This window comes from Ursus americanus, chromosome 26 (genome assembly GCF_024610735.1).
Source record: "Ursus americanus isolate L20-20 chromosome 26, mUrsAme1.1.p, whole genome shotgun sequence".
In the NCBI taxonomy this organism is placed as follows: Eukaryota; Metazoa; Chordata; class Mammalia; order Carnivora; family Ursidae; genus Ursus; species Ursus americanus.
In genome coordinates this window covers 37015915-37087430 of record NC_142152.1, presented here as the reverse complement: position 1 = coordinate 37087430, position 71516 = coordinate 37015915, and the positions used below count along the sequence as shown (strand labels likewise).

The following is a 71516-nucleotide window of genomic DNA, read 5'->3' as shown; positions in this document are numbered from 1 at the left end:
ACAGAGCTTTGGAAGAAGTTCACCCGGATCCGCCTCTCTCCAGCTATATGACCTTAAGGCAAATAACCTAACCTGTCTAGCCAGATACTTCCTTGTGTGAAAATTGAATGATCACTTAAATTTGTAGTGTGGTTGTAAAGCTTAAATGACAAAGATCTTTTACATAAGTCTCGGTTCATGGAGAGCACTCAGTAAACATTACTTCCTTCCCTCTTCCCTCCACTGGCCTGTATCACTGTCCTCTCTGTCTTAGACGGAGAGCTTGGGTCTTCTTCTTTTGAGTCCATAGCTTGTCACTCATCAATGAGAAATGACTCATTGACACTCATCAATGAGAAATGACTCATTGATCATCTGTTATTCGCTAGGCCAGCATCTGGGTATATGCGTGAATAAAGTAGTCGAAGATTTCTGCCATTACAGGGCTTAACTTCTAGTCCGGGAGACAGAAAGTAAACAAAACATGTAATAAATCGGTACATTGTTTTGTATGTTCGAAGGTCATCAGGTCTGTTGGGGAGGGAAAGGGGGGCAGGAAAGGTGGCTCGCGTGTGCTGGGGGGAGGGAAAGCCTCGTGCAGAAGCTGGAATCTGAGCACGAACTCCAGAGATGAGTAGATTGTATCCGTTTGCTGAATGAATGAATGACGCAATAAAAACCCGCATTTCATTTATTTCTAAGGGAAAATGACTCATCGGCAAGAGCTTGAAATGTTAAAAGGTTTCTACCAGGCCCAGATCATGTCTAATTAATAGGGGAAAGGAGAGTTGTCAAAGTATTAGCCCTAAAAGGCACACACTGCTTTATAAAGAACGGCATTTTGCTGGGTGCCGGGGAGGGTGGGGACAGGAGGGCCTGAGTCAGCAGGGAGAGTTTTAATTGACTTCCTTTTGAAATGATATTTACAAACTGCATCTGACAAGAGGAGTCTGTTTGTATAGGGAGTAATTCCTCCGGCTAATTCTAAAATGAGTCTGAGGCCTCTGGGCTGAGCTGTGCGAGCAGCCTTCAGGAAAACTCCAGAGCTACAGGTACGTCTGAAAACCTGGCTGGAATTTTAAAGGTTCTCTTCCTTCAGTTGGTTCTGGAAGGCCGATACAGAGGCTGATGGCTGCGTCTCACGTGGCCTGCCCAGTAGGCATCTGCATGTCTGCAGAGCCACTGACACTGCAGAAAGACCTTGTAGACCCATCTTCATGTGTCTTCCGGCAAGCCCAGGAAGTTGCAGCTGGGGCTCAGAGAGGGCAGGGGATTTCCCAAAGTCACACAGCCACTGCCTGCAGGTCTTCTGAGGCCCACTCCAGGGCTCTGTTTGGTTCTATCCACCTCAGGCTAGTAAACCCCAGTGCAAGGAGGGGATGAGATCAGAGAAGAAGCCACTAGCCTATTCTGCCTCCTAGCTCCTGCCTCCTCCTGCAACGGAGATCATTACTGCCTTGCTCAGCGGCACAGGGCCCTGGGAAGTGTGTCCACGGGGCTCCGCATGGGTACCAGCCCGTCTCAGGTGCCAACTGCCCCATAGGTGAGGCTGTTAAGGCAAGGCGGGGCAGGGAGGGCCTCAAGCGGTCAAACTCGCTGCGTAAAATTTTCCAGCAGCAGGAGGAACAGCTTCTTCACTGGTTCAGCTCACAAATCTGCAGGGATCAGACGTCCATGTGGAGGAAACTGCAAAATCTCTTCCTCCCCCAGGTCCAACCTCACCAGGAAAACAAAGGATACTCTTAAAGCAGCTGTAGGACCTGAAAAGCTCTCACTCCTTTCTTGACGGGACTTGATGCTCATTCATTCATTCATTCATTCACTCATTCATTCATTCCAAACATTTGCCGAGTACCTGCTATGTACCGGGACCTCCCATAGGCACCGGGGACCCAAAGATAACAAGACCCTGGTCCTGCCATTACCCATGGTACCCGTGGCCATGTTTGAGGTACTAGGAGCAGAGTAAACACTGAAAATTAAAGGAATCAGAAGAGGATACCTAGCTGTGTCTGGGGGGGAGGGTAGTAGGTGGTCACGGAAGGCTTCCTGGAGGAGGTGGAGCAAGCCTGAGCCAAGCCTAAGGACAGGAGCAGTTAACAGGATGAAAGAGGTGGAAGGGGGAAGGATGAGTGTGAGAGCATGCCATAGGAGGATGTGAGCAAAGGCTAGAAAAAAGGCCATGAGGGGCAGGCAGCATGGGATTCAGATTATTGGAGTATGACGTTCGGAGTCAACTCAAGCTAATGGAGCCAAGCAATGAAGACCAAGAAAGGCAAGAGAGACAGGGCTTCGGGAATCTGAAGGAGCTTGGACTTAATCTCTAAGGAGAGCAGAGAGAGAGCCAATGAAGGGGGGTAAGCAGGAAGAGGTAGTGTGTTAGGAAGAGCAGGCTGGCACCCACACTGAGCAGAGAGGAAGGCAGGAGGGACAAAAGGAGACACACGAAAATTCTTTGCTCTCCCAGGTCAGCCTCACACACGCTGTAATGGTTTCCACCAAGCCCTCCAAGCTGATAAGCCCTTGTGCCCGGCGCAGAATCCCTCCTTGGATTCTGGGCAGCAGGACCAGAAGGGAATCTCCAGCTCATCAGCTCTCTGCTGCCCCCCACTGTCTGTAGGGGGCAAACACATCCTCCCTTACGGCCTTAAAAGGCTTTCTCTTAACCCCGTACCTCCTGGCACAGGAGTAGGAAACGTTTTCTGTAAAAGATGGCAGAGTGAAATATTTAAGATCTGCAGAACACATGATCTCTGGCACCAATACTCACTTCTGCCGTGAGCGGGAAGGCCACCATAGCGACAACGTAAACAAATGAGCAGCGGGTTCTGATGAAACTTTTACTTACGGACCTTACAATTTGAATGGCATATAATTTTCCCAAGTCACAAAATAGCCTTCTTCTTTTGTTTTTCATATCCCTTTAAAACAGTAAAATTCTCAACAACAACGAAAAATCAGGTTTAAAAATGGGCAAAGAACTCCAGACATTTTTTTCAGAGATGACACGCAAATGGCCAAGAGGCGCAGGGAAGGAAGCTCAACACGTCCACCCATCAGGGAAATGCAAATCACAACCGCGGGGAAATACCGCCTCACATGCATTAGCATAGCTACTATCCAAGGACAAAAAAGGCGGGCAGTGTTGATGGGGACTGCAGAAATTGGACCGCTCATGCACCATCAGTGGGGATGCAAACCACTGGTGCAACCACTCTGGGAAACAAAAAATTGAAACTAGAATTTTGGTAGGATCCAGCAATCTGGTATATACCCAAAAGATTTGAAAGCAGCATCTCAAAGAGGTATCCTCATAGTCACACCCGCAGCAGCGCTATTCACAACAGCCAAGAAGAGGGAGCAGCTCCAGGACCCATCAGTAGATGAACAGATAGGCAAAATGTGGTCCATCCAGACAATGGAATAGTATTTTGGCCTTAAGAAGAAAGGAAATTCTTTTTTTTTTTTTTTAAGATTTTATTTATTTATTTTAGAGAGAGCGCGTGCGTGCATGAGTTGGGGGCGGGGCAGAGAGAGAGAATCTCAAGCTTACTCCGTGCTGAGCATGGAGCCCGACATGGGGCTTGATCTCACGACCCTGAGACCATGACCTGAGCCGAAATCAAGAGTTGGTTGCTCAACCAACTGAGCCACCCAGGGGCTGCAAGAAGGAAAATTCTGACACACGCGATAACATAGACAGACCTTGAGGACATTCTGTTAATGAAATAAGCCAGTCACAAAAAGACAAATACTGTATGATTCCACTTACACATAAAGTATCTAGAGTCACTGAGCTCATAGCAACAGAAAGTAGAATTGGGATTGCCAGAGCTTGAGGGGAGGGGGAATGCGGAGCTGTTTAATGGCTCTAGAGTTCCAATGTAGCAAGATACGACAATTCCGGAGATTGGCTACAACAATGTGAATATGCTTAACATTAGTGAACTGTACCCTTAAAAATGGTTAAGATGATCAATTTTGTCCTGTGTGAATTTTACCACCATTTAGCAAAAAAAACTGTATAAACCGTTCTTAGCTCGGGGGCTGTATCAAAACAGGCAGCAGGCTGGACTTGGTCTTTGGGCCATAGTTTGCTGACTCCTGTTCTAACAGAATAGAAGCCCCTGAATTCTGGAACCTTTCCCCAAGGCTGTGCAGCTCCCCACCTGAATCCTCAGGACGGAGAGCAGTTCCCAATTTCCTAGCGGGCGTGGGGAGAAAACCTTTCCTGGCTCTGAATCAGATGTGGCTTGTGAACTGAATCCGGGTCAAGTGCGCAGAAGCAGGTGCAGGTAGGGACCAGGGAGAGGCCTCAGGCGGAGTCACAGAGGCCCGTGGTAGGACATCGAGGTCTACCAGCTACCGTCTTGGGTAGCTCAAAGATTTAGGACCCGTCTTCAATTGCTTTCTTCTCTCCACTGCACCTGCAAGGTTGACTCCTTAGCAAATCTTGTGGATTCCACTTCCGAAACATACTCCTACACTGCCTCTTGGCCTCCATCTGCACGGCCTCTGCTCTTGCCTGAGTCACCACGCCCAGAGTAGTCTTGTTAACACAGAAATCAATTCACACCACTGCCTGTTGCTCATCTCCCTCCCATCACACTTGAAAGGAAAGCCAAGCTCCTTACCCAACCCTGGGAGGCAATGTGAGCTGACTTCATCTCCCCAACCCACCTGTTTTCTTGTCCCCTTATTCTGTTCCAGGCACATTGCTCTTTCTTTCTGCTCTCTAGAAACACCTAACTTATTTCTGCCTCAGTGCCTTTGCACCAACTGTTTCCCTGCCCGGAATTCTCTGCCTCTCACTCTGCCCTTGACTGGCTCCTTCTCTTCCTTCCATTCCTAGCTTAAATGCCATCTCCTCAGAGAGTATTTCTTGACCACCTTATCGAAGTTTACCTTTCCACAAACACACATACATGCACACATGAGTCTCTCTTCATCACACTATCCTGTTCTTTTGTTTTCATGACACGGCTTCATTAATATTTTAATTCCATGGAATGGGGACCCTATCTCAGCCCCTGGCACATAGTAAGTGCTCAAAACAATTTACTGAACAAATGAATGTTCAATAAATTTTTGTGGATAAAGATGCAGAATATATCATGTTATTTCTAAATTACAAAGACAGTGGAGTGGTGGTTTTAAAATATGTCCTTAAATTTTTTTTATTATCTTCCCCTCTTCAAAAGGTGTAAATTATTGGCCTCCCCTGGAAATGAAGACTAGATATTGACTCACTTCTACTGAACGGAATATTGAGGAAGTGATATTTTGTGACTTCCAAGTCTAAGTAATAAACAGAATGGTTTCCGCCAGTTTCCCTCTCTCTCTCTCTCTTTCACTTCCTCTGGGAAAAGGCAGCCACCATGTTGTCAAGACACTCAAGCAACCTGAGGCCCACATAAAGAGAAACTGAGATTCTCCACCAATATTCAGGATCTGTCCACGAGCCGCATGAATGAGCCCCTCGGAAATGTATCCCCCAGCCACAGTCAAGCCCTCGGATAACACAGCCCCAATTACAGTCGTGGCTCCAGCCTCATGAGAAATTGCCAGCTAAGCCACTTCCAGACTTCTGACCCACAGAAACTATGAGTGGCAATAAATGTTGATTGTAGTTTTAAGTCACTGAACTTTGGGATAATCTGTTACATAGCAATAGCTGACAAATACAGTAGGTTTACAAAGGATCACGTGACATGAGTCCTGTATTGAAAACCATCAAGGAAGGAAGTGAAGTTTGTCCAACATGGATTTTCATTCTTGATCAACACATTTTGGGTCCTCATTTCACCACTTCTTCTTCGTAGTGTTTTCTGATATATTCTAGAACTGTCCTGGAATCAAAATCAAGCTGATGGGTCTATAATTGGAAAAATATACATTTTTTTTTCTTTTTTGAGAAGTGGCTCCCCATCCCCCACTTCAGAGACTCTTTTATCAAACATGTTTCAGCAAAGGCAGCATTGTCTGCACTTTCCTCCAGGTCCCAAGAGAACATTGAGGACAAGAAACTCATATTTCTGAAAACCCGCCATGTGCTCTTTTATAATCTCCATCCCCATCTTCTTTCTAGATGATTCCCAAGGTCCTCTGACAAATCTTTGTAGAATTCTACTGGTCTTGAATGAAGTTGCTTAGAGTATAAGGTGGAAGATTTAGAACATGCTGGGATTCAGCCTGGTTACTTCCTGGGACCAGGTGCAAATCAGTCTCCCAGCCCCCATGCGCACACACACACGTGCACACACGCACGCACATGCATGCACGCACACGCTCTAGGTTGTTGTAAAGTCAAACGAGATAATGCACGTAAAGAGCTTTACGCAAGACTGGTAAAAAGTAGATGCCGTAGATTAATTATTATTCTAAGAGACTGCATTTGCTTGCTTGTCACATGTCTAGGCTTGTCTAGGAAATCATTGATTATTAAACCCGAGAAGTTAGAAAACTTAAAACAGACACTGCTAAAGAGGAAGGGAATGGGAAGTGACACATACTAGACATCTGTGCCCAGAATTTTACAAACATGGCTTCATTCACTCTTTGCACAAGCAGACTCCACCACACATATGGGGAGACTGAGGCACCGGCCACGCTGCTGCTCAGAAGTGGACCCAGCATCCGAGCCCAGGTCTACATCCTACGCCTGTGGGCTTTTTTTTTTCTTTATCATGCAAGTAGCTATTTCTGCAGCATGTTGAAATCTTGCAGTTTCCTTGATCTTTACAAATCTGGGCCAAGTGAGATGGTGAGGACAGGCATGAGGGGGTGGTGGTGGATGGCACACTGGCCCTGTGCCAAGGTCACAGCAACATGCAAATTCACTTTGGAGTCCTCCCCCCAGCCCCTCCCTCACCCTGGGCCGGCCTCTGCATGAGCTGGTTCTGCAGGAGAGAGAACAGGGGCATGGAGCCCCACCACTTCCCATCCCACTCCGGTCACTTCCTAGCATGTAGTAGGTGCCAGAACATAAGGTGATGCGACTACAACATCCCGGGCTTTGATCTAGGTCCCAGACTGTAAGTGCACAAGTCAGCCTTCCCGCCCCACCCCTACATACCCTCATACACGCACACATTCACGCACATACACATGCATACACTCATACACGTATGCACATGCACGCACACATACAGATCTGGGCCCACACGTATACACACACACATGTATGCACATGCACTCACACACACTTACACATACAGACACATGCCCACACATGCACACACATGTATGCACATGCACTCACACACACTTACACATACAGACACATGCCCACACATGCACACACATGTATGCACATGCACTCACACACACTCACACATACAGACACATGCCCACACATGCACACACATGTATGTACATGCACTCACACACACTCACACATACAGACACATGCCCACACATGCACACACATGTGTGCACATGCACTCACACACACTTACACATACAGACACATGCCCACACATGCACACACATGTATGCACATGCACTCACACACACTTACACATACAGACACATGCCCACACATGCACACACATGTATGCACATGCACTCACACACACTCACACATACAGACACATGCCCACACATGCACACACATGTATGCACATGCACTCACACACACTCACACATACAGACACATGCCCACACATGCACACACATGTATGCACATGCACTCACACACACTCACACATACAGACACATGCCCACACATGCACACACATGTGTGCACATGCACTCACACACACTTACACATACAGACACATGCCCACACATGCCCACACATGTATGCACATGCACTCACACACACTTACACATACAGACACATGCATACACATGCACACACATGTATGCACATGCACTCACACACACATACAGACACATGCCCACACATGCCCACACATGTATGCACATGCACTCACACACACTTACACATACAGACACATGCATACACATGCACACACATGTATGCACATGCACTCACACACACATACAGACACATGCCCACACATGCACACACATGTGTGCACATGCACTCACACACACTTACACATACAGGCACATGCCCACACATGCACACACATGTATGCACATGCACTCACACACACTCACACATACAGACACACGCCCACACATGCACACACGTGTGCACATGCACTCACACACACTTACACATACAGACACATGCCCACACATGCCCACACATGTATGCACATGCACTCACACACACTTACACATACAGACACATGCATACACGTGCACACACATGTGTGCGCATGCACTCACACACATATACAGACATGCTCGCACATGTGCACACTCACACACTCGTACACATGCACTCACACACAGTCTCACACACTCACATAAAGTCACACACATGCACACTCACACATACATGCACTCACACACACACATGCACACGCTCTCACCCCACTGCCACGCATTCCTGGTGAGACCGCCAACTGAAACATAATGCAAGCCACACACACAACTTATATTTTTCTAGCGCTCACAGCAGGAAAAGGAAACAGACACAAGTGATATTAAGCTTGATAATACATTTCATTTAACCTAATATATTTAAATATCATTTCAACAGGTAATCCATAATTTAACCATCGTGTACCACAGTCTGGACTCCCCGCATTTCCAGTGCTCCCCAGCCACGTGGGCCCCCCGCTGCCGCCCTCCACATGGCTCACACGCCAGGGAACCACATGCCTTCTTCCTGCCCTGCCCAGCCGACCCCCGGCCACAGGCACCTCGCCACATGGCCAGCTCCTGACTGATTAGCGGGGAGTCCCCACTGTGGCCGTGGCAGGGACTTAATGAAACAGAGCACACCAGGCTATAAAAATGTCATTAGGCAGCCCTCCAGTCACGGGGTTAACTGCGGAAGTACTGAAAGAGCGCATTAGGGAGATAATCAGCTGATAATTGCCAGAGAAATGAGGGGGCTGCCTTGGAAGTGAACAGAAATATACGGCAGTCACTCTGGCCTGCCACCCCTCAAAAGGGGGACATGGGACACATGAATTCTACCTATAACTAGGATTTTTAAAAGCTTAAGAAGAGACACCTCACTAGTGGCCAACAAATATGAAAAAAGAGTCAATCTCTGGAATAGTCAAAGAAATGCATTTGGAACCACACACCTGCCCCTTTTCATTACCACGTTTACAAATGCCTTTTAGAATAATACCCAGTGTTGGGGAAGATGTAGTGAAATGGGCAGTCTCATATATTGCCAGGGGATATATAAATGGATACAGCCTTTCTGAAAAATGATTTGGCAGTATGTATGAAGTGCTTTCAAGCTTCCCAGGGATTAAGGAATCATCAAAGAGATGTTATCAGTTATCTTGGGCTGTGAAAGACACCATCCCAAAACTTGATGGCTTAAGAATTATACGTAGCTCATGAGTCTGTGAGTTGGCTCGGCTGTTCTTCCGGTCTTGATGGCTTAGCTGATCTTTCTCATATCTGTGGTCAGCTGGAGGGTCGGCGGATAATAGATAGTATGAGAGAAAGGTCCTCGCAGACCTCCAGCTACAGGAAGCTTAACTCACTGGGGGCCCAGCGGCTGGGTCCCGAAATCCATCACCCCACAATAGCACTGAGGCCACCTTGCCTGTATGCTACACTCTTCAGTGAGTCCCCACGGCATGGACATGAAGTCAGGCCACCATCCCTGGGAACCATGGGGCTGTTCTGACAGCCTGCTCCGGCCGGGCATGTTCTCACGGTGGGCTCTGTGATCCCCAAGGCTGAAACTTTACATGTCATCTTTTCCAGCGTCTCATCGACCACATCCAGAATCAGCGTGGAAGAAGCATGTTCCAGGGCATGGAGATGGGCAGGAGACCTATTGCCCCCGTGTTTGCAGACTGCCTACCACCGAGGTCCTCAGAGATGCATTTGCAAGGGCACTCATTATGTTACTCCTCTACTCATTCCACATACACCTACTAAATGTCGACCCTCGGCCAGGCACGGTGCAAGCTGCTGGGAATTTAGTTGTACCCACACTGGCAAGCCCTGTGTTCTCGCGGAAACTGTATCTAGTGGAGAAAGGCAAATATGCAAATAAACGAGCAAAAGAAAAGATCAGCGTAATCATCATCATACACGACGCAGAGAATCCAAATGTGGTCCTGTGATAGTGAGCCGAGCGGAAGGAGCAGGCCATGCGAGCGTTCCAGGCAAAAGGAACGGAGGAGGCAAACGCCCGGAGGCGGGAAAGAGCTCCACAGGACAGAGGCAGGGAAAGCAAAGCAGGGCCTGCAGGAAGGTGGGGGAGCAGGGACATGTGTGTGACCAGGACAGAGGTAAGCCAGTCTCGGACCACAAAGGGTTTCGTACACCAGGGAGTGGGGGCTGAAATGTGGTCTACATGTGGTTGGAAATTACTAGAAGGTTTTAAGTGGGGGGGAGGGGACAGTGTTGTGACACGGTCTAATTTACATTTTGGGGAATGTAAACCCATCTGGCTGCTGGGTTGAGATGAGTTCATACTGGGGCCAAGAGTGGGAGAATAGGTGACAGGTGGTGCTGGTAATCCGGCAGAAGATTGCATCGGCTTGGCGTGTGCAGCCAGAGGAGGACATGGAGAGAACTCGGTTGCGCAAGGATACATTATGAGGGTAGAATCTTCAGGACTTGCGAAGGCTCAGGCGTGAGGGCTGGGTGGGGGGAAAAGGAGGAGTCAAGAGTAACTCCCAGCATCACCTTCAACTCCTGGGTGGTTGATGGCAGCCGCCTAGGGAAAGACGGTGGAGGAGCTGGTCTGGCAACGGGAACCTGAAGTTCTGTTTGGGTGGGCTTTGAGATGTTGTTGGACTCCCATGTGCAACTGTCACGTGCAAGACTGGGGGCACACGTATGAAGTTCAAAAGAGAGGTCAAGGACAAGAGGCAGAGGTTGGGAGTTGTTGGTCTACAAAGTGGCTGGGCCGGCCGGGGAGTGTGCAGAGGACAGAAGGGACCTAGGACTGAGTCCCGGGGACTTGGCCACAGGAAGTCAAGCAGGGGAGGGGCTACCGAAGGAGCCTATAGTAAGGACGGGGAAGCAGGAAAGCATGGAAGCCAAGAGAAGGAAGACATTCAAGGAGGGAGAAGGGACGCTTTACTGTGTCAAATGCTGCTGAGACATGGAAAATTCTGAAGACAGAAATTCTTTTGGGATTTGGCAACGAGTCATTGCTCCCCTGGTCAAGAGCAGGGGCAGGGGAGTGCTGGTGACTGGAGACAGGTGGACGTCGGCTAGAGGGGTGGAAAGTGCAGGTGGACACAGCAACCTCAGGCCTCTGGTTCTAGAAGCTCTACAGTGAGCAGGAGCAGAGAAGGGACAGAGCCACCAGCGGACGAGGTGGTGTCGAGGGAGGGTTTCTTTGTTTATGACGTCAGAGCAGGTTTCTAACTTCATGAGATCGATCAGGTGAAATGGTGAAGCTAAGTATTCAGGGAGATACAGGATACCTGTATGAAGCAGGTCCCTGAAAAGGCCAGGGGGGCAGGATCCGGAGCAGGAGCGGAGGGTTTGGCCTTGGATAAGGCAGGGAAGCTTCCTCCATGGGAGTCGGGGGGAAGTGGGGAGAGACCAGGCGCACATTCGGGGATCCTACTGCCTTTAGGAGCCTACCTGATCATTCTGTCTCGTGCGTCCCTCCCACTAGACGGTGGATTTACAACAACACGGCAGGACTGTTTCATGGCACTCCCAGCAGCTATCCCAGCACGGGGCACGCGGCACCCATCCAAAGGGTGTTTGAGGAGTGAGTGATTCTCACATCAACTTCTAAAGTCAATGTTAAAGGCATGGGGAGCCCTGTTGTACCAGGAAAACCAACAGCACTGGATAGACAGGTGATTGTGTTTCCTGCAGGGCTTTCTTCACCCCCGTCCCCGTCTCTGCCTTCAAAGTCCTTCTAGGCCCACAGCCAATGCCACTGCCTCCAGGAGGCCCTTTGCTTCTTCCAGCTTCGGGAGCCGGCTCCCTTCCTCCAACCGGCACGAGCATGTGTCCCCTTGTCTCCTTTGGCAATTCTCCCATCTGACCTGGAATTACACTTACCGTGTTTTTCTCTTGCCTGCGTCCTAACCTAGTTTGGAAATGAACAAAGGGTGGGCTCCCCTGGGATGGAGTCCTGGCAGGGCCTCAGGCCTCTGCAGGTATGCACCAGATCAAGCTGGATGATGTCTCAGAGTCAGCACTGAGTCTTCCTTCTTCCTCCTTCCTCCTTCCATGGAGCTTGAAATTACACACTCGCTCTGCAGACAGGGAAGGGGACTTACTGATCAGCTCTGTGCAAACAGCAAGGGGGAGGGCTTCTCCGTTGTCAGCGTGGATCTAATGCGGAGGCGAGGCTACCCTGGGCCCTGCTATAAACCCAGCCAGCAAAGGCAGGTGTTCCTTCCCGGCCAGCCTCGAGGTGCTTGGAGACAGGGCCCGCCTGGAAGCCTGCTGGTCTTACAACCCCAGCACCTGGCACAGAGCCGGGCGCGGGGACAGGTCCTCCACGTTCTACAGAGGAGGTGAATTTTAGAGCCTGGAAGCCCCCTGTCTTTCTACCACTGTATTACTTGGACTTTAACTAACTGATAAGTGGCTTCTGGAAGATACACTTTAAAAGGCCATCATAATGGTCTGACATGAGCTCAATTCTGTCCCGATGTACAGGACAGGAAATAGCTGGGTTAGGACTCACCAGCTGACGTGGCTGATTTGAGGGACACTCATGGGGACACAGCTTAGATCTGTTCCGTGTGCGTCCAGAAGGCAGAGTCGAGACCAAAGGGCAGAGAGAGAACTACTCCAAGGCAGATGTCGGCTCTGACCCGGGATGAACTATCACGATGGAAACTGTTCACAATGGGAGTGGGCGGCCTCGCAGAGCGGCGCCCTCCCTCCTGGCCCTCCAGCAGAGCCGCCAAGCCGTGGCTCCAGGAATCCTTTTCGTTTTGGAGAGAAAAGGTGGGCACCTGTCATGCCAGCAGGCGTATTGGGGGGGCCGGCAGTCCTCCTGCACCCCCTCCCTGGGGGAGCGTCATCAGCGCCCTCATACCCTCAGGGAGCAGGCACAGAGCTGCCTCGGACCTTCTGCGATATCATCACATCTCAGGGATCTCTGATAGCCTTGAACTTGAAATGCCAGGCCATGGGTCATGATAGTCGGAAGACAGAGAAAAATAAGCAGTGTCTCTCGCCTTCAGGGAGCTCACTGTCTAGTGTGGGTGCAGATGGGCGTGGAGAAAGGCATTTTGAAGGCCAGAGGGGCTACTTAAGAATCTTCTGCTCTCTCCTCTTGCCTTCGGAACCGACCGTGAAGAAGGAAACAGGAGACAGACAACGAGGATCCAACCATCAGCTTGATTGACGAAGGTGACCTGGGACAGATATGATCCGCCATCTGGGCCCAACTGAGCCCCTGCCCACAACCTACAGGGCTCCTCCTCCAGACGATTCGGGGCCCCGATGTCCGGGCATGGGGCAGAGATATGAGCGGGGCCCTCTGCGGAGACCCGGTGCTGGGGGGGGGGGTAGTCTGCTGTACACACTCTGTCCCTCCTCCTAACTCACCCACCTGAGCAGCCCCCCTCCCCTCCTTCAGGAGTGACGGAGAAGCAGGAGAGGCTGGCAGCGACCCCCCACACCTTTCTCTACCGGGAGTGGGGTCCGCCCTCCCTCCCCTCGTGGGAGCATGAGGACTGCGGGAGTAAAGCTCCTGCAGCAAAGACAGAGTGTGCCTTGCGTGAGAGCCCCTGGGGCTCAAGTGCTCAGGACGGAGGGGAGCACGAGCTGCGCCCACCTAGGACGACCGTGGGGAAGGTCGGTCAGCCCGGGGTCTTGGCTGCAGTGGGAACTCAGCCGCTCACCTAGCAAAGGCACTCTCTCGCTCGTGCTCTCCTGCATCCCCAGCTTCATCTCGGGCTGCAGGGGCTCTGCTCCAGCTCCTCATCCCGGTTCCCCGTGGAGGAAGGCTCCGCCTTCTCCTGACGCACATTTCAGCCAAGTCATGTCAGGGGTACCGGGGCCCAGGAAGCGAGAGCTGGGGTCAGGAGGGGCTTCTCCCCACACCTCCTGGAAGTGGCTAGTGTCCTATCAGTCAGGGCGGGCGCCAGGCCACCTCCCGGCCAGCGGGCAGGACTGTGCGGGAGCACCAGCTGGGTCTACACCGTCGGGGCCGGGACGGCTGCGGCTGCCTTACAGAGCAACACAACTCCGGGGTTCTGCAGCGATCGTGAGGGCTGGCGGCCGGCGCTGAGGCTTTCCAAGACCAACCTGGTGAATGCTTCTGCCTACCAGAAGGGTCTGGAACGAGCTTCGACGCCAAACTCCCCAGAGTCTCGCCGACTCTTGGGAAAACGTCTGAGGTGCTACAAGGCTCAGACGCAAGGGCTTGAACTTGGAGTCCTTAGACCCTGGGGGTCTCCATGGACAGAATTCAGGGTTGCCTGTGAACTTGGATGGAAAAAAAAAATCACGTTTCTTTTCTCTAATCCCTCATCAGAATTTAGCACTTTTCTCTTTTCCGATTAAGAATACAGGCAGCCAGCAGCGGTAGTAGGATCACTGACTGAGCTTGTCATCGGTAGAAATCACGGGTTTCTTGTCCCATTATAGCTAGGTATCTCCCAGTCTCACGCCCACTAAGCTCCAGTTTGAAATGCCAACTGTTATCAGGTTCCATTGCTCCAGCGGGTGATCTAACGTGCTAAGAAAGCAGCACACATTCGTGACCATGTCACGTGTCTATCTACTTTGATGATTTAATCTTGGAATAATTGCTTTCTTTCAGAATTCAATGCTGTTTATATCATGCATGTGAAACGTTGATTCTGAGAAGAGATGGAAGTTGCAGGCCTGGGGCCCACGACACACATCGGGCTAGAACTCCGGCTTCCAGTGCGTGTTGGCTGACTTCGTATGAGATGGAGAGAGACCCAGAAAGGCTTTGAAAGATCAGTAATGTTCAAAGACATGGAAAGGTATTGGATGCTGCCGGGATGCTAATATTTCTTTAAAGCTTTCATTATTTTATTTATAAGTAGTGAGTAGAAGTCATCTTAAATAAATGTTTCCTTGTTAACATCTGGAAGCACCTGAATGCTTAGGGATATATGCTACATTTCTTCTTCTCGACATACCTTTATAAACAGCGGTGCTGGGCAGTGGGGCGGGGAGGAGGGTAAAGCCCTGATTTGTTTGCTTGCTGACATTTGTGGTGTCTATGCGCCCACTGCAACTAATTTCAAGCAAGCAACGTGACACCCTGAACCGAGCGGGGAAGAGATGCATGGTTACACCCTCTCGTACAGTATTTCTACGTCTAGATACGATCCATGTGCATCCCCTCAAGAGCACAGGAAAGAGTAACATGAAGTGAATAGGAAGCAATGACTTTTGAATGTATATGAGTTTGCTTTTAAAAGAATTTACTGAATCATATGCTTCCATAATTTAATTTTTAATAATGGCTATTTGAATAACCAGTTCGCAAAATCCCCAAAACTTGCACCACGACCTCCCGCAGGCTGGTCAGACAGGCTCAGCACACCTCTGGCTGTTCCAGAATCTTCCTCAGAGCCCCGTGGGAGGCGACCTCCCCGAAAGACTCAGAAGGTAGACTCAGCACAGACAGAGCTGAACCAACATGTGCCACTGATCAAAGGGGAGCCGAGGGCAAGTGACGAGCAGGAAGCCGGTGCCTCAGCGGTCTCCTGGGGTTCCTGTTGCTGGAACCCTTCCACGGTCCACTGAGGCCACTTGGGTCGGGCTTCACCTAAATCAAATTCTTGTTGACGTCGGTTGCTCTGGGGATGGATGGGTCTTCTGAACCGACAGCCTCTTGGGTAAAACGTGAAGGGAGCTCGAAGGGCCGGCTCGCCTGCTCCTGTCTCCCCACCAAGTTCACCCCTCACCTGCTTACCTGGTCATCGGTCCCCCGTGCAGCATTTACTCCTTTTGCTGAAAGCTTTGCCCTCTGTTAAACTTCAAATGCCCAGGAAGGAGGGTCCACTGTATCCCTTTGCTCCATGGCCTTGAATGTCTGGGGTCCTCTAGGCTCTGTCCTGGGATGCTTCCCCCCTTGCCTCTCACGCGCTTTCCCTGGTGACTCACCCAGTGGCCCGGTACCCTCTATGTGCTGATGTCAGCCAAACCCATACCTCCTGGACCCCTAGATGCCATGCCTGCCAGACAGTGCCACCTGAGTGTCCCACAAGCACCTCAAGCATGTCCCAAACCAAGCTCACCGCCTTTCTCCACATCCTCCTCCCAGACCTCCTGCTCAGCCCCCAGAGCTCCCAACTTCAGTGCATGACAGGAGACCAGCTGCCCAAAAGCTGAGCCAGAAACCCCCATTCATCCCGCCACCCCCGTCCTGCCTGCTCCCTGCCTACAGTGTCCCCTCCTTCCTCTTCCTGACCATGGCTGACACTTCTCCCTCACAGACCTCTCAAATCTGCCCACCAGTCCCCAGGCGCCATCACCATAGCTCTGGTCTGGACCCTGAGGGCACCCCCCCACCTCATCCAGCCCCACCACTCTCCTCCACCTGTGCTCCTTCCCTCCCCCTTCTCATGCCTCCAGCACCAGCCCACCCACTCCCTGCCCTCACCCACCCACCTTCACACACAGCAGTTTTCACAGAACTAGAACAAGCAATCCTAAAATTTGTATGGAACCACAAAAGACTCTGAATTGCTAAAGCAATTTTGAAAAAGAAAACCAAAGCTGGACATACCATGATTCCGGACTTCAAGTTATATTACAGAGCTGTAGTCATCAAAACAGTGTGGTCCTGGCACAGAAATAGACACAGAGATCAATGGAACAGAACAGAAAACCTAGAAATAAACCCACAATTGTACGATTAATTAATCTTCAACAAAGCAGGAAAGAATATACAATGGAAAAAAGACAGTCTCTTCAACAGTGGCGTTGGGAAAACTGGACAGCCACATGCAAAAAAAAAAAAAAGAAAGAGAGAGAGAGAAAGAAGGAAAGGAAGAAAGGAAGAAAGGAAGAAAGGAAGAAAGGAAGAAAGAAAGAAAAGAAAGAAAGAAAGAAAGAAAGAAAGAAAGAAAGAAAGAAAGAAAGAAAGAAAGAAAGAAAGAAAGAAAAAACTGGACCACTTTCTTATACCACACACAAAAATAAACTCAAAATGGATTAAGGACCTAAAATGTGAGACCTGAAACCATAAAAATCCTAGAAGAGAGCACAGGCAGTAATTTCTCTGCCATCGGCCAGAGCAACTGTTTCTAGCTATGTCTCCTGAGGCAAGAGAAACAAAAGCAAAAATAAACTGCTGGCACTACATCAAAATAAAAAGCTTCTGCACAGCCAAGGAAACAACCAACAGAACTAAAAAGTAACCCACTGAATGGGACAAGATATTTGCAAATGACATATCTGGGTTAGGATCCAAAATATATAAAAAATGGATACAATTCAACACCCAAAAAACAAATAATCCAATTAAATGCACAGAAGGCATGAACAGACATTTCTCCAAAGCAGACACCCAGATGGCCACAGACCCATGAAAAGATGCTCAACCTCACTCGTCATCAGGGAAATGCAAATCCAAACCACAATGAGCTATCGCCTCACACCTGTCAGAATGGCCAAAGTCAACACACAAGAAACAAATATTGGGGAGGATGTGGAGAAGAAGGAACCTTCATGCACTGTGGGTGGGAATGCAAGCTGATGCAGCCACTCTGGAAGACAGTACGGAGGTTCCTCAAAAAGTTAAAAACGGAGCTACCCTCCGGCCCAGCAATTGCACTACTGGGTATTTACCCCCCAAAATACAAAAACTAATGCAAAGGCATACATGTACCCCTGTGTTTACTGCAGCATTATCTACAATGGCCAAACTATGGAATCAGCCCAAATGTCCACCAACAGATGAATGGATAGAGAAGTAGTATATGTCTATACTGGAATATTACTCAGCCATGAAAAAGAATGAAAGCTTGCCATTTGCAACAACATGGTTGTATCTAGAGGGTATAACGCTAAGTGAAATAAGCCAGTCGGAGACAGACAAATACCGCAAGATTTCATTTATATGTGGAATTAAGAAACAAAACAAACGAGCGAAGGGGAAAAAAAGAGAGAGGCAGAGGCAAACCAAGAAACAGACTCTTAACTCTAGAGAACGAATTGGTGGTTTCCAGAAGGGAGCTGGGCGGGGGACGGATGAAATAGGCGATGGGAACGAAGAGCGCACTTACCATGGTGATCACTGAGTCGTGCACAGAACTGTTGAATCACTATGTCGTGTACGCTTGAAACGAATATAATGCTGTATGTTAACTCTACCAGAACTAAAACTAAAAATTTAATTAGGGGCTCCTGGGTGGCACAGCGGTTGGGCGTCTGCCTTCGGCTCAGGGCGTGATCCCGGCGTTATGGGATCGAGCCCCACATCAGGCTCCTCCGCTATGAGCCTGCTTCTTCCTCTCCCACTCCCCCTGCTTGTGTTCCCTCTCTCACTGGCTGTCTCTATCTCTGTCAAATAAATAAATAAAATCTTTTAAAAAAAATTTAATTAAAAAATAGAATACATCCTTGTGGCTAGAAATCCAAGTTTTGGTGATAGTAAAAGGTAGAATTCTCGCAGTTGTTACTACATCCCGTGCACTTAAACGGAAGCACCCACTCAGCGCTCACCACAGCCCACGGGAGAGGCACTGGTCTTCTCCCACTTCACAGAGGGGAAAACTGAGGCGCAGGGCAGCTGAGGGACGTAAGGGCACAGCTGGGCTACGAGTCAAAGCAGCCTGACCCCGGCGTCCATGACGGTAACCGTGGTGCTGCTTGGTCGGTGGGGTGAGCAGGGAAAGCAGGAAGGTTGGGGTGCTTGTCAGCTAAGGAGACAGGGTGCTGGTGAGGAAGCAACAGAGCCCACAGCGGAATGAGGAGCAAGGATGAGAACCACTGACATGTGGAATTTACAGACTTGTAAAACCTGGTGCCAACCTCGGTCTCCCCCACAGCTCCAGGGCGTGGACGGAGCACTAATACTTTCCCTTTATTTCACAAGAGGGGTTTGAGGAACAGAGAGGTTGAGTGACCTCCATAAAGTAACACAGCTGGTAAGTTCCAGGGCTGAGCTTCTAATTCCAAGACTAGCAGTACTCATTCCAGCCTCAGGAAACCCCCAGATCTACCCTTGGTGCACAGGGCAGATCAGCCCCGCCCCCCCAAAGTATCACGGGCTTAAGCAAGCAGGAAACTAGAGAAGAGGATGACATTTTAAATAGGATCAGGCTGGAAAAAAAAATTGGACTGGGCTGGACTGAATACCAAAAAAGTCACGGAGTTTGCTACGAGATCAATGGGAGAGGGACAAAGAGATTCAAGGGAGTGTGGCCCAGGAAAGTGCTGGAAGAAAAGAAAGCCATTCTGGGGGGAGCTGGGATGACTGTAAAGGGTCCAAGATACCAGCCCCTAGCGGTCTTACCCAGCATTCTGTGTGGGCCCGCACCCCACTGGGCCTCTAGGGGCCGCTCCATCCACGTTTGCTCAGGTGGCTGCAAGGACCCATCAGGTGTCGAACTCTGTTAGGCTACCTGTGGGTTTATCAGGTTTGGGGTTGGTGTCTAGATTGCTATTTCCGAACTGTAACTGGTTTCTCAGAGGGGATTTACCCCTCTTGTTAGCAGACCAGGATAGCTGAGGGGTTCAATTTATCCACAGATTGCCTTGGGAGACCAGCTGGGCTTAAATGCCTGCAGCCAGCGTCCCTGCAATGGGTTCCAGGCAGAATGCTGGCCTCACTGGCCTCCAATCCCAATGACCTTGGCCGTGGGGTCAGAGCTGCCCGACTCTGCGCCCTCCCAGAGAAAGCCTGACGCCCTCCACAGTCGGGGAGGCAGCTTCGGTCACGCTCGGTCCGGAGCTCATTCACTCGACTTTCGAAACCATCCTTTGGGGAAGGTGGTCCTAGCCCCTGTGAGTGGCCGCACAATACCGTGACCTCCTTGCTCTGGTCTGAGATGGCATTCCAAAGCGGGCTTCCGTCGAAAACCACACAGGTGCAGCCTCAGCCAACGAATCTCAGGTCTGAGACAAAGTCTCCTGACCCCCTCTGCCCTTGCTGCGTGCCTCTTTTTTGCACTTGGCCCTGGGTCTTCGCTCAGACCTGCCACCTCGCCGACCCCCATGCCCTGTCAGGCCCTCCCCTCGCTTCTCTGTCTTTCCGACCTCACTTTCTGACCTCCCACTCTGAGCTCAGCAAACACAGGACCGATTTTGTTTCATTCACTCTAATATCCTAAATGCATTGTGGAGTTTGACACCTAGTAGGCTCTGGAAATCTGGGGCAGCGACTGTATGTCTGTACCTTAGCTTTCCTCACCCCCTCTCGGACTAGGAACCAATTGTAAAACTCCTCCAGAAGAGGGGAAGCAGCCTGTGATTTGGGGTTCCCAGGCCCTCGTACAGAATGTGGTAGAAGCAGAATGTGGACTAGGGTCCATCTGGCTCCCAAGGCAAGAAGGGAGAAGTGTTTACTGGCCCTGAGACTGCGTCTTGCCCCCAATCCCCACTCGCCCTGCCAAGCACAAAGCAGGACTTGGCAAATGACTGGGAAGAGGAGCCTCGCATATAAACACACACACAAATACACAAAACATAGTCCAGGACCTGACCCGGGTGAGCAGAGATGGCTATGCTCAGTGGACTGGTTGATGGGGGGTTAGTATACTAGGAGTATTACTGTTATTTATTAGTAATTCATTTGATCTGCTTTTAGCAAGAGGAGAGAGAATCACAGACAATTCTGGGGGTTGGAAGGAACCAGAGAGATCACTTTATATTTGCAAGAATTTCCTGTACCTAGCACGATGGCTGTTCAGTAGCTTGGCTTGGAGCTCTGCTCTTTAAACCGGGGTTTAAAAACACTGGCCTGCCTGGGGCTCCCCTGACTCTGCCCACCTGTCCAGAGATTTGCAGAGCCCCTCCCAGTTGAGCACCGCCCCCCACCCCAGCCCTATAAGGAAATCTGATGTTCAGTTCATTCTTCCCAGGCCAATCCTCTTTGCCGAATCACTTCTAATTTGACTTTTATCTTTGTCTCTCCCAGTGTAGGGCAGACGGATCCCACCCAAAGGCAGGGGCCATGTGTCTGATCTCTGCACACCTGACAGACAGGACATTTGCTGACACATAGAAGGTGCTCAGACACATTGCTAAAGGTTTAACAAACCATGGCGATCAAGATATCAATAGGAGCCAGACTCACAGCATCCTCAGTACAAGGGCCAGACACTATCTTTACATTGTAGTATTTCTGAGCTCAAGATGCGTCTTACAATCCCTGTGGCCAGTGGCACTTGCCACTCCTGCTTATGCAGGTCAAAGCTTACGGAATGTGGGTGAGTGGCTCAGAAGCAAATCCCTTAGACAACAGTGGAGCACTCTTAAGAAATTGTGACATAGGGTAGACAGAATAATGCCCCCCCCACCACCAAAGATGTCCACATGTGACTCTCTGGAGCCTGAGAATATGTGACCTTCCACGGCCAAAGTAGCTCTGCAGTTACAATTAAGCTAGATCTTGAGATGGGAAGATTATCTGGATGGTCTGGGTAAGTCCAATGTAATCACAGTTGGGTCCATAAGTACGAAGGGGAGGCAGGAAGGTCGGAATGAGAGAAGCAGCTACGAACACAGAAGCAGAAGTCGGAGTGTTGTGGTCGAGAGTCAAGGAATATGGCCAAGCTCTAGAACGGGAAAAAGCAAGGTAACAGAGTCCTCCCTAGAGCTGCCCGAAGGAACACAGCCCTGCTGACACCTTGCTGCTAGCCCAGTGAGACTGTTTTCAGACTTCTGACCTCCAGAGCTGTAAGATGATAAGTTCATTTTGTTTAGGCCACTAAGTTTGCAGTAGTTTGTTATATATAACAAGCATCTTAAGAAACCAATATGGCGCATCTCACCATTTACCAACCATCACAGTCACAATGGATTCAGAGAAGACTCATCAACGGAAGATAAAACTAAGGGTGAACATTTGAGGAAAAGCAGGATATTTATAGTCTCCAAGTACCTGCCCATAAGATGTTCCTTAATTACAGAGGGGAAAATAATTACTTGACAGCAGACATCACCTTGGCATGTGATCAAAGTCAGCATTACCCCAAGTGGGACAAATGGACATCGTGTATCTCGCGATCCAATGTGCTGAGACAAACGTACCATCACTTCTGCGGTATCTGCGCCAAAAATGTGTAATCTGAATCTAATCATGAAGAAATACCAGACAAATGTTAATTGAGGGACATTATACAAAAGGACTAGTCTGTACTCTTCAAAAATATCAAGATGGTGGAAGGCACAGGAAGTCTGAGGAATGTTCCAGATTAAGAGTCCAAAGAGGCAGAGCCGCTAAGTGTAATGCATGATTCTGAATTAAATTCTGGACCAAAAAATACATATTTTTAAAAATAAATATTTTATTATATATATATTTATTATATATATGTGTTTTGTTGTGAAAGACTTTATCGATAAAATGGGGAAATGTGAATAAAGTCTGTAGGTTAGGTAATAGAATTGTATCAATGTTAATTTCCTCTATTCATTGTTTTAATCATTGTTCTGTGGTTAAATTAGAAGATATCCTCTCTTTGGGGGAATATGTGCTGAAGTCTTTAAAGGTAAAGGGGCATCGTATCTGCGACTTAATCTCAACTGGTTCAGGAAAAAATAATGTACGGATCTTCCTCAACTAACGATGCTGTCACCTGCCAATAAACCCATTGCAAGCTGAAAATACCATTAGGTTGAAAATGCATTTAATACGCACCTAACCCTACTGAACTTCACAGCCTAGCCCACCTTTCACGTGCTCAGGACACTTATATTAGCCTGCAGGTGGGCAAAATCATCTAACACAAAGCCTATTTTGTAATGAAGTGTTAAAGGTCTCATGTAATTGATTGAACGCTATACTGAAAGTGAACAAAAGAATGGTTGTATGGGTGCGGAACAGTTGTCTGTGGAACAGTTGTTGACCCTGTGATTGCAGGACCCCACCCAGCATCATGCGAGAGGATTATACTGCATATCCCTAGCCTGGCGAAAAAATTCAAAATTTGAAGTATGGTTCCTACTGAATGCACAGCATCGTAAAGTTGAAAAATCCCCATCGTAATTCGGGGACCATCCATAGAAAGACATACACACACACACACACACACACACACACACGTGCGCACGCTTGAGGGTAATGGTAAATAGAATGTGATAAAATGTAAAGATTTGGGGATCTGGGCAAAGCACATAAAGGAACTCTTTGTATTATCCTGACAACTTTTCTGTAAGTTTGAAATTATTCCAAAAGATAAAGTTTTGTAAAACACGAAATGTTGCCTCACTAATGCACTTTGCACAGAGGAGATCCGTAACTCTGAGATGAAAAAGTGACTTAAAGGAATTAGAGCCTGAACTTGAAGACATTTTAGAAATAATTAACCAATTTATTTCACATACATTTTCTTCTCTATGTATGCAAAAGAGTAACAAATGGTCAAAAAAAAAATCTATGTCTAAACAAGTTTAAAAGAGCTTATTTATTTATTTATTTATTTATTTATTTATTTATTTAATTTATTTGACAGAGAGAGAGAGACAGCCAGTGAGAGAGGGAACACAAGCAGGGGGAGTGGGAGAGGGAGAAGCAGGCTCCCAGCAGAGCAGGGAGCCCGATGCGGGGCTCAATCCCAGGACCCTGGGATCATGCCCTGAGCCGAAAGCAGAGGCTTAACGACTGAGCCACCCAGACACCCCTAAAAGAGCTTTTATGCTAAGTTTACCAAAAAATTCTAAATGCTACAGAAATTCTGTGTCACAGTTCAATTGCTAGCTATTTTCCTTTCTTAGTGGTACATATAATAATGATAAATCTTCGAATGGAAAAAAATAAGGGAAATAAATGTTTTAACCCTGACTTTGGTTAAAATGCATGACCTTGGGAAAGTCACTTGGAGCACATTTTCCTCACCAATATCCACTCATGAATAAAGCTGTCAGGAGGATTAGAGCATCATTGTAATGATAATGATAATGTCAGTAACAGTGACATTTAAGCCAGTGTGTCCACCTGTCAGGCTCTGCCTGAACTTCCAAATACTAGCAGAGTCCAGGCGAAAATAGACGCTCAATAAATGGTAGTGTAGGGGAAGAAAAACAATTTTCCCTCTACCTTTCTGAGTTCTTGGCTGAAACCCCTTGTAATACAAAGACAGATTAACAAGAGAAGAACAAACAGAAGTTAATTAACACGTATGCCTCACATATCTGTGGGAGATACCGAGGGAAACTAATTCCCTGAGATAGCCCAAGCCAGCATCTTAAATACCATCATCAGCTAAAGACAAAAGATTGATATGAGGGGGCTGGAGGGAGGTGGGGGACAGGTATGCGAGGTAAAGAAAAAGCCTGGTGAACATGGGTGAGGTGTTGCCAATTCAGGTTGGTCGCATCTCTACTGATAAGTTTCTCATAATTTAGAGTCCTCCTTCTCTTCCTGGTACAGAGAGGGAGACACCAACAAAAAGACTAAATGGAGCTTTCAGATTTCCTTTAGAGATGCAAACGCCCCTTACAAAAGGGTAATTTCTATTCTGTTTTCAGAATTTTTTCTATGTCTGCTGTTCTCAAAAATAATAGGCTCAAAAAAAATCCTTAAGCCAACAAAGCATATTTTGGGGTGAATTCTGCTCCCGTTCAGTAGCTGTTGAATGAGGAATTTGTATTATGATCAGGCTGTGCAGGGAAAAAAAAAGTGCTTTTGCTTATTTAAAGTGGAATGAATTGAATTTTTCCCCTGAGTTCTCCCCACCCCCTGGTTAGCAGGCCAAAATATTATTCGGATCATATTTAGAGTTTTCATGGATCTGAGCCTTCAATCAGTGTCCCAGTCTTTCCTAGGTACCTGTTCTCTCAGCTGGGTTCTTTCTACCCCTGGGGGCTCCCCCAACCTGCTGGTACCTCGACCTGTGAGAAAAAAATTGTGTGGTTTATAAGCCCCCCGGGTATTCTGTCCTAGCAGCCCAAGTGGACTGAGATGGGGGGTAGAGGCCCTGACTTGTCCTGAGTCCATGGAGGTGCCCCTGACATTCGTGGACCTCCAAAGATCTCTAATGTCAAAGCTTCTGGAGGCCAGGGCTTGTTCAAGGTCAGGGTTGCTCCTGCAATGCCCCTGGCTCCCCTCCACCAGCCAGCCCACTGACCTGTGTCACCCCTGAGTGTCACCTCGCCTTGCCCAGGACAGGGCCCCTGGTGGTGCCACTGAGGAGAAAGCTAAAACTCGGGGTGCCCCTCAACTGACCCTGTTGGCCCCTTTCTGAAGGTGGGCACCCAGAGAACAGCCTCCTCTTTCCCACAGCCTCACCGACCCAACGCCCTTCCCCCTCAACCGGCCTTGGGCCCAGGAATTAGAATCAGAAAAGCAGCTTCCGACCCTTTTGCCCTCCACCCACTCACACCTCCTTCCTTCTCTCCCACAGTCCTCCTGGGCCGGCTGCCTTCTCCATCCGACTTCACCGCCCAGCCTTGCTCCCTGACTGCATTCTGCCTGCGGGCCTGGCCCCTCCCACACAGACCACTAGGGACCTGGACTTGCTCCCGGCTTTGCCCTTGATATGCTAACGAGGGAGATAAAGGAATCCTAGCACATCCTCTCTCCTCAGAGCTTTCAAAACCCAGTTGCAAAGTCTCTTCTGCCTGGGAGCCGTAAGCCTTCTGGCTCCCCTGAAGTGAGCAGCTACCAGGAAACTTGTCTGAAAGAGGGAAGTGAAAATGCATTGGTTTAAATTTACAAAAAGATTATCCTTGGGACACTCTTATGATAATTCTGGCCCGGGGAGTGGAGGTGAGGTCTCCAGAGCTCCAGACGGCAGAGCATTCGTTTGCCTATTCATGGTAAAATCCCTGAGACAGCAAGATAGGAAAATCTGGTGCTGGGGCCCTCCCTGAACTCTCAGGAGCTCAGCATGTCCTCTGATGATGAAATTCAAGGTTGGAAGAGATCACCTGCAGGGGCTTTAAGCTCAGAGGTCCTCTGACCGGAAGTTCTAACTCCATGTACTTCACATTCTGATTGAAACTGCCAAAATACAATCCAAGTTCAAGCAATTTTCAAATTTCAGGGTATTTAAGGAGGTGGGCTCTAGGTTCTGCCCAAGTTGGCTCCCTGCCAGGCTTGGGGAGGAAGAGGGGTGGGCTCAGAGGCAGGAAGCTATCGGGCAGGTGCACAGGAGTGCAGAGCCTGGCGACAGGGAAACAGTGGGGGAGCAAGCGAATACGGAGCAAGCTGGGGGGGGGACTTGAAAAACCCAGTGCGGGTTTCCAGAAAACCTAGCCCAGCAAGTACTGAGGCACCTGATGAGGGAGCAGAAGGCTGGCTGAAGACAAAGCATAAGCTGACACCCTGCAACCTCCCCCCCACCCCCTACTCCTGGGTGGGACAAGTGTGCGGTTCTTCCAGGGAGCTCCCAACGATCTTAATGCTAATGCTGTGCTAGTGGGAAAAACAACCTTAACTTGACAATGGCAATGCCTCTGGTATCTTGTAGGTATCCTGTAGATCGGTCCTTTTCAGCACATGAAAGTTCTTTTGAAACCTCCCTTTTCCTTACTCCCCCAGCTCCTGGAATATATAATCAGCCACCCCTCAAGCCCCAGGTGCAGCAGCTCTCTCTGCCCACGGGTCCTGTCCCCATGCTTTAATAAATCACCATTTTGCACCAAAGACGCCTCAAGAATTCTTTCTTGGTTGTGGGCTCCGGACTCCACCCCACCTAACCTCACCTATATTCCAAAACCACATCAACCCACTCTGGTCCATTTCCACCTTCAACAGGCCAGGAGCATGGCGGTTCTCCCCCATCTGCCAAGATGGCGTCCTACAGGTCTTCCTGCCCCACTCTAGGTCACTCTATGCCCTCACTCAGTGGCAGGGAGCCTGCCGCCCTCTGTCTCCCCACTGACAAGGATAGAGACCAGGCCTGCGTGGTCTGGCCCACTGGTTCTCAGCTGTGACTACAATGAATCGCATAAAACTTCTGGACTTGAGGGACTCCATTTCCTGAGAAAAGCTGCATCTCCCTTCCTAAAACCAATGGCTCAGGAACTCCTGAACTGGCCACAAAGACCTCTGGATGGGGCCAAAAGTGGCAACTGTTTTACAAGCAGCTGTTCATAAGCCAATAGGACAACTGGCACCCCGACCATAGAACTGTTGCTGTGAACTTTCTGAGGACAGAACAGTGAACTCAGGCATACCAGGAATGGCTCGTGCGTCACACCGATAGAACAGACGGTCAACGTGAAACCAAAGCAGCTCAGCTTCTTAGTACTACTTGACTTCTTTTTCCCTTTCATCCCAGTCACACCGATAGAACAGACGGTCAACGTGAAACCAAAGCAAGTACTCAGCTTCTTAGTACTACTTGACTTCTTTTTCCCTTTAATCCCAGTCATGTAACTGTACCGCCTTCCTCTTTCTCATTAACACCTCGAGCTTCCACCCCGCAGGCCAGACACTAGCTGAGTTTCTATCTGAATCTGTACTCTCTCGTTTACCATTCTTGGATTCTAAATGAACGCTGGTTTGCCACTCACTGTGACACTTCAGGTCCCCACTGCAGGTAAGACTCCTGCTGGCTCTAGCCCAGGAGATTCTGACTCAGTTAAGCTGGGGTGGAGTGGTTCAAATGTGCAGTGAGGATGGAGAACCCCTGATTTGGCCCTACTGATGTCTCCAACCTCATCTCATGCCACTCCCCACCCCCTCTCATTGTCTTTGTGGTGCAGCACACTGTCGAGGTCCCTAGCACTTCTCATCAGCCCTTGCCCTTCCGTCAGACCACCTGTCCTTGCACATCTCTGATGCCCAGAAGTCCTCCTCACTCATCAGACCTCAGCTCGACCCATCTCTCCCCAGGAAAGCCTTCCTAACCTGCGAGGCTCGATCACGTCACCCTCCATCATGCTGTATCCCTCAAGGTCCACTTAGGGAAACAGAGACCACTCTAGGTGTTTCAAATAGAAGGAAATCAAACATGGGAATTGGCTACACAGGTGACAGAAATGCTGAGGAGCCCGAACCGGGGATGGTGTAGCAATAGCAGGGAGCTGCTACTGCACTTGGGCCCAGAGGGCTAACAGGTGTGCCCCAGATGCCAGAAGACAGGGCAGGCTGGCGGGAGCTAGAATGCAGTGAGAGCTGCCTACTGGCATCCAGAACCACAGAGGGAGGGTCTCTGACAGAGGCAAGGAGGAGATGCTGCCATTGTAGGAGATGCCACCCAAAGCCCAGAGAAAGGGAAAGAAGATACCCTGGCTCTCCCCTTCCTCCCATCTTCCAGTTTCCCACCCAGTGGGTCCCTCCCATTGGCCCAAACTGCCAAGAACCCAAATGGCAAGAGAGCTTAGGAAATTTAATTCTACATGATACCAAACAAGGCAGATGTTCTAGTCATCTGCTGCTGTGTCAAACCGCCACAAAACTTAGTGCTTTAAAACTATTATTATAGCTCATGGTTGAACGGGTTGATTTGCCTCAGCTGAGAAGCCGTCATTCGAGCTCTTTCATGCAGTTTCAGTCAGATGGTAGCTGGGCTGCAGTCACCGAAAGGCTGAATCAGGCTAGGTGTCCAAGATGGCACACTCGTAGCTCAACCAGAGCTCCTCCATAGGGCCATTCAATGGCTTTGGGGTCGGCTCACGGCAAAAGGGCTGCATTCCCAAAAGGCGTGTATCAAGAGCAAACTTTCCAGGAGGCCCAGCAGCAGGTGTAGGCTTCTTATAACCGAGCCTTGGACCCCATCTCTGCTGTATCTATTGGTCAAAGCACAAGTGGGACTCAAGGGGTTAGAAGAATAGCCTCTACTTACTGATGGGAAAATAGCAGGTGCCCACAGGGGAAAGAGAAGTAATGGTGACCATCTCTGGAGGCAAGCTATCACCATCCAGTCTGCAGTCTCAACAATTCATGTCCCTTGCACAAGCAAAATGTATTCATCCCCTGTCAAGACACCCACACTTTCATCCTGTTATGGAATCAGGTTCAGGCTCAAGGTCTAGGACCCCACCATATCAATCAGGTCCGGGTGCAGATGAGGCTCACTATGGTCTGAATGTTTGTGTCCCTCCAAAATTCATGTGTTGAAATCTTAACCCCCAGAGATGATAGTATGTGGAGGTAGGGCCTTCGGGGGGTACCTAAGTCATGAAGGTAGAACCCTCATGAATGGGATTAGTGCCTTCATCAAAGAAGCCCTGGACAGACCCCTCACCCCTTCCAGCATGTGAGGACAAGCGAGAAGTTATCAGCTTTGAACCAAGAAGAGAGCCTTCCCCAGAATGTGACCCTGCTGCTGCCTTGATCTTGGACTTCCCAACCTCCAGAACTGTGAGCAGTATGTTTCGGTTGTTCATAAGCCCCCCAGTCTGTGGGATTTTGTTACAGCAGCGCAAGCAGATTGACAAGGCTTCTCCCGTCCAGCTGCTCAAGTAATGTTCCTTGTAATCTAAAGAACTGAAAATTAGGAAGACAATTATGTTTTCCCTCCTATTCCCACTCCCAGCAAACAATGGTTAGACAGGAGGAGGAGACTTGCAGTGACACTCCCAATCAAGAGGGATGGGGAAAATAAAGCTTTGGGGGACTGGGAAATACACAGGGGTCCCTGGTCCATAACCATTCCAAAATGCAGCTGGGGACACATCACCAGTTCCTTGATGGAAGCCCAGTCCAGCTCCCTGGGAGTGCTCCTCGACTCTGGACTCTTGGCTCTGCTCTCCAGTCCATCCTTTCTTTTCCATAGAAAATGGCCCCATGTGTATAGCTTTCTTGGGCTGCCTCCTGCCTATAGTATGTTCAGGGACAAAAGGTGTCTTGTTGTTTTGAACTGTCTATCCCTTCAGTCTAAGCTGATACGTTTCCTCTAAAATTTGTATGCGTTTCCTATTATCAAATTATGAACTACACATGTCTTTCTAGGGTATACCCTTCTATATTATAGGCTGTTCATGAGGCTGCTGTGGGACACCTTTTAGATTCTTAAAGGCCTTGTTGTCTAGCAGAGATGACGTAAGGGCACCCCCAAGATGCTTTAACTCCCCTTTTCTAGTGGAGGTCTATGTATTGGCAGATCTTTCTGATATCTTAAGAAAGGGTCTTTTGCTTGCACCCCAGACTTCATTTTACCTTGACCAACTACCTTTTACTGGCATCTTCCTGATTTGGTCTTTGGCACAAGGCCATTCTTACTTTGAAAACATCTTGCCCTTTAGACAGATTGCCCCAAGTATTTCCTCTAAATTCTGTCTGAAGACTGAACAGTTCCTTTTTGCTTTGAGCTCCTTTCCCCATATCCATATCTGTTCATGTGCAGTGAAAAGAAGCCAGTTGGTGCTTGTAACATCCCACCTGCAAACCTCCTTAGCCAGATCCGTACATTCGTTAAGTATGGTTTTTATATTCCAACTGACACAGGTTGTCATCTCCCCAACCATCCTGCCAGCATGTAAACCACATCTCTTTCCTTCCCCCCATCTCCAGTTATAATTTCTTCCCTTCCTTCGAGCCTTCACAACAATCTCTCAAATCCTTCCACCCTGGTCTCAAGCAGAGCAGCACCTCATTACCCGCTTCTAATTCCTTTTCTGCTTACCTGTTCCTGTGTAAGAAACCAACCTGGAATTTAATGGCTTAAAATAAGTTTATCATCTCTCATCACTCTGTGGATTGGCTGGGCTCACTTGGGATCTCTCCTACGGTTATAGTCGAATGGCAGCTGGGGCAGTCGGCCTTGCGGCCTCTCCGTGTGCCTTGGGCTTTTCACGCTGGATTCCAAGAGAGAGTGTCCAAAGAGCAAGCGATTTTTTAAAAACCAGGAGGAAGCTCTAAGACTGCTTATGGTCTAGTCTTAAACATCATTTTCACTGTATTCTTTGATTTGCAGGTCACGGCACTCAGTCAGATGGAGAATCAGAGGGAGAAGTAGACCCCGCCTCCCAGTGGGGGAGCGTCATGTGTGTTCAGGGAGGAAAGGAATTGACAGCGACCATCTCTGGAGGCAAGCTACCACCGCACGGAAGGGCAGACGATAGGTCTGAGAGCACGTGACTCGTGGCCTCACCCCCACTCTTCCCTGTCCTTACAGCACTTAGTACCACTTCTAATTAAATATTTGTTTGCCTCTGACTATTCTGTCTTCCTCAGTAGAATAGGGACCACACAAAGGCAGGGATCACATCTGGTTTTATGCACCATGGTATCTTCATACTTAGCACAATGTCTGGTCCTTACCGAGCTCAATATACGCAGCATTTGTTGAATAAATGAAGGGGGCACCTAGCTGCCCAGCCGTTCCTTGGGCGTTTTTAGGAGAACGAGGGGCCACACATCCCCTGAAGCATTTAGGCGCCTGTCCTTGGATGAAGAGAGGCAGGACTCTCAATCTTCATGATGCTTAATGACCATCCGCTTATCATAGATGAGCATTTCTCAAAGCACACTCCACACTTGCTGGACATTAGCATTTCTTGGTTTTCACTATGAACTGGGGGGAGGGAGGCGTCACGTGGCTAATGAGTAAGACAGGTGCTGGGATCCACACCAGCCCTAGGGAGTCCTCGCTGATGGGAGTGGGCCTCAGGAACCAGTTCCAAGTGGTTTTATGCACAGGGAAGGGTGACAACCGTTGTGTAGGTGAGGTCAGGCAAGGTGACCTGGGGACAGGGGGTGGGACACAGCCTTTCTTCCAGTCACTGGTAAGATCCTACTGTGTGCTCGCAGTAGAGCAGTGAGCAAGACAGGTAGACCCCTGCCCTCAATGGGTCTCTATTCTTATGGAGAGTCAGGCAGTTAACAAATATTCCCCAGAATATCAGTTGCTGGAAGGAGGTATGAGGACCTTGGGGATCTTGGGGATGACCTACTTCTATGGTGTGTTGGAGAGGACATCTTTGAGAAAACAGCTTGCAACGGAAGTCTGGAGGAGCACGGAGTCAGTCCCCCAAGCAAGGCAGGAGTCAGAGTGCCCCAGGCGAAGGGACCAGCCCATGGGAAGGCCTAGGGTCAGGACAGGGTCTGGTCCCGGAGCTGAAGGAGGCTAGCGATGCCAGAGCAGGAAACCAGGTAGGGAGGAGAGGAGGCTGGCGGGGCCAGACCCAAGGGCCTTGAGAGCCAGGGCAGGACTTGTCACTCCACCTTCCATCCTCAGGCCACTGAGTGACCAGGGGAGAGCGGTAGGTGGCACAGTGTTGTGGGTAGAGGAAGAGAAGCCCTGATGGGGCCTAAGAAGGAGACTCGGGGAGGCAGCAGATCACTGGGGCACGGGAGCATCCCAGGGAAAGGAGGCACAGAGGGTGCTGTGCCCATGGCAGAGGCAGACAGAGCAGCCAGGGGACACGTAGACGAGCAGTGAAGCCCCCAGGTACTTGAGGTGCTGCAGAAAATGTGAGTCCTCCTATCGTGGTCTAAACCAGTGCCAACCACAGCCTGAGAACCAGACCTGGCTCACTGCCTACATGCCAACAATCCACGAGCTAGGAACGTTTGCACGTTTTTTTAATGTTGAAAAAATTTTTTAGAGAATAATATTTCATGATGAGTGAAACTTCTAAAATTCGAATTCCAGGGACCAAAAACAAAGTTTTAGAGGAACACAGCCACACCTGTTCGTTCATCTCCATGTTGTCTATGGCGACAGTGGCCATCTGACCCACAAAGCCTAAGCAGTGTTTGCACTCTGGCCCTTTAAGGACAAAGTTTGCCGAGCCCCTGCTCTGAACTGTTCGGTGGGAATACCTTTTGGAGGACACGCCGTGTCTCTATATACTGTGAAACCTGAAAGGTGCACGGAAGAATTGGACCCTCCCCCTCCCCCCCCGCCCGCCACCTTGACATCTGAATCCAAATCTAAATGTCCAGCAACCTCGAACACCTTCTTCTCTGTCTCCACCGTTGGGATCCCATCCTCCGCGGAGAGATACGATGCCCTGAGCAAAGAAGAAAGCTCTCTGCCATTGCACCTGCCCAGAGGGATGTCCCTGTCTGTGTCAGCAGTTCGCCCCACCAGCTAATTCAGGTCACCTCTGGGAGCCCCTGCGATGAGACGGTGGGGGTCCTGCTCAGGGTGCTAGCCCCCGCTGGCTCCCCGTGCACACGGGGGTGGGGGAGCCAGCGGGGGCTGCCAAGGGGCTCCTCACTCAGCCTCACCCCTGCGCCCCTGCGTCCACAACCAGCCTGTCTCCGTGACTGGCCCTCGGCCTTGGAACTGACCAGAGAGGCACCTATACAAGGTCAGCTCTCGGGGGAAGCCAAGTGGGGTTATTGCCCATGTGGGGAGAGGAAGAAGAGAGAAAGTCAAAGGTAGTAATGTCCAAATAATGACTCCTGTTCGCATGTCCCTTACTACTCCACATTTATTGTCCATTATCTGTCTATCTCTGGGGACCAGTGGAAACCAGGCACGTCGTGGGTACTCAGAAAGGAGCAGGAAGAGAGGAGTCCCCCATTTCCTGGCTCCTGACGTCTACCACCTCATGTAATCCTGCAACAGCCTGGAGGGAATATGTGTGGTCTCTGCCTTTCAAGGCACGAGGAACTCGAGTGACCTGTCCGCAGTCACAGAGCTGGTTAGTGGCAACCCTTGGATTTGACCAGCAGCCCGGGCGTGCTTTTTCCACAACAAACTTACAGGACAAAGAAAGGTGAGAAGGAATGGGAGGCTCTGGATTAGAGCACAGGCTTTGGAATTAGTGGGTCCTGGAGTCAAATCCTGAGTCTGCCATTCTATGCAGTAGAGAGTCTAAAAGATGATACATGCCCAGCCTCCTTGCCTCTAAATGTGCCCATGTAACTACAAGGTGGCTAATAAGAGGTAAGCAAAGCGTGGAGTGCGACCTCCATCAAGTCTTTTAAGACAAGCAGGTGCACCTTTCTGGGTGCCTTCCTCCATCCTCCTTGTTGGAAAGTGGATGCGATGATGGGAGCTTTGGCAGCCACTTTGAAACATGAGGAATAGTGTTATACCCAAAAGACTAGAATCAGACAACACAGAGAACTTTGAGGCCTTCCCTCACAAGCCCTAGGCTTTTTCACACAAGGGAAAAATAAACTTCCATCTTGTTTAAAACACGAATTGTATATTTCTCTTAAAAGCAGCTGACTATAATCCTAATACTTAATCTCTCTGAACCTCAGTCACCCATCCAGAGTATGTGGGTCGTATGAGCCACATCACGGCGTCATATATGGGTTAAATGGCAGCTAACACTTATTGAGCACCTACTACATACCAAGCACTTTTCTAAGCATTTTACATGCACGGACACGTTAAATCTTCAAAACAAACGCTCAAGGGGAGGGGGGATATTATTGTTATTACTATTCACACACAGGATACCGAGGCTCAAAGAGTACATTAGTTAATTCAGGATCAGCTGTGAGTGACAGAAACCCAGGTGAAGGATGACAATCGTGTTTCTCTCATGTCACAGCACAGCGGTCAGCAGACTGGGACTTGTGTGGAGGCGCTGCTCCTGGAGGTCCTTGCAGCTCAGCACACTGTCGTCTCTGGACGGTGGCCTCACTCTCAGGGCCCATGCTGCTGGAACCACGACGCAGGCAGAAAGAGGAAGGGATTTTTTTGTTTAAGATTGTATTTATTTATCTGAGAGAGAGAGAGAGAGAGCGATTGCACACAAGCAGGGGGAGCAGCAGAGGGAGAGGGAGAAGCAGACACCCCGCTGAGCAGGGAGCCCGATGCAGGGCTTGATCCCAGGACCTCCGGATCATGACCTGAGCCAAAGGCAGACACTTAACTGACTGAGCCACCCAGGCGTCCCCTGATGGAAGGGATTTTAAAACATTAGAGAGAGGGTCTGTCTCTGAAGGAAGACTTCCCAGAAACTCACCATGACATTTTGGCTTAGATCGCATTGGTCAGAATATAGCCACGTGGCCACATAGAGCTGCAAGAGAGCTGCGAAATGGTGCTCTATTCTGGAATGCCACCTTTCCAGCTGAAAACTCACGTGCTATGAAAAGGGGGAGGACGGACATTGGGGGCCTGAATCAGTCAGGATTGTCCGAAACAGAACCAGTAGGACAGATAGATAGGGAAGGAGTTTATTATGGGAATTGGTTCAGATGATTATGGCTGACAGGTCTGCCATCTGCAAGCTAGGGACCCGAGAAAGCAGGTGATGTGATTCAGTTGGAGGCTGAAGGCCTGAGGACCAGGGGCCGATGGAGTACATCCCTGTCTGAGCCTGAACGCTGGAGAAGGAGCGCGAATGTCTGAGGGCAGGAGAAGGTGGAGGTCTCCGCTCAAAGCAGACAGAGTGCATTTGTCCGTCCTCCGCCTTTTCGTCCTCTTCAGGCCTTCCAGAGATTGGACGAGGACCAGTAATTGACCTGAGACTATGGAGATAAAAAGTGGCCAGAGCTCGCATGCGAGTCCAAGCATCCAAGCTCCAAGCCTGCCCTCCTGGCCCAATCCAGCCCACCATGGGTCTGTAAACCGAGTCCACCTGGCACACAGCCACGCCCGTTTGTTTAATTCGTGGCTGTTTTGCACCATGACACCAGGGGCGGCCGGTTGCAAAGAGACCACCCTTTCTCAAAAACATGTCCACCCCCTGCTCATTGTAGATTAACTTAAGCGAGATGAAGTGCAAAAGATGCCTGACATAGTTTCAGACCAAGAATCCTCAAAAACTAGTAATTGTGTTGCTGTTGTGTTTACAGCTGATAATATAGTAACAGGATTGGGGTTGGGATCGGCATCCCCATCAGGGCAGAATCAGTACCAGAATTTCGTCAGGCTGCTTCCCAAAGGAGAAGCAGAAATCCCAGGGCGGGTCCAGCATGGAGGCGAGGCTGGCGGGGAGATGAGCAAGCCCTCCCAGGGTGGGCAGGAAGCGCTCCCCACCCCCCACCCCCGCCTCTGCCTCCAGCAGACGTGAGGTCGCTCTCAGAAGGTGGAAGAGGAACGGAGCCCGTGCTCTGCTGGGCTGAGGACAGGCTGAGATTGTGGCCATTATTCACTGCCTCGAATGTGTGTGGGTGAGCGAAAGTTAAAAAGAGAATCTGTTGAGAAAATGATTCTGAAGTTCACTAGGAAGAGGAAGCTAGAAAAAATATCCAAGAAAAGTTTGGAAGAGAGAAAAAGAAAACATGGAAGCTGAGAGATCCTCGGCCCGTTTCAGATCATTCTGCCTCCCTTCCTCCTCTCACCGCACCAGGAGGCCGAGGCGCTGGTGAGCCCCTTCTGGGGGGACCAGAAGGCTGAGGTCAGGGCTGACAAGGGATCTTCAAGGAGGAGAGATTTACATGCCTCTACGCCCATGCACATGCCTCCTTCTGCAGAGAAGGCATTTAAATGTGAGTTTTTTCTAGCAGACCCTAGACCCTTTGCATCCCCCTGATGCCTCCAAAGCTGTGACAGAAACCCCAGTCCCCTGGGAAATGCTATGCGCGGGATGCGTGACTATCCCAGATGGCTGAGAACGCCTGTCTCACTGTGGGTAGAACTGTGATCTCTAACAAAAATGGTTGATTAGGAGACACACACTGTTTGGGAAATGTAGTTACTGTATTAATAACACACCCTACCCCAACCCCGTTGAAAAATGTCACACACACACACACACACACACACACACACACACAGGGACTCACATACACATGGGCTGTTTAATGCCCAGGGCCAAGAAGACCCGCATACATTCAGCAAGAAACTTTATTATCCCAAACCTGAGCCATGAATAGTAAATGCTAAGCCTCTTCTCCCTGCTGTTTATGACTCGGGGGCTTAGAGACTCTCAGAGCGTCGGGTCAGCTATTCGATCCAAACAGCCGGATGCATCGAAGACCTGAACAACACCTACGTTGATTAAAATCGGTTCCACGCACCAGGGGCACTTAGAAGCCCGGAGTCAGGCTGCTCAGGCTTCCAAGCCCCGCTCACACGTCTAGAGTGGCCGGCTGGGTAATCCCTGAGAGCCCTCCGACAGCACGTGGCTCTCACAGCCCACCCACCAGCAGGTCTCAGGCCAAGTTTAAAAAGAGGCCAGGGCTGACCTCTCTTGCCGCAGCTCCCCACCGCACCCGCGCGCATGGGAAGACCACTGCATTGCTCGTACACGTGTAGGTTACTGGGGGCCTCCGTCATCACGTGAAGGAAGGCCTGGCCAACAAAGACGGCTCGAACCGCCCCCCCCATGCCAGTTCCCAGGCCGCGGTGCGGAAATCTGGGCTTTACACTTGGCTCCTGCTTTGTCTTTCATCCAGCATCTCCAGTTTGACCTCCCGATGTCTTTCAAATCCTTCGTTTCTCTCCATCACCCCTGTCCCCATGAAAGGAGATGGAAGCCACTCAGATCAGCTGAAGACACGGCAGAGACGAGACGTGACGTCTTAGGCGTGTAGTTGACTCGGTACCCCTTACGTGCAAAGCACCGTGCTCGGCACGTGGTACCCAAGCCCCTTCAATTCTCCCCACAACCCTTTAGATGGATATTATTACCCCCATGTTACAGACGCGCAAACGGAGCCCCGGAGGTATTACATAATTTCAGTTACAGATGAACGAATTCTGGGGATCGAGAGCACAGCATGGTGACCGTGGTTAATAATACTGTACCGTGTACTTGAAATTCACTGGAAGGGGAGATCTGAGGCATTCTCACCAGACATGAAAACATGGTAAGTATGTGGAGTCACGGATACGTTCATTAACCTCATTGTGGCCATCATTTCACACTGTGGGCATACAGCAAATCGGCACATTGCACACTTTTTTTAAGACCTTAATTATTTATTTATTTGAGAGAGACAGCAAGTGCAGGGGGAGGGGCAAGGGGAGAAGGAGAAGCAGACCCCCTGCTGAGCACAGAGCCCGATGCGGGGCTCGACCCCAGGACCCTGAAATCATGACCTGAGCCGAAATCAAGAGTCAGATGCTTAACAGACTGAGCCCCCAGGCGCCCCCAGGGTACACTTTAAATACATACAAGTATGTTTGTCAATTATACCCCAGTGAAGCTGGGAAAAGAACGAATGAATGCGCACATGCATGAATGAATGAATGGATGTGCAGGGCACTTCCCTCAGCCAGGCTCAGATCCAGCCGTTTCCTCTCTGGGAACACGGCAGCACAGCCAGGCCTGCAGCGGACCCGTGGCCACGGGCATGCGGTGGGCACAGAGCTGGGTGGCACCAGCCTGGGGACCTTTGACAGGACACTCTTTTTTCTCGGCCTCAGTTTATAAAATGGGCATCGGATTAAGAATGGTGTCACCAAATAAAAGGGACGATTTGCTGTGACTTTCTTTTTATTCTTGTATTTGTCCATTGGCTTTCTGAGTACCGATGCCGGGCCTAACACCCACTTCCTGTGTGAACGGGGGAAAAGGGCACTTGTAGGACACACAGTGTTGGATGTTTTTATATATCATGACTTTAGTCCTCACAGCAGGGGTTCTGAGCGCGTTTGTACCCTAAGGTACAAATCTCTGACGGCATAAGTAACCTGCCTGAGGTCACGCAGCTTGTGAGTGGGGGTGTCAGGATTTGAACCCAGGCATGCAGCGGTGCCTCCCTGGGCTGGGGCCCTTCCTGAAGGCTGTACAGTTAGTCATGTCAACCCCCCTCCCCACACCCATAGCAAGCCTCACACAGGGCTGCTTACATGGAGGGCCAGCCTTCCAGAGCAGGAAGACAGCATTTTTACATGGATGAGTCCAGGAAGACTTCTTGGAGGAAGCAACAGAGAGCTCGATTTGCCGGCAGAGCAATGGAGAGGCGCCTCCGCCCCACCCCTCCATCCTCGCTGCTCTGGTCCAGGTCCCCAGTGACCCCCATGTAGCTAAGTCCAATGGCCGGGTCTCAGCCCCCATCCCACCTGCCCCCCTCGGCACCTTTGCCCCTCAGGAAGTGCCAGTTGATTCCTGCTCACTGGCCCTTTACCCTCCTTTGCTGGTTTCTCCCCGCTCTCCTCTCCCTGCCAACACCGGAGAGCGCCAGGGCTCAGGCGTGCACTTCCCCATCTGGACTCAGACTCACTCCCGGAGGTTCTGAGCCACTCCCATGCGATTCATATCAACAACGGGACATTCATACAAACGTCCCTTCTCAGTGGGCACCAGGCCCCCTCACTGAGGCCACATGGGGACGAGCCACCTGTGTGTCCCTCAGGCCTTCCAAGGATGCCCCAGCAGAAACCTGAAAACAGAAGGTATTGCTGGTCTCACAGGGCCAGTCAACCCTGGTCAGGCCTAGCGGGAATTATATAGGACCCCCAGACACAGGGAAGCCCCCATGGCATCTCTCTGCTCCTCTCCCTGCTGTGGGGTTCTAGAACTTGCCACTCCCTGATGCCATAGGACACATGCGTTCTGACTTTCTTGTTCCCCTGAAACGTAAGTGAGGTCCCCTGCTTCATCCTCGAAACTCCTCCAGGAGACCCAGACCCCGTCCTGGACCCAGGCCCGCCCTGCTGGTCAGCCCCTGTGCCACAGTCCAGAACAGGGGTCTGAAACTCTGGCCCAGGGGCCAAATCCAGCCCACCGCTTCTTTCTTGTGTGGCTGGTGAGTGGAGCACAGATTTTACATTTTTTAAATAGTTGAAAGAGAAGAAAACAAAATAAAAACAGTACTTCCGGGCATGTGAAAATTATATAAAATTCTAATTTTAGCGTTCATAAATAAAGTCTGGAGCAGAACCACACGTATTTGTTTACATATTATGTGTGGCTTCCTCAGGCGACAATGGCAAAGTCGAAGAACAGTGACAGGGACGCTATGGCCTGCCAAGCCTAAAATATTTAACTAACTGGGCCTTTGCAAAACAAGTTTGCCAACCTCGGGTCTAGAATGCCGCGATCTGCCGGCTAGCAGCCACGGTTCTGGGAAGACAACACGGGCGGGGTCCCCTTGGAGCAAATCCAATGCATACAAGTCCAGATTGGCTAAAGCAAACTTGGAAGGAATCTCCTCACTTTGCAAGCACACCCGTCTGTCCCAGCCAAGCCCCCGAGACCATGGTCATGATGCATTTCGAATGCAATTCAGCCCTCGCACGCCTCGTCAGAAACGGTCTTTGAGGGAAGTGGCACCGCGAGAGAGCACACACGCATGATCTAAGACTTGGAGTTACGCCATCTGAGATCAGCGAGCTTGACTCCGGAGGCCTTGACAAAGTGAGCTCGGGACTAAAATGGACCAGGGGCTGTTTAATCGTCTCGCCTGAGAATAGCCTGCAGTGTGATTACTGATCAGCCCCCGATGACTTCTGAGTTCTAAACCTTTGGCACATCAGACATGGCAAAGGCCAGGGAACCCACGCAGCCCAAGAGCTTATACATACAGTTGGGGCAACAGAGGCCCAGAGAGGAAAAGTGAGTCCCCTGAAGTCGCACAGCATTAAGAGTGGCAGATCCGGGACTAGAAGCCAGGCTGTCTGAGTCCCAGCCCTGTGCTTCTGCTACTAGAGACGGTATAGTGCCCCCCCAACTCTGGGGTCTTATAAAAAATAAGGCTCTTTCTTCTACCACTCCAAACTAGTTTTATCACCGTTTTCAACAGGCTTCCCACCCAGCACCTTTTGAAAGTGTTGAGACTGCCCTTCCATTCACAAACGTCCATGATCCCGACTCGAGAAAGAGTGGCCCTCCTCAAAGGAAGCATAGTGCAGAGGATTCTCCCACGAAAATCTGTATTTACTGAGCACCTACTATGTTCTAGGCACTGTGCTGGGTACTGGAGGGGCTCCAGGGAAGAAGGGAGATGTGTGCCCATGCCCCGGGAGCTTACATTCAGTGGTGGAGGTCAGTAACAACCCAAGGGCTGGCAGAGAGGAAACAAGGGTCCCAAAAGGCACCAGCCGGGACCAGGGGGCTGTGGATTCCTCTAGGAAGAAGAAGGGGTGAGGCCCGTGGGATGAGTATTTTATCCAGCTCCCGAGAGGACAGCGTTGCTCAAACCACAGGAGGAGTGTCAGTGGAGGCATGGCCAGAGGGCACCGGGGCCAGGGGGGCCCAGATGGGGTTCCTGGGCAACGGAAACCATGGAGTGCTCTCACGCAGGGTGAGTCGCGGGCGTGCGGCTTTCTAAGCCCGGAGAATGGGCAGGCAGGGCAGGGTAGGTATCATGAGGACGCCGTAACGGGGGTAGAGAGACGAGAACGGATTCGAGAGGTATTCGGAGCAGACACGCACCGGCCTGTCTGCACGGGACGGAGGCAAAGAGTGTCTGGTTTGAGCGACTGTCGGAAGGCGGGTTCAGACAACAGGACTGATCGTGGTAACGTGTAACATGTGTGTGCCACCTCCCATTCTCCCGCTCCCCATCACAACTGTCCGCCAGCCTCGTGGCCACCCCGGGAGGGAGGAAAGAGCCCTCCTGAGAAGGGAAATGCCAAAGTGGAACACGGGTAACGGAGGGGCTGTTAATGCCCCGACAGACAGATGCAGCGATAGCCTGTCCTGAATATGGCAAAGTTGAAGTCCCAAGGGTTTTGGAGACCCAGGGGCAGGTCAGAATGCTTCCTTGATGACCTGTCTGCGGGCCAAGGGCAGAGCACCCTGGCTGGCCCCCTGCAGTGCAGCCACTCGGCATCTCACCCGAACACAGACAGACCCTACCTCCGCTTTGGCCGCCTGGACCTGCACCCTCTGCCAGCCTCCCTCGTGGAGAAACAAGTTCACAGGATTTGCTCTGCGACAGGAGGCGCTGTGATTATTTCAGTTGACAGATGAGGAAGCTGAGAGAGAGCTGAGGAGGCTTGTCCGAGTTCAGCGGGGGCTAGGTTCCCCCTCCTGGTCCTCAGGCCCCGAATTCCCTCCCTGCCATCTTCCCCGCTGGACGGCTGCGGGCCTGAGAACACCACACCACCCGTTTCTGGCCTGTTGCACGAGGCGTGTCCAGGAGGGGAAGGGATGGACTCGAGACACACCGGGCTTCTCTGTAGGATTGGGCCGCCTGGGGCCAACATACAGCCCCTCGCACCCCTGGAGGCCCAGGGAAGGATGCGAGACCCCTTCCGTGGGAGGAAGAGAGGCGTGTGGGGGAAGCGGGGCTGTACCTGGGGACAGGCGTAAATCTGCCTGGTTTGCTGTCCACACAGAGGACTCTTCAGGAAGATTGTAATCCGGCTCAGCGTGGGTAAGCCTGAGTCACGGGACAGGCGGGAGCCAGGCCAGGCCGCCACCCCCGGTGGAGAGGCTCCGTCCCAGGGAAATGGCGCCATCTGCTGGGTGTCCGTCGTATGACAGGCTCTGTGACGGAACAAACACATTGAGAAACTAGCATCTCAAAGACACATAAAAAGCTAACTCAATATTTTACTCTTTGGAGTTGAATTTGAGCTTATGCAAGGATTTTATTCATTTAGCATTTAAAACAAAACCAAAACGAGTGTTTGTTAACTATGTGATGAATACATGTCAAGCACCTAATACAGTAAGACAGACCCGGTTTCTGCTCTTTTGGACCCGGTTTCTGCCCTTTTGGAAGTTATGTTGGTAAAGGACAGCCATTGCATCTCTCTCTCTCTCTCTCTCTCTCTCTCACACACACACACACACACACACACACACAGACACCCCTACTTACACACATACATGTACACACGTGCCTATGTACATACATACATAAGCTCGGTTTAGGTATTGACGGATGTCATGATTGAAACAGAGGATGGGGGTGCCTGGGTGGCTCAGTTGGTTATGCTTCTGTGTTCAGCTCAGGTCATGATCCGGGGGTCCTGGGAACGAGCCCCGCATCCAGCTCCTTGCTCTGCTGGAGACTGCTTCTTCCTCTCCTGCTCCCCCAACTTGTCTTGTGCTCTCTCTCTCTGTTAAATAAATTAAAAAATTTTTTAAATCTTAAAAAAAAAAAGACAGAGGATCAAAAATGACACTGATGTTGACTGGGCTTCTTGGGGGGAAGTAGGGTTGGCCCCCAGCCACAGGGGTAGAGATGGCCTCTCTGAATAGACCTGAACCACGAGAAGGTAGCAGCCACACAGGGAGCAAGAGTTTCTTAAGCAGAAGGAACAGCAAATGCAGGCTGGGAGCACACGTGACAAGTGTGAGGGCCCGCAGGAAGCCACCGTGACCTGGGCGTAGTGACCGCTTCGCCCAGCTGAGTTCCATCCACAAAAGACCTGAAATGGTGAGGTTGCTTTTTCTCAACATTCTCTCTTGAAAAAGAAGACACTCCTTATCGTGGACTCTTTCCAAAGTGGCCGCCTACAGGGCCTTCTTTGAACCTCTCTAGGTGAAATAACGACCTTCCATCTGGAGAGCCCCCAAATGACCTCATTGGAACTAGTTTGGCCAAAATATTTAAACAGGATGCAATCAATAGTCCCAGCTGGAACACTGAACGTCATTATAACCACATCTTTTACGGATCACTTTAAAAGGCAAACAGTAGGCGGTTACACATGGAGACCAGGGGCAAACACCTACGGGACGACAGGAGAAGCTCAAGCGCCCTACAAGGCTGAGACCAGATTCCCCTGGAAGTGGTCACGCATAGACTCAAAACTGTTCCATCTGACCCAAATGAAAGCCAAGGGAGTGCGCCCCTGGGACCCGCCTCTCGCTCCGTGGTCTCCAGGCCAGCAGCCGCAGCACGGGCCCGGGAGCTTGCTAGAAATTTGGAGCTGGACCCTGAGTTTAAACAGGACCCCTCCCGGAGGTGGGTGGTATGCCCCATGATGTGTGAGCAGCTCGGCTCCAGAAAAGCTGGTGCAGAGCTCAAAATGTGCTCTAGTGACAACGGAGACATCGATACTGAAAATGCAGGCAGAGTGTTTTAATAGTGTTTCCTAAACAGTGGGGGGAAAGCAATATTCCTAAATAAATGTGTTTTATAATACATTATATGTAACTAAATGAGCAGCGTAGCAGCGATGCTTACGTGGCCTCAACAGCCAGTTCTTTCACTTTTTTTTCAGCTGTCTGGCCCTAGGCCACTTGACTTCTCTATGCCTCAGTGCTCTCATTGGTAAATTTATTTATATTTTAAAAACGATTTTATTTATTTATATGAGAGAGAGAGAGAAAGAGAAAGAGTGAGCATAAGCAGGGGGAGGGGCAGGGGGAGAGGGCGAAGCAGACTCCCTGCTGAGCAGGGAGCCCGACGTGGGGCTCGATCGAGGTGACCCCGGGATCATGACCTGAGCCAAAGGCAGCCACTTAACCAACTGAGCCACCCAGGTGCCCCACTCTCGTTGGTAAACTTAAAATTGATGTTAAAATTGGGGCGCCTGGTAGGTAATGGTGTTAGCGTGGGACACAGAGGCCAGAGGTCAGAGGTCGTTCCCAGGGACACCACTCGTGGAGGAGGGTGGAACCCAGATAGGAAATGCCAGCTCAGGGTTTGGCTCCAGGTAGACGAAAGAGAGAGCTTAGAACTGTTTCTCTCTTGGCTTGGACCTTGCAAGGTACAGAAACCCAGTGTGAATGTTTGGGGGTGGGGGAGATCAGGGGTCCGGCCCAGGAAGGAAGGCTATGGTGACTGAGGCCAGGCATAGAGACTGTACCAGTTAGGCAGTCTGTCTACTCTGAGCATGCCTGTGCCCCAAGTCTTTAGGAAGGTCTCTGCCTGAACGTCCCAGTCTTGGCCCAGCTATGCTAAAGGCACCATGGGAAGGGTCATGGGTCCACAGGTCCGGAGGTCAGGCTGGTAATGGTGCAGGTAATCTGTAACTAGTTAACGAGATCTGGTCCCTCTTTGAGAACAGTATGGGGGCTTCCCTTCCCAGCCCAGCCAGCTGGAGATCCTCCCCATGGTCAGGGGTCCCCAAGACCAGCTCAGAGGACTCACGGGACTTACGGAAGCTGATGACGGGAGACAGATCATTTTGAAAGCAAAGGTAGAAGGTACACAGGACAGAGTCCGTGCAAAACAAGGCAGGAGCTGCCAGCTGCCCTCCCCGGGAGCCACAGGGCTAGCATCTGATTCTTCCAGCAACGATGCGACATGCCCCACGTGCTGCCAACCATGCGAACTCACCCGAGCTGGGTGAAAGGGATTTTACTGGAGGTCCGTGGGGCAGGTGCTTCCTCCTCAGCTCCTCAGTCTCCAGCCCCTGGGGCCCCAAGTGCACAGACACACTCCCAGCAGACAGGAGTCCCAGGGGTCAGGGGTTCTCTCCCAAGAGCCGGTCAAAGGCCAGTCCTGTCTTCGAACGTGCAGGGTGCTGAGCACCCCGAGCCTTCCCTGCACGCCCCCACATGCCACGCTCAAAGGTTCCCCCTGCCCTTCCCGGAGGAAGGTGGCAGATTACTCAGGCCCACGCCGCGCTGGCTTGTGGGGGGCAGGAGAAGAAGAGAGACTGGTCATTGCGGCCAACACCAGACTGGGGCCCCAAGGTCAGCCAGTGGAAACGGGCAGACGCACACACTGCAGCCGGACCCGTGTGCTCGTGGGTCCCGGGGGCCCATCCTATGCTGTCCACGCCCCGCCCAGAGCTCCAGTGCTTTTTTGGACACTCAAGCTGGAGTGTTCCAAGCCAGGGGTTCCCACCTCTCTGTGGGTCCCTTTCAGTTAGTCTTAAAACCCAACTGAGCTAAGCATCTGTAAGCACTCTCCTCAGGAACAGAGAGGAATCCCAGGGTGGGAAGTAAACACAAACGTGCCAAGTGAGCAGAAGACACCCCAGGGCACGTCCCTAAGCAGGTGTCAGGTGAGCACATCTGTTTCCTGAGAGCAGCTGCACGGAACCACGGGATCTACAGCCACGTGAGAAAGGAAAGCCAAGGGCAGGTGCCTGGAGGTCCTGAGGGCTGCCGGCCACTGTGGGAGCCCAAGTAGAGTCCCAGCAGGACGCCGGGCGAGGTCTGGGCTCCAGCAGCAAGGGAGGGAGGGCAGGTGGTGGGCCAGTCCTCCTCGGCTCCAGCACACACTCAGGGCCAAGGCAGAGATCCCGCCAACGCAATCACCGCTGAGCAGGACCCAACACTCGGCGGGGACCCTGGCCGCTCAGACAGGCCCACCTCCATCACCAGGACCCCCCTCAATGGGACTTCGGTGGCAGCAGAGATGACCCACCAGGGAGCACTGTCTGGAGGGTCCAGCTCTTCAATGACCTCAGCCCGGGAAACCCCCTGTGCTGGGCACACCCCCGGCACCCAAGCAAGCTCGGGAGCACGTTCGAATTTTCTACGTACTCAGCCACAGCCGCCCCTAGACTGTGGCGAGGAGCTGTCTTACTCAGAATTGGGCTCCTGTTCCTTATCCGTCCCCAGCCTCACCCGCTATGGGTTTCAGTGGGAAGTGAGGACCGAATTCAGCGGCAGGAGCAGGTCTTCCCAGGGCTGTCCGCTTAGACCCAGCCGGCACCATGCTGAGCATGGGACTATCTGGCCAGGCCTCTGACGTGTGATACAGCCTGAGGCCCTCCACTCAGGTCCCAGCCCTGCTACCCGCAAGGCAGTGACCTTGGACAAGTCACTTGACGCGTCCGAGTCTGCTTTGTCATCTGCGGCAGAGATCAGACCCACATTTGCAGACCTTTTGTGACGAGTAATATTAGGGGTCTAAATGCCTGGCACAAGGTAGGGGTTCACTACACGTTTGTCCCCAGGCCCCTGGCCGCTCATTCCAAGTGGCGCCTGCCATAAAAATCCAGGTAGCCAGTTGTAGCTATTTCCTGTTGTTGCTGTAGCGAAATAACCAGACTTGATGGCCTAAAACAACCGGAATTTTCTCTTAGAGTTCTGGAGGTCAGACGTCTGAAATCAGTCTCACTGGACCAACCTCAAGGCGGGGGTCCTTCCGGAGGCTCCAGGGTAGAAGCCGTTTCCTTGCCCTACCCAGCTTCTGGAAGCCACTGACATCCTTGGCTCATGGCCCCTTCCCCATCTACAGAGCCCACCTCTCCACTCTTCACCGCGGACATCACACCTCCTTTCTGTGATCCTGCCTTCCTCTCCTAGGACACATGTGACTGCACTGGGCCCACCCAGATCACCCAGGGTCATCCCCCCGTCTCAGGATCCTGAACTTGACCGCATCTGCAAAGCCCCCAGTAACACAGTCACACAGTCCAGGATTAGGACACGGGCACCTTTGGGGCTCCCTTGTTCCGACTGCCAAACCAGGCTTTTCGAAAGTCTACCCAGACTGTAGTGGCTTGGACGGGTGGGACCGAGACCACCCTCTGTTCTCTCCTCTGAAAGTGTTCTGCTCTCCCAAAAATCATTCTAAGGAGGTTTTGCTAAGGAATCGTGGGAAAAGTTAAAAAAATAAAAGTGAAAAAAAGCCGGTACGGTGGGAAATACGATGCTAGGTTCTCGGGATTCCAGCTTCCTTGTCCAAGTACTGAATCACTGCCAAGTTCCCCTTTCAGACTCAAGTATTCTGACACCCCTGTCAGACCCTGACCCCGGGCACCTGATCCCCAGCAGAAGCCTCGCCCCAGCCAGTCTGGGTCTGGGGCAGGAAGAGGTCCCCTTGCAGAATTGGGGGCTCAGCATGGACCCCCTGGGGGGTTGGTGTATCTATGGTTGCTGATCACCAAAGCCCCTCCCTGCTCAGGACTAGCGACAGACACCGGTCATCTGGAAATCCGTTCTACACTTCATCGCCTAAGTTCCTGTGAGCTGGGGGTCGTTTCTCTCTCTCTCTCCCTCTCTCTCTGTCTTTTTTTTTTTCTGGCAAAATGGATCCCTGTGAAAACTGTTAATTAGGAACAGGACAACCCAGTGTCACCATCCTTGCTGCTGGTAAATGAGAATTGACTCAAGGTTCGACGGTGTTCTTTCAAGCATAACTCGGCACAATAAAAGCATAATCTATCAGTTAAGACTTCCCACTGTATGAAATAAAAGTAATATTTTTAAAAAATTCTGTAGCAAAATATAAGTAGCAAAAGTGGGTTGTGACTCTGGGAGAAAAAAAAAAATCAATATTTACTGCCTGTGGAGTGGGGGTGAGGGTGAGCTGGGGGTGGGATGAGATTGCCCGGAAAGGGCCAGGGAACTTTCTAAAATAACGGAATGTTACGCATCTCGATGTGGAATGGTGCGTCTCAGAGTCAAGTGCGACATCACATATGTTCCACCTAAAAATCCCCACCAACACGCACTGAGCTCTGGTAACATTGCGCGTGCGCAGGCATTTAGGGGAAGGGCCCGGATGTTGGCAACTTCACTTAGGTGCCAACTTCATTGGGCGGATAGGTAGACAGAGGGATAGATTTGTTGTAAGGCAGGTCTAGCAAAATTTTAACAGTTGTAGAACGTATGTGGTGGCTGAATGAGGGTTCACTCTCAACTTTTTTATATATTGGAACATTTTCATAATAAAATGTTGGAGGAAAAGAGGTTAAAAAAAAAACAAACTTCTGTGGCAGTCAGTGAAACTGTCATCTTAGGAAGGTAATTTGCAGGGAATTCTTTGTCTGAGGCCCTCCCATCCCCAGGAGCCGCGGGGTACATGGCACTCCACTGAGCAGACTGTCCCAAGTATAAAATCCTGTCATTTACCGTCAAAGACGAGTCGCCATGCTCCCGGAACAACCAACCATTCCCAGGGGTCTGTTGATAAATAGGGACTTATCTCTACTCCCTGAGGTCTTAAAATGCTGGTGGAGAACATACCACAATACGAAGTCTCCACGTGGTCCAAGGGCACTTGTGGGGGTCACCTTATCCTGAGAGCTCATTGTGGGCCAGGCTCTTGATGGCGACCCTCACATCTGAGCCTCTTAACAAGCCTGACGTAGGTGGGACTGGCTACTCTGCTGTTCACTCGAGCGGGAGAGGGAGGTTATGTGTGGGCCTGAAGTGTCGCACACCGGGAAGCGTTGGGGTGGGATCCCAGGAAGTGAGATCTTACCGCGGCCCAGGGCCAGCCTGGTAAACCCATAACCTATCACCTGTTGTGACCAGTCCAGAAGGAAGGGAGAAAGAGTTCTTCGCTCATGTTTTACACACTTTAAAGTTTTTTTTTTTTTTAAGATTTTATTTCTTTATTTGAGAGAGAGAGAGCACAAGTAGGGGGAGCGGCAGAGGCAGGAGAAGCAGACACCCCGCTGAGCACGGAGCCGGATGTGGGGATCGATCCCAGGACCCCAAGATCATGACCTGAGCCGAAGGCTGATGCCTAAGTGACTGAGCCACCCAGGTGCCCCTGTACAGATTTTTTTGAGCATTACATATGCCAGACACAGGGGGTCCTTGAGGGAAGCTAAGAAAAAAGCCATTACAGGGGCACCTGGGGCAGGGGGGCTCAGTCGGTTCAGCATCTGCCTTTGGCTCAGCTCATGATCCTGGAGTCCTGTGATCAAGTCCCGCATCGGGCTCCCTGCTCAGCTGGGAGTCTGCTTCTCCCTCTCCCTCTGCCCCTCCCCTTGCTCATGCTCTCTCGCAAATAAATAAATAAAATCTTTTAAAAAGAAAGAAAAAAAGAAAGAAAGAAAGAAAGAAAGAAAGAAAGAAAGAAAGAAAGAAAGGAAGGAAGGAAGGAAGGAAGGAAGGAAGGAAGGAAGGAAGGAGGAAAGAAAGAAAGAAAGAAAGAAAGAAAGAAAGAAAGAAAGAAAGAAAGAAAGAAAGAAAGAAAGAAAGAAAGAAAAGGGCTATTACAACCTGATGTGATGGACAAGGGGGCCGGGGGAGGGATGTGGGCTGTCGGGGAAGGCCATCGGGGCGCTGACCCCGGAGGTTCATAGGCAGGGGAGTGGAGGGGCCGGGGAGGTGTTCGTGGAAGGCCACACTCAGGCTGAAGCTGGGACAAGATCCTCGAGGCAGGGTGCACTCTGTGTGCTATCTCCTGACTGGGACCCAGGCCAGATCTGCTCCCAACCCCATCACGCTGGCCCAGAGCCGCAGAGACGCTCCTCTCAGGAAGGAGGACTGGCACCCCTCCGTCACCACGCATGTCCGCGCCCGGGCTGGGAACCAGCTCTTCCCCTCTCCCTTCACCCCTCCGCTCTCCCTCGAGTTGGCTGTCACAACTTCTTAGGTATGACTTGAAGCTAGTTTTAGGTTTACTAGACAATTCTTAAGTGGAATATAAATCTTTTTTTTTCAATCTATCGAATCAGCTACTTTTCGTGTGACTGGCCACCAGTATCTACTTTTTCCTGTCAGTGACTCTCAGGAAAAAACGTGGAAGATTCCTCGCCTCTGGTTTAAATTTACTTCAACAAAACCTTGCCAACACAAAGGTTGCTCCCCCTGAACTCTGCGCACACTCTCCTGGGACCTGCCTCCTCAAGAAACAATTTCTCTCTAATATCTAAATAAGCTATTGAATACATTTCTAAGAATTCCCTCTCAAGCTAGCTGCTGTGGCTTTATGAATCATAAGAAAGCTTGGTGCCCCAGATTCCGCACAAGGAAATTCAATAGGGCCAATAACAACAAACCCAATAGACTTGTTTTGTTTTGTTTTGGGGGATGGGGGGAGGGGCAGAAGGAGAGAGAGAATTCCCAGCAGGCTTCACGCCCTGCACAGAGCCCAACTTGGGGCTCAATCTCACGACCTTGAGATCATGACCTGAGCTGAAATCAAGAGCCAGACGCTCAACCAACTGAGCCCCCCAGGTGCCCCAAGCCCAAGAGACTTCTTAAAATTTACCTTCTGTCCCAATGTATCTCCGACACTCATTGCTTAAATGAAGTGCGATGCCATTTACCTAACTCCCAACTCAGGAAACAAAAACTGCCTGACATCATGCAAACGTTTAAGCTTCTAAAATAACTTCCGCGATTTCTAAAGGGTCTATTAACACAGTACTTTGAAGCTGCGGCAATAAGCCAATAAATCACAATGATACAAGCCAAACGTGCTGGGCCAAAACGCTGTGAAGCGGACCTTGCATTTTAAAATAGATGGCGTGTGATACCGCTGTTTGTACAAGGAACTTGGGTGTCACGGTTCTCATTACCACAGCGAATTCTAATTATGCAGATCATTACAATTATTCAGACTGACAGAAGATAGCATCTTCCATTTTCCACTTGGTGAAGACTCGTTAAGCATACAGGGGGGAAAAAAAGTATTAATTAACTTCTGGAAAGAACATTTCTGTTTCTGTAGAGCTCAGTGATTCCTTCCCCACTGAGGCTCTCTGGCGACGGAGAGGAGGTCAGTGGGATTCGGGAACATCTGAGCGAGATTCTTCAGTCGGCAGCCCTCCCCTAGTCCTACTATTCTGGAGAGGTTTCCTACGCTGCTGATGTTGCCCCACCGATCTTCTCATCATTTCATTGCTCAGATGAACCCTAAGGGTATGTAGGCAGATCTAAGGAAAAGCAAAAAAAAAAAAAAAGGCAAAATTATGTTCAAGCACCGACTGTGCTCTGGAGTGACGGTGGGGAAGAGTTGTGCAGTCGTGTGTGTGCCCCAAGGTCGCAACCTTGGCCCCTCGCCTCCTCACGGCAGCTCAGGGGAGACCTTGAGCCTTCCTTCTAGTGTCCACACTTCCATTTGCTAAACAAGGTCACTTGGCTGAGTCCCAACCTCCTCCAGGGGTCCGCAGAAACTCTTAGTTGAGAGCTGACATCAAGGTATTGATGGGATGCAGGGCAGAATTCAGGTCATAAAAAGCCTTCTTGTGAGAACAATCGGCTTTTCTTTCCCTGAAGCCCTGAGCTCTGTGGCGGGCTGGGAGCGGTCTGCTACCCCGATGGGGCGGTCTCCAGTGAAGTGGGGGTATGGCTCCCACTTTCCTTTCCTTTCTTCTGGATCCCAACCCCTCTGGGGGAGGGATGGCGGCAGGGACACGGAAGGTCAATGCTACACACGTCAGTCTGTTCTTGGAGCTTCTTCAAGAGGCACTCAAGCCAAGTCCACAGAAGCCTCTAGAACAGCTGTGGGGAATGAGCCCGCCCTCCTTCCTTGTCACTCTTGCATTCTTCCTCCTGCTTCTGCCACTGGGAAGTTGTCATTCCAACAGACGTCCTGCTGAAGGCCCTGGGGATGAACGAAGGCCTCTGGGGATCCAAAGGCCCCTGGTGACAGGATGGGCTTTCTTCCCAGGAGCCACCGTAAACCTCACCTCCAGCTTTGCCTCCGCAGTCTCAGGACGGACGAACACCACATCTTACAGAAAGATACCGGAGGGGCCCCTGGATGGCTCAGGCTGTTAAGCGACCGACTCTTGATTTTGGCTCAGGTCATGATCTCAGGGTCGTGAGATCAAGCCCCGGGTCGAGTCGGGCTCCACGCTCAGCTAGGAGTCTGCTTCTCAGCCACGGCCCCTCCCTCCACCCCCTGCTCACGCTCTCTAATAAATCTTAATAATAATATAAAAACCCATACCATATACTGGAAGAATCCCTGCTGTGATTCCAATTATTCCTTTTTATAAAGACCTTATTTATTTTCATGTGCCAAATCTTATTTAATTCCAGCGTAGTTAACATAGTGTTATATTAGTTTTGGGTTACGATATAGCGATTCAGGACTTGCATACATTACTCAGTGCTCCTCAAGAAGTGTGCTCTTCAGCCCCTTCCCGTTTCACCCATCCCCCACCCGCCCCCCTCTGGCAACCACCTGTTTGTTCTCTATAGTTAAGAGTCTGGTTTGCTGCGTGTGGTTTTTTTGGTTTGTCTTCCCGCACCCCGCCTTGTTCTTTGTTTCTTAAATTCCACAGACTGGTGAGATCATATGGTATTTGTATTTCTCTGATTCACTTAGCATCATGCTCTCTAGATCCATCCATGGTGTTGTAAGTGGCAAAATTTCTTTCTTTTTTATGACTAATATTCCATTGTGTGTGTGTGTGTGCGCGTATCTTTATCCATCCATCTATCAATGGACACTTGGCTATTCGAAATAATGCTGCCATAAACACAGAGGTACATAGATCCTTTCAAATTCGTGTTTTTGTGTACTTTGGGTAAATACCCAGTGGTACAATTACCATAGGGTAGTTCTATCTTTAACTACACTAACCTCCATAGTGTTTTCCACAGTGGCTGCACCAGTTTGCATGCCCACCAACAGTGCAACATCCTCACCAACATTTGTTCTTGCTTGCGTTGTTGATTTTAACCATTCTGACAGATGTGAGGTGGTAAGTCACTGTGGTTGTGATTGGCACTGCCCTGCTGATGAGTGATGTTGAGCATCTGGTGGTCATCTGGAGGTCTTCTTTGGACACCTGTCTGTTCATGTCTTCTGCCCATTTTTTAATTGGCTTGCTTTTTGGGTGTTGAGTTGTAGCAGTTCTTTATATATTTTGAATACTAACACTTTACTGGATATGTTGTATCTTCTCCTCCCATTCAGTAGGTTGCCTTTTAGTTGGTCGTTTCCTTTGCTGTGCAGAATTTGATGTAGTCCCAACAGTTTATTTTTGCTTTTATTTCCCTTGCCTCAGGAGATATATCTAAAAAGATATTGCTAAGGCCAATGTTAGAGAAATCATTGCCTGTGCTCTCTTCCAGGATTTTTATGGTTTCAGGTCTCAGATTTAGATCCTTAATCCATTTAGAGTTTATTTTTGTGTATGATGACAGGAAGTGGTCCGATTTCATTCTTCTGCATGTGGCTGTCCGATTTTCCCAACACCATTTGTTGAAGAGACTTCTTCCCATTGCATATTCTTTCCTGCTTTCTTGAAGATTAATTAGCCATATAATCGTGGGTTTATTTCTGGGTTTTCTATTTTGTTCCATTGATCTATGTGTCTATTTTTATGCCAGTACCACACTGCTGATCACTACAGCTTTGTAATATAATTTGAAATCTGAAATTGTGATACCTCCAGTTTTGTTTTTTTCTTTTTCAAGATTGCTAAATTGGTTGTTCAGGCTCTTCTGTGGTTCTGTACAAATTTCAGGATTGTTTGTTCTAATTCTGTGAAAAATGCTATTAGTACTTTGATAGGGATTGCATTAAATCTATAGATTGCTTTGGGTAGCATGGACATTTTAACAATATTTTTTCTTCCAACCCGTAAAGCATGGAATGTCTTTCCATTTGTTTGTGGTGCCTTCAATTTCTTTCATCAGTGGCTTAGAGTTTTCAGAGTACAAATCTTTCACCTACCTGCTTAAGTGTTACTCCTAGGTACTTTATTATTTTTGGTGCAATTGTAAAAGGAACTGTTTTCTTCTCTTTCTGCTGCTTCATTATTAGGGTATAGAAATGCAATGGATTTTGTATCCTGCGACCTTACTGAATTCCTTTATTAGTTCTAGTAGTTTTTTGGTGGAGTCTTTAGGGTTTTCTCTACGTAGTATCATGTAAAGACTGTATTTTTTAAGAAATAAAATGCTGAGTGGATTCCTTTCTTTGGAGGCCTGTCAGTGATTTCTCCCTAGTTGATGGGAGTGCAGCTTGCCGAGTACCCGACTTTAGAGGGGAGAGAGCGGGGCTGCCTCCCCTAGCCACAGCCACCTCACTTGGGGACACGAACACCCAGGCCTCCAACTGCACCGTCAACACCACTGTGTTCACAATGCTTACCTCCCCTTGAGAAAGCAGACCATAGCTTGATGGCAATTTTTATGTCAAATTTAACCGAAGAGTATGAGAATCACTCTTAATTTCTAAAAAGAGAAGGTCACAGGCACTGAACATTCTTAGACTGCTACAGACTGAAGGTCTGTGTCCCCTCAACATTCCTATGTTGACACCTAACCCCCAGAGTGGTGGTTTGGGGGGAGGGGGGGGACTTGGGGAGGTGAGTAGATGATGAGGGCAGGGTCCTCATGAATGGGATTTGTGCCCTTCTAAGAGAGAGCCCAGAGAGCTTCCTCCTGAGGACACAGGGAAGAGAGGCTGCCCATGAACCAGGCACAGGCCTCGCCAGACACCTCATCTGTTGGAGCCTTGAGCCTGGACTTCCAGCTTCCAGAACTTTAAGAAATAAACACGTGCTGTTTATAAGCCAGCCAGTCTGTGGGATTTTGTGACAGCAGCCCGAGCAGACTTACCGCCATTCAGAATTAACAACTCGCACACGGTATCCCTGGGTTGGCAGTTTATTTAAAAAAAAACACACCCCAGTTACCACATCTTCTTCCTTGGCCATCACTGTTCTCAACAGAAGAAGCTACGAAAAATCGGGGGGGGCGGGGGGGGGATATATTATCTTTGCCGACTGACACATTTGCCGAGGATTCATGAATAATGGTGATTCAAAAGCTCCTGGTTTTACTCCTGAATCAGGCAAAGAGCAAATGACAATATAAGAACAGATTTTGTTTACAACAATATCATAATACGACATTGAATTATTACAGTGCAGTGGTTATAATTAGGTTCACAATAGAATATTCGCAGCCCAAACCCCAGACACACTAAAATCACCCAACTGCTTACAAACGGGAGCGATCCACGCAAGCAGCTGCCGTCTGAACAGTGAAAATCAGAACCGGTAAGGCTTTGCTGGCAGTGGGTCTCCGCACCGACAGGCCCCTGCTGCTCGGGGAGGCCCCAGGCCGCCCTCACTTTGAGTCTTGGTCTTTCTTTTCATCCAAAAGGGCCGAGCGGATCCCCAGCTTTTTCAGTTCCTCCACCAGGTCCCCATTCTGGTGCATCTGCAGCAGAATGTCACAGCCCCCCACGAACTCGCCGTTGAGGTACACCTGCGGGATGGTGGGCCAATTGGAGTAGTCTTTAATGCCTGCAGGGAAAGAACATTTAGGTGTCATTTAAATGCTTAGAGCCGAAAATCCGTTTTCGACCCGCTCCTAGCAGAACAGCCGGTGTCCCTCCCCTGCGTCCCCCCATCCTTAGGGAACCAGGTGTCTGCCAGAGTAGGAGCTCTAGAGTCAACTGGATCAGTGTGTAAACCCTACCTTTTCCGGTTACAAACTGTGAGGCCCCCCACAAGTTGCTCAACTGCTCACCTGTTTCTATCCCCCACCTCACAAGGTTCTCGTGAGTGTCAGGCAGGTGAGGCTCTCACACGACAGCTGACAGACCGTGAACAGGGACTGATGGCGGAGGACCCGACTGGTGGATGTAAGTCACGCAAGATGTACAAAGCCATCATCTCCGTTCATCTGCCAGTCGTGGGTTCCGTGAAACGAAACTTCAATGCCAAGACTTCATTTTCAAACGGACTACTTAACATGGGTCCATCATGGTAAGTCTGCAGAATGAGGGAGGCCTCTCCTCAGGCTTTTCGCGCCTGTCTGGGCTGGTGACTGCCACCAAGATGCTGAGTCACTAGGTCTTATTTTTAGTAACCCTTTTACCCAGAGAACAATCTCTTTCCTCTGGACTGCAGCCCTCCGCGGGCCAGGCTGATGGGGCTCAGCACAGAATTCGCAGTGACTGAGGCAAGCGAGGAAAGACCCAAAGCTCGATTCAGGCCCATGTCCTGGGCCAGGCGCAGGGCCACAGGGCGAGAGGGACCCCCTCCCTGCTCTCACGAGCTGACAGCGCACGAGAAACCAACCAGAGTGCATGTGACCGGTCCTGCGTGCGAACCGTTCGCAGGACACACCGAGATCAGGCGCCTCCTAGAACAAGAGCAGCCTGTTCTGTTCAGCTCTGGACCATGAGGCTCGCGGTCTTAACAAAACAGTAGGAAGAAAATGTGGTTTCAATCATAAGACAACAGATTACTCTTTCCTCACGGTCTTCCACACCATTCCACCTCTTTTCTACAGACGAGAGACACTTTTACAAATATACCCATCCATAAAACATCTGTGTTGGTCCTATGAAAAACAGAGGATGATCAAAAGCATGACATCTGATAATTAATCACTATAGACCACACTGCTGTTTCTACACTTCTGCAGACAGGAAGGTGTTTTTAAATGGCCAAATGAACAGACAAAATACAACAGAAGTCAACAGATTCTTCAAACAAAATACAATAGTATGCAAATTAAAAATCGCCCAAGTGCTGGTTTTCATGTAAATAAACTAAAAATACGAAAACTGGTCCTTGATACCCTATCACTTATTACCAAACATTCATTTTCCAAATAAAATCACCAATTTGACTTATATCACAAGTCCTAAGATACAATGTGTTTTCCTCTTTTAAAAAAAGTCACTACCTTCTTAAAAAACAGTGCCTGTGCTCTCAACCAGAACACTGGAGAAGGCCCCCCACTGAGGGCTTATCTTTCTCCGCCAGACCTTCCCTCCGAGAAAGGGTTGCAATATCACAGGCCCCAAAAAGCACACCTTTTTTAAAACTTTTTTTGAATTGTAATTGACATATGACATTATCTTATTTCAGGTCTACAACATAATGACTTGACATCTGTATACGTCACAAAATGATCACCACAGTAAGTCTAGTTACCATCCATCACCACATGCAGTTACAAAGGTTTCTTCCTGTGATGAGAACTTTTGAGATGTATTCTCGTAAAAACTTTCAAATATGCAATACAGTATCATTAACTACAGTCACCATGCTGTACTTTACAGCCCCAGAAAAGCATACTTCTAAGCCACTTTGGATGTCTTAAAAGATAAATCAGCTAGAGGTATGGGGGTTACTAATAAAGGGAAAATTCTATTAACCATCAGAATGTCTTTGCAGTAACAAATAACTAATATATTAGAATATCTTGATGACTTCAAGTTTTCCATCTGGAATTCTGATATTTGGTGCTACATAGATGACTCGGCATAGAAGTCATAATTCTTTGAAACTTTCTTAACGAGCTTCCATATTGCGTGCATGAGCCATTTATGTGCATGAGTTTATATCTGGGTCTTTTTCAATTCGTAATACATTGTGTTAGGCCTTCCAAGACAACGAGTATCTACTGATCTTTTCAGTGAGTGCCTCCAATTTTTGAAACACACCAAAAATGAAAATAAATTTGCCATCTGAGGTCCACCCCAAACCACACACCCAATCCTACAAAGTAGTTTTTTTAAATAAAATCTTTGCAAAGTAAAATACTTTGCTCTCATCAATCATGTCTATTGTCATTACCACACTCAGTAAAAGCTTTAGGCTTGTCCCGTTCATGAAGCTTCACGTTGCTACAGCTCTCCTGTGCAGACTAGAGGGAAGAGGACAGGCCACGAGAATCAACTGTTACCATTAAAACCACCAAACAAGTGGGCTTTCCAACCATCCTGAACATCTGACACATACAGTCACATGCAAGGGAGAAAGACTCCTTCCAAAACCTGGGGCCATGCTCTCTTGCCTAGTAACCTATGTTCCAAGAACCCTGCCTCAGAGCCCATGATGTATTGTGACAGTGGCCATAGTGCCTACTCGCTGATAGTTTATCAAAATTAAACTCACCTGCTTCTTCGGTTTTAGGGTAACAAGTGTTACAGGCAGCTGATCAAAAAAATACTGTTTTCCATTTTTTGAAAGTCTGATTACAGGTTTAAATATTTAAAGAGATATCCAAGTGATTCCTACAGCACAAAGCAAGTAACTTCCAATAATAAAAGACCACTGTTCATAAGTTGAAAATGAAAATGAATCCTGTCAATTCACATATAATTGTTTAAACATAGCTAACTTCTCTCACTTTTTAATTTCCAAAAACTGCAACACACAGTGATAGTTCTTATAAATTTCATTTCAAATAACTCAGAATCAGAAACTCTTAAAAATTAGGAAGTCATATCCAAGAATGGGTTTTAATGGTAATCATATTTTACAGATGACAATGATTCAATTTGGAACAAAAAATATTGACTGCAAAGCCATGTAACAGGGTGACACTAGGATCTGGGAGTAAGGAAGGAGGCTGTCTTATAAGATCAGTTCTACAGATACCTACTGCCCCACCAAAAAAATGAATAGTCCAAAGCATCAAACCAGAGTGGGGGTGGGGGGGGAAGGGTATTAAAAGTTCCCTTCCAGAACTTTCAAGAGGGACTTTTCAAAATCCATCGCATTTCAGAACATGAGACTTTGTTCCCAGTTTGGACAACAAATGATAGCCATAATTGTAAGTTCTCCTTTTTCCCTGGTAGATTTTCACCATAGGAGGAGGTTCGGAATTTGATGCAGATTAATTCTGCCTTGGGCAAGTCACACCGCCTCCTCTGGCTTCCCAACTGAGAGAATGACGTCAGCACCACAGGAGATCATCTGAGCTCACCGCAACGGAGAGGCAGACCCTCAAGGGGCCAGTGACAGAGTGAATGGAGCACTGGCTTCAGAGTCAGCCGGCTGTGGCTTGCCAGCTTGTAAATACATCCTCAGATAAATCTGCTCATCTCTTAGCCTCAGTTTCCCTACCTGTGAAGTGGGAATAACTATATGTCTCACGGGTTTATTAAGAAGATGAAATGAGATCTAACTGGTGATGGGATTAAACTCCCACAGTTCCAGGTGCATGTTCTCTTCACTGTGACGTCCCCTATGCCACCCTTTGGTCATGTTTCTCTGAGAAATACACGCAATGGGGAAGAATGCAGGAAATATACCGATCCTGTCTGCCGTGCAGCAGGAAAATACTCATTTGCTGAGCTAAGGGTTACTGATTTTCATATTCTTTAAGTATTTTACACACATAACCTCACTTAACCTTTGCATAATTTTCTCTCTTTTACAGATGAAGAAACCAACGCTCAGGGAGGTTATTTGACCAAAGTCACAGTGCTGGCAAATGGTGGAGCCTGGATTTCTATCCAGGTTTCTAGGAGTCCGAAGGCCAGGTTCTAGACCAGCAGAGGTGGCCTCTGGCCTGTGGCTGGCATGTCACCCCTGCCCATGAACGTACACTGCACGTGTATCCACGACACGTGGGACTGTTTCGTACCTTTAACACAAATGGCATCATGCCATAGTTACCTTTTTTGCAATTGACTTCATGACTACACACAGTATTCTCTGAGATACAGTCATACGGAATACATCTAGATCTCGTTCGTTTTAGCCACAAGTTCGTTTTCCATCATGTGACTACACTGCAGTTCGTTTATCTAGTCTGCTAATAGACCAAGATCCTCTCTTGCCAATTTGTCATTATTACAGGCAATGTATCGATGAATAGAACCGTATCTGTCTTCTAACTCAAATGCAGGGGTCTTCCTCTCTGGAGAATGGGGTGGCAAACAATGGCCTTTGGGCCATAGGTGTTCCATTTCCTGTCTTTGTAAATAAAGTTTTATTGGGACTTGGCCAAACCCATCCGTCACATACCGTTCCTGACTGCTTTCACGCCACAGCGGCAGAGTGGAATCCACACAGACTGGAGTGTTTACTCTCTGGCCCTTTACAAAGGAAGTCTGTCAACCCCCACTCTAGACTGTATACCAGGAGTGAAGCAGCTGGGTCTTCAGCTATGTTCACCTTCAACTTGACCCGGTACTGACAGTTACTCCTCCAAAGTGCTGGTACCATTTTACACTCTCACCTGCAGCACGTAACACCTTCACCACACAAGCCCAGAAACAGCACTCGTTAATCGGACTTCTAACATTTGCCGGTGTCATGGATTTGTTTCTGTTGCCTTAAACTCCCTGATACGGAAAAGGCCGAATGTGTTTTCAAATGCTTAATGAACATTCAGCAACAGGATAATGGCTATTCATTCAACAGACACTGCTTTTGATGCAAGGAATACAATGGTGATCTGAACAGGCAGAAATTTACGAGTGTTTATGTTTTTAAGAGCATGGAACAGAGTTTAAAAGAAGTATCAATAAAAGAAGTATTTACTTATTCATTAAAACAATCACTGAGGGGCACCTGGGTGGCTCAGTCAGTTAAGCGTCCGACTGGTTAAGTGTCTGACTCTTGGTTTCGGCTCAGGCCAGGATCTCAGGGTCCTGGGATCCAGCGCTGCGCTGGGCTCCAGGCTGGGCAAGGAGCCTGCTTAGGATTCTCTCTCCCTCTGCCCCTCCCCCTACTTGAGCGCACGTGTGCTTTCTCTCTTTCTCAAAATAAATAAATAAAATCTCTAAAAAAAAAAAAAATCACTGAAAGCTTGCTCTGCATAGGCAATATACAGGGTACTCACACAGTGGCATAAGACATGTTCCCTGCCCTCGGGAGGGCAAAACACTATGCCCAGACATGCATGATCTCAAATGCGGTTTTTTAAAAAAAGGATTAGAAACTAGATCCAAATGTTAATAATGGTGGATATGGAATTACAGGTAATTTCCCTTTTCTTTATTACCTCAGCGTTCCCAAGTTTCTTCAATGAGCATGTTACGTTTATAACAGAAAATGAAAGAGATTCTTTGTTAGACCAGGATTAGGATATGCAGACATCTGTCTACTGGGACCCAGTCCCTCTGTGGCCACCTTCTGTGTGTCTTCACAGGAGAAAAGACCTGAGGAAGACCTCCCAGTCATCTCTGCTCCCTGGGTCACAGGCTGAGACCTCTCTGCATCACACTTCTGGGACCCGGCACCCAGAACAAGAAGAGAGCGTCTGCGGCTGTTCCTCGGGCTTTGGGCCCTTTATAAAGCTCTGGCACGAGACAAAAGGAAAGGCAATTTTGCGGGAGCCCCTCTCCAGTTACAAGCAGTGACCTTGGGCCTTGGAAAGGTACATAACTGTATCTTTGGCTAGCAAAAGCAAGCATCAGACAGCCTGTCAGCTTCTCTTGGTAAAACTCAAGGGTGCAGAGCGCAAAGACATGAAGAGTCTTCATGTTTTTATAAAGTCTTACCCTGACTAAACTGATCCCCACTGTGGGAACGTGCTCCCACCACCCGCCCCAGTCTGAAGGCTAACACTTGCATGCATGCTTGTTTTTCTAAGCCACAAAAGAGGTGTGTGCTATGTCCAATATATATGCAACACATTTATTGACCAGTAATCTGGTATGAAACAAACTGGGAATGAAAATGATGAAACTCAATGCTCAAGAAATTTAAGGGCTAAATTCCTGCTGCTATTGCTTAAGCACCTGAATGTGAGACTGGAAGCCAGCTGCATCCTGAAAGACAGGAACCTAAGTGCTATGAGTAAACCTTCTTATTTCTGCTCCTACTTTCTTCTTACACTCCAGCATACCCCATCTCCAGTTCTATTAAACCGGAGAACATGGGATGCCTGGGTGGCTCCGTCAGTTAACCAATTGCTCAGGTCACGATCTCAGGGTCGTGGGATCGAGCCCTGAGTCAGGCTCCTTACTCAGCAGGGAATCTACTTGAGAATTCTCTCTCCCTCTCTCTCTCTCTCTCTCTCTCTGCCCCCTCCCCACCAAGCATGCATGCTGTCTCTCTCACAAATAAATAAATTTCTTTAAAAAGAAAAAAAGACTGGTGTTGTGAGTTGAATGGTGATCCCCAAAAAGATATGTTCAAGTCCTAATTTCTCTCCCTTCTGTGCTCTCTCTCTAAAATAAATAATCCTAAAATAAAATAAAATAAAAATAAACAGAAGAGAAACCACAAACCAAAGACCCTCAAAACCTTACACTAAGCAAGCTATCAATGACATGACTTTTTATTAACAGCCCTACTAGGTAGGCATCTGCAGGACCTGTGGCAAGGGCCCCGCTGAAAGATTGCAGAGCAGTTTCCCCTATCTTATCGTTGAAGCAGAGCAGCCGCTGCTGGGGGAAGGCTGCAGCCCCTCCTTGTACATAAAAAACATCCCAGGGCCTAGCGACGGGTGGCAGTCTTGCAGGAAAACAAATAAGGATCAGGAGCCCGATACAGGGCAGTATCACATAGAGCTGGTAATCTTAACCTGCTTTCCCTCCTTCTTTCCACCCACCCAAACCGAGAGCTTCCCAGGGACTCATCTGGGGAAAAAAATACTTACTCTGAGAACCATAAAGTCCAAAAGATAAAATAGCTCCCGTTGAGTGGGTGCCTTCCGTGTGCCAGAGAGAATGATGGGCACTTTCTACAAAGTTTTACTTTCTCTTTTTTTCCCTCATAAAAGCTTTGTCAAGTTTAATTTCATTATCCTCCTTTTACTGAAAAAGAAAATGCAGTCATGTGACTTGTTTAAGGGTGCCCGGCTGATTGGCTGCAGCGGGATTCCAACCCCAAGCCTTTCCCCCACACCAGCCTGTCCGGTCAAGGAGGGAGGACTAGAATTGATCATTTCAACTGCAGAACAACAGTCCTAAGTACATAACAAAATGCAGAATTCTAAATGTAGAAGAACAGGGAACCTGGTGCCTGGTAAAACTGTTTTTAGAACACTGTAACTAAAGAACAGCACTAGGCTCAGGGAGATGCCAGGACTCCGTCACTGGAGGTCTCTAACTGGAATGCAGCAGACTAAGCCACCGTCTAGGAGGTACAGGGACAGCCTCCCCATTTCTCCACCAACTCTGACCAAGGATCCTAGCCAAGGAGCAGATCCATGTACTCCTCTGGCCCTGTCCTCCTCCCCCACTGAGATACAGGTAAGGCTCCTGGCATGGTGCTCAGCAGAAAAGGTACTCTTAGCTGTCAGGGCCCTCCCTCCTTCCCGAGCCAGCGACAAGCCTCAGGAACTGCTGCATCTGGCCCCACACCGATTGGCCCCAAGTTCCTCGAGCTCCAAGCCTGAGTTAGCCAGGAACCAGGGATCACTGCTCACCCCTCTCCCCACCAGCCTCTCCAAGCCCTAGCCCCCACAAATCCCACGCCGTCCTCGAGTACCTAAAAACAAAGTTCATGGCTTTTTTTTTCCACACCAAGCGATCCCTACTAAGACCAGTCCAAAAGCTGCGCCCACCCTCTCCTTGTAGCAACAATAGGGGATGGTTCTTGACACCCCCAGCGCTGAGGCACGAGGCTAGGCTCTGACCCCACCAGCCTCTAACAAGAGCAACTTCGGCCCTCTCTCTACCATCAACAGCACCAGCTCCTTATCCACGAGACAGGCCAACTCCCTCAACGTGTCCCCCAAAATGCCTACCTTCTTCTAGTGGTTCTTACCACCACCCCTCCGGGTCCCCCTTCCCCACCACTCTCCTCGGACCGAGCCTGAGCGATCTGGCCCCAAGAGGCCTCTCTCGGCTCAGCGTGGGGACCGGTGAACCGCTAGGACTTAGCCAGTGCCCAAGCTGGCAAGAGTACCAGATGCCCAGATCCTCAAGACCCGCTTCAAGTCAATCATGTCTCCGCCGCACCTCGAATACCGAGCAGTAGCCCGGGCCCCGATCCCGCTCGAACCCCCAGACACAGCTTGTGCAGCACACCCCAGCCCCGCCGAGCGGCCTCCGCCCGTCGCCCCCCACCCGGCGGGCCCTGACCTTGCCGGAGCTGGGGGTCGTCCAGCACGTTGTAGGCCGCGTAGTCGCGAACGCCGTGCAGCCGCAGGATCTGCACCACCGCGTTGCTGAAGCCGCACTGGGGCTGCTCCGGAGTCCCCTTGAGGAAGACCACCACCTTGTCCTTCTTCACCAGCGCGTCCAGCTGCTCCGCCGAGCCGCCCCCGCCGCCGCCCGAGCCCGCCGCCCGCAGGCCTGGGCCCCACAGGCCGCCGCCGCCCGCGCCGCGCCCCCAGCGGAGCAGAGCCGCCGCCGCCCGGCCCAGGGATCCGCTCATCCCCGCAAGCTCGCCGGAGCCCTCGACTGCCCGGGACCTCGGCTCGCCCCCCGGAGCCTTCCCCGGGCCCGCGGCAGCCCGGCCCGCCCCCCGGAGGATCTCATTGGGCCGGCTCCGAACTGCAACCCGTGATTGGACAACGCTAGCCCGCACTTACTCGACTTTACCAATCATGTGGCTCGTCCGGCCCGACAGATTGGAGGCGGTCCTTAAACTTGAGCCGCATCCTACAGCCCTACTATTGGCCGCTGGCGATCACTTTGTCAGTTGATTGGAGAGATTGAATGTCCATCAGCGTCACGCTCCGCGGCAAGGAGAGGCGAAACGAGGGGGAAGACGACTTCCCTCCGGAGGGTGGACGGGCCTGCTGGGATACTCCCGGATGCCTGGGGAAGGCAGTGGGCGGGTTTCGGCGTTCCGCGGAACGCCGGGAAGGGGTCACTTCCAGGCGACGGTTCCGGTTCCGGTGTAGACAGTGGCTGAGTTGCTGTGGCAACGCGGTAGCCTGGCGTGGGGTTCCGGCCTCAGGGTCCGCGGGGGTGCTGGAGCTGGCCTGGGTCCGCCCTTCCCAACCCAGGTGAGCGATCTCGGTGCCTCCGTAAGGCTGCGGCCGAAAGCGGCCGTTCGTGGCGGGGACTGGCTGGGGCCGGGCTCTCGCGGCCGGGGCTCCCGGGTGGAGTCGGGGGCCACGTGTCCCGGCCGTCCCTCGGCCCCGCCGCCCGCGTGGGAGTAGAGGCCCACACCCGGCCCACGATTATTTCTCCAAAATAACTATTATTTAGGAAGTGTGTAAGGTGCCCTCGTGTGCGTGATCCGCTCCGGGTTTGGGGCTTCGTGAACTTTGCAGCCCACTTAAGTTCTTTGGGCCTAAGGCCCAGGAAAGCTTTGTTGAATGGGGAGCTAGGAGGGAATTGGTTCGCTGGACAGACGTCTTCAGGGCTTGCCGGGGACGGTGCCAGCGCGGGATGTCCAGAGAGATTTGGTGCCCAAAGCTGGTAGCCAGCGGGGGAACTGAGAAGCAGGTACAGAGGAGGGCTCACTGCTTTCTCTGTTCTCCGTTGTACGTATTGCTCCTTGACTTGTATTCATTAGCTGGTTTATTGATTTCCCTCCCAGGCACTGGAATTAACTCACTGCTGTATCCTCAGTACCTAGAGCAGTGCTCGGGACGTGGCAGGTGCGCCGGTTCCGGAAGATCGGGATTCGAGTGAAATCCATAAAAGATCTGTAGTCTTGGCGCCGCGCAGGGTTGGTGGTACCCTGGGGCACACCAGACTTGCAGAAAAAGCATACTCCAGAGGAAGCTGAGGCATGACTGCTCAAGAGCCAGCGGTTCTATGTGCAATTTTCCTCTGATAGTCCCGGGTACTGTTGCCACGGTGATAATGGCTGTGCCGTGTCGTTATCTATCCACCAACAGTAAGAGAAGCTTTGCAGTCGAGATATTGTTTAACAGACGGAGTGGTTTCTGTTGGACACTAAGTACTGCTACAAATTGCTTTAAAAAAAAAAAAAGTATTTTAAAAATTGTTGCTGGAGGTGACCTGCTTCTGTTTTTGAGGTTCTCAAATTTAAAACCAGAAAATTAATACGGGTGCTGTTAGCAAGTACTCTTGCAAGTAATCATTCAGCATGAAACTTGAACCCTAGCAAATTGAGAATAAACTCAAAATACTACTCAGAAGTGCTCCTCAGTGACCTATTTATTTCACCCTCACTGATGCTATGGATGTGTGATAGTTTTCTAATGGGGGACCCAAAATTGATCAGCTCCGTAAAGAATCCTTTTTCGTTTCTCCCCCAGGTTCATGGATTCCAGGTAAATCAGAGGAACAAGTGGCCTGAAGTGTGGGGGTGCTGAAGCCCAGACGTGTTGCAGAAGACCGGCACTTACATCAGAGAATAGATATTTCCCAAATCACCTAACTTTTCCTCAGGCTTATGTTATAGTACATTTGGGTTTGTTTGGGTTTTTAAAAATAAACGTTGATAACTTGATCCTGAAAATCTCAGGGTGTTCGTTGCCTACTCTAAACCGTCTGATGTGTTTTTGTATTGACTGGAATAGAGAGAAGAGCTCGCAGACTTATATTCTGAAGAGGCAGAGATGTGGGACAGTGACGGGGAGCAGCATATCCCTTCCCTAGTGTATAACAGTGGCTTGGAAGCGTAGCTGTCTTTCTTAGTTATCAGACATTTTATTAAATGGAGAATAGAGCTGTTGTTAAAGATGACGAGTAAACCTTGAGCGGGAAGAATACAGAGCCTGTGCTCTTCGAACCTACAGTAAATAGAGTTGCTGTGTGCAGTGGAGCCTAAGAACATAGGGGAAACCTCAGGATATGGGAAAGCATGCCTGTGCTCCTTCTGGACGCTCAGTGGGGCAGCTTTGATAGCATGATCGAAGGCAGGAAGATAGATAGCTAAACCAAAGAAATTAAAATAGATCTAAATTTTAAGTTTTTACCAAAGCAACTGAAAATATAAAATACTATGTATGTTGAACATGTTCCTTTCTGTCTTTAATTTAAAAAGCACTCTTGGAGTGTTGGCTCCAGGCATTGTGAATTAAAGCACAAGGGTGGCTCAGTCAGTTGAGCATCCAACTCTTGATATCGGCTCGGGTCACGATCTCTGGGTTGTGAGATCGAGCCCCATGTCAGGCTCTACATGGAGTCTGCCTGAGATTCTCTCTGCCCCTCCCCCTGTTCTTGCTCACTCTAAATAAATAAGTAAATAAATAAAATCTTAAAGAAGTGAAAAAAATGGTGTTCAAAATATTTCTTCCAAAACATCAAACTCTTATGTATGATTTGGCATTTTAGTTTTGAGGTTTCCCTGTAGAAATCCTATAATGACTGAAACACTATATTGCATACCTGACCCCCATATAACACTATAAGTTAACTATATTGGAATTCAGAGAAAAAAAAATTCTGTAATGAAAACATGACAAAAATATACTTGTTACACAGTTGTCAGAAATCTGCACGTATACTCCAATGTGTTGGGTGTTTTGAACACACAAGTCAGTAATCATTATCAGTTTTGTGATCTCTCCCACCTGGGCATTAGTGAGAAGGTGGGGGTGGGAAGTACACAGAAACTGCTTTGAATCCTGGGATTTGGGTCACAAAGTTTAATTAGACCGCAAACTAAATAATCATGCCATGTATAAACATGCTGACTCAAGCATCCTAAAAACGTTTTTCTCCCTGTACTTTTTTATAGATAAGGTTTTACTATATTTGGCGGAATCTCTCCTTTCTACCCACCCCTCCAAAAGCAAGTTCACCGTTGAACCTATGGTTAAATACCTTAACAAACTTGAGCTAGTTTGTTCATATATATCAGCCCTCAATGAAGTCAGGATTATTGAGCCTAAGACGATCCATTATTTGAACACTCAGCATTATTTCTGTCCATACCCTGACTTCAGTCTTGAAGTGTCTGCTTCATTCCTGCCAAGAGGGTGTGTTTGTGTGCCTAGCACATGTGATACAGACGTGGTAGGCCCAAACCGGCCAGAGCATTCTGTAAGTGTCATCTTAAGAGAAAAGTGGCTGCTTGGACTGCGCAGGGGGTTGAGCCACCCAATATTCCTGAGCTAAATAGCATTTGAGACCCAGAGTTCCATAGACGTGAGCTGGGACCTGAACCCTTTCTCAGCGGTGCACTTAGCTATTATCTAGTAATTTTAGAGACAATCATGGAATTCGCTTCATTCCCCAGCTCCCCTAAAAATAGTGCAACGTGTGAGAAACCAAGGCAATGCCCAGCCCTCTGAGCATTTTTGCCAAGATAGAAATGCCTTTTGGATTCTTACTGCCTCTATCCGACAAGACAGCTGGTCTTACAAATACTGCTCTGGCCATGGGAGTGGCTTCGGTTGTGCTATTCTCTTTCCCACCTCACATAGGCTCGGCCTAGAGACAGGAAGGCAGGCCTCCTCAGGGCCCCCTTCCACTGGTCCTGCTCTTGTCTGGGTGAAATAAAGAGAAACGGTGTGCGGTAAAATGAGTTAGCTGAGTCTGGAACAGACCGTGGGAGATGCAGGTGGAAATGGATTCTCCGAAGAAGCATTTATGAGAAGCCTGGATGCCACAGCAGCACCTGATTCTGTCCTGGGATTTGGACCGCAGACGTGTGAGGGCCGGGCCCTAGTGCTGACATCACTTAGACTTCCAAGTTCCTTCTCTTGGGGGTTTTCCACCCCTCCTAGCTTCCCCTTCCTGGGTTTGTGAAAATTGTGTTTGCGATGTCTGCAAAAGGTCATGTCTATTCCAAGATGTCTTTATATGAGGGCTGCAGAGTTTTAAAAAATCCATTTGTACTGCCTTCTGCTCCTGAACAATTACCCCCCTAATAATACCATTTTCCATCTTGCCTGTGCGGCGTACCATTGTGTTCTTGCACATGACCCTTTCATTAACTCTAGGGGTCCCCAAGTTATGTTCTCTCTCCACCATTTGTTTATAACATCTTTTTGGCAGGCTCTGAGCACTTTGGGTTCCTCTATGTGTTTTGTTGCCTCCAAAGCACTTTTTGTTTTTCTCTGCTGAATCATAGTATCACCAGCAAGTCCCGCAGAAAATCAAATATTCCCAAATTGGCTTCGCTCCGTGTGTTATCTATTGGATACAGATGTGATTTGTAGGCTCTGTGAAACTAAAATGGCGACAGTTACAGTCCAAAAATCCCATGAAAAAAACATCAACATAGCTTTTCACTTCGGAAGCTCTGTGGTCCTTTGTCCCCATGCTGCTTTTCCACATTAAGGACCAAACTTGGCTGTAGGCCTTTAAAATCAGGCGTGTGCTGGACTACACTCTATTGAGAACCTCATTTTATTCAGAGGAAAAGAACCCAAATCATAACCTCCTATAAGATAATAGTAAGAAGTAAGTGGTAATCAGAAACCACATGAAGACTTGATTGAAAGTGATAACTGTTGATTTTTCCTCAACTGTTTAATGAAATTTTTCATGTTTTGCATTATGTGCTTTTTTTTTTTATTACCAGCAGATAGTTTCCATAGCTCAAACTGTTATTATATCCCAGGAGCTTCTGAGAAGGTGCCGTGAGCCTGGGATGTAAAAAGCAAGCAGTCAGTGCTGGTGTGTGTCAAACGTGTCATGAAGATTTCTCTGTTAGCACAGGGTTATGTCTCCCTCTGATGATCACCCGAGTTGGCAGCCAGAGGAACATTTAGAAAATTTTCATTGTTTTCTTTTGAACGATTGCTAAGATGTATTGCCAAGACCATAAACACTCTTTAGGATGAGTCAGAATTTCACTTTGTACTTCGGCCTTTGAGTCTGAATAATTTCATGCCCTCAATTAAATCTTGCCATCGTGGGGCTCTGTTGTTGCCCCAGCCTTCTCCAACAATCCATCCAGCCAAGGATGGGGAAATCACCCTGTTAGACCGAGAAGCGGGGGCGGGTTGGAAATGGGAGGAGACGTTAACTGTTTGTTCTCCTTTACAGGAAAAATTGGAGGATTTTATGTAACTTCTTTGTCTTTTATGGCCAGAAAAATCCCTTTTGTTAATTCTAAGCTTTATACTTTTTGAAAGTGTAGCTTACTGAGGTACAATTAATTGATAGCAAATTTCTGTAAGCGGGAGTTTCAGAGCTTTAATAGAAGACTACGTTATAAACCAATTATACTCTAAAAGAGAAAAAGGAAGGGCAAGCGTTTTGCAAAAATTGGGTGACCAAGAGAATCGTGTATGAAAAGCCTTGAGGAAAAGGTGACATAGTTCAGGCTGTCTCCCCCTGCAGATCTGCCCAGCATTCTCTTTCCTGCGGGGACCTCTGTCTGCACAGCACAAGCGTATGTGTATGCCGGGTCGGGGATGATGAGAGTCTCCCGTGGCTTCACCTCCCTTCGCCCCATGCAGCTGCAGACCTGTAATAGTTCACACCTCCTGCTGGCCGGGGCAGGGCCAGTAATACCTTTTTACTTGAAGGGATTTTTGCTCATGTTCAAAAGCAGCCCATGTCTTTGAAAATCATTGTCTTTTGAGAAACTTGGAGCTCTTCCTGAGTGTCCGCCTTTCCCTGCAAGCCCGGTAGGGGGCACTAGTCTATTTAGGAAGCCTGGGCAGCAGGCGCCAACAGCAGCTGTCCCTGTCCTTGCACACAATGTCTGGGAAGTCATCAGCTTGCCGGATTCCAGGAAGAGTCCCTCAGTCCTCCAAGGCCTGCTCTTGTTTTAGGGAAGGGCTAACTTTTCTAACATGACGGTCACAACGCGTGAGAAGCAGTAAACTCGAAAGGCTAACAGTAAGGGCAGGAAGAAGCAATGACTACCAGGTTAACAGATTTCACAAACAAAGTAGACGCTGGGATGTTTTTTTTTTAAAGCAGCATTCTGGGAACATTTGAAAAGAGCCCTCATATGTCACTATGCCTTGAGCTTTAGAACCTCATAAAATAATTCCAAGTCACCAAGAAAAGAACAGTATATTCCACAAGCTTTGGTGAAGAAGTCAGGGAAATAGCATACATCAGATTGCCTACACAGATTATACACACATGGCTTTATTAAAGGGGTTGTGTTAGAAAATTAACTTCAGGGCGCCTGGGTGGCTCAGTCAGTTAAGCATCTGACTCTTGGTTTCGGCTCAGGTCATGATCTCACCATCTTGGGACCGAGTCCTGTGTCGGGCTCTGCACTCAGTGGGGAGTCGGCTTGGGATTCTCTCTCTCCTCTCCCTCTGTTCCTCCCCTCTGTGTGCCTGTGCTCTCCTGCTCTATCTCTCAAATAAACACACAAACTTGAAAGAAATACTTTCTTCCATCATTATGCCAGATAAACGATCCTATCCGACTTCTGTGAGGCACCTCCTGTTCGGCCATGGTAAGCCCTTTAGAAATACTTAGTTTAATTAGATGGTGAGGGATTGAATGATATTGGCAAACGGTTGGGTCTTTGCAAACTGTGAACCACATGTTGGGTTTGAGAGAGCTCAGCCAACACCAGGCCTGGAGACAGCTGTCCACACAACCTCTAGATGCTGTCGTAGTGTGCAACCTGGAATGCGCACTTAGAGGCATCGGAGAATATAACCACTGCGCGTTCTATGGCCCA

The 71516-nt window shown here is 49.4% G+C and overlaps 1 protein-coding gene, 2 long non-coding RNA genes and 1 other non-coding gene across 4 annotated transcripts; 2 read left to right on the top strand and 2 right to left on the bottom strand.

Annotated features, from left to right (window-relative positions):
* Positions 1-34806: 34806 nt before the first annotated feature.
* LOC123803954 (uncharacterized) lies at positions 34807-42931 on the bottom strand. The gene is made up of 3 exons (XR_006783007.2): positions 42687-42931; positions 42123-42315; positions 34807-35458 (listed from the first exon to the last, which is right to left on the bottom strand). It is a non-coding gene; the product is annotated as an uncharacterized LOC123803954 (long non-coding RNA).
* A 12049-nt stretch (positions 42932-54980) lies between these two features.
* On the bottom strand, positions 54981-64482 carry GLRX5 (glutaredoxin 5). The gene is made up of 2 exons (XM_045815790.2): positions 64124-64482; positions 54981-55640 (listed from the first exon to the last, which is right to left on the bottom strand). The coding sequence occupies exons 1-2, from the start codon at positions 64416-64418 to the stop codon at positions 55462-55464; spliced, it is 474 nt and encodes a 157-aa protein (XP_045671746.2). The 5' UTR covers positions 64419-64482; the 3' UTR covers positions 54981-55461.
* Positions 64483-64680: 198 nt separating this feature from the next.
* On the top strand, positions 64681-66416 carry LOC123803938 (uncharacterized). The gene is made up of 2 exons (XR_006783002.2): positions 64681-64995; positions 66223-66416. It is a non-coding gene; the product is annotated as an uncharacterized LOC123803938 (long non-coding RNA).
* LOC123803972 (small Cajal body-specific RNA 13) lies at positions 65641-65914 on the top strand. The gene has a single exon (XR_006783011.2).
* Positions 66417-71516: the final 5100 nt, after the last annotated feature.

What these genes read in the sequence shown, in the direction of transcription:
- GLRX5 (XM_045815790.2), bottom strand. Translation starts at nt 64,418, where the DNA reads ATGAGCGGATCCCTGGGCCGGGCGGCGGCGGCTCTGCTCCGCTGGGGG. An exon ending in CGACCCCCAGCTCCGGCAAG is followed by an intron (nt 55,641 to 64,123) that starts GTCAGGGCCCGC and finishes CTTTCCCTGCAG; the next exon opens with GCATTAAAGACTACTCCAAT.